Source organism: Dreissena polymorpha, chromosome 6 (genome assembly GCF_020536995.1).
Source record: "Dreissena polymorpha isolate Duluth1 chromosome 6, UMN_Dpol_1.0, whole genome shotgun sequence".
In the NCBI taxonomy this organism is placed as follows: Eukaryota; Metazoa; Mollusca; class Bivalvia; order Myida; family Dreissenidae; genus Dreissena; species Dreissena polymorpha.
In genome coordinates, this window is record NC_068360.1 from 34,169,164 (window position 1) to 34,241,252 (window position 72,089).

The window sequence follows — 72,089 nt, forward strand, 5'->3', positions numbered from 1 at the left end:
AGTAACAGTAATTCAACACAATCTATTTGTTGGAAAAGCAAGTCCAGGTGTTGTGTATCTGCAGTCATGAAAAAAATCAGGGTAATACATTTATAAAACGTAATTTAGCGGTTGTTGCTTGGTATAAAGCGTTTTAGCTGGACCTGAACATAATAATCATTTAAAGCTAAACACATACGACTAAGATATTTTATGCCGGTGATGCGCTGTAGATCACTTTTTTTGGATCGCAAGGACTGGTTCATGTCAACACAACGACACGAGCTTGCTTCGTGTGTTTTTAGTGAAAAGCGTTTTGACATTCAACGCGTAGTAACCCTTAATGTTTTACGTTGACTGTTTCATGCCGAATACATAAGTTTTAATGATGTGAATAGTGTTGGGATTTAGGTATTACATGTATCGTATGAAATAAGCTCACGACTGCAGTTCTCACCCAATAATGTGTCTCTTTCTGGGAAAACTGGGCTTAATGCATATGCCTAAATTGGCGTCCCAGATTAGCCTCTGGATGTCGCACAGGCTTATCAAGGACGACGCCTTTCGCTTTAATCAATGGTTCTTTTAAAGAAAGTATTATCTTAGCAAAAATTGAGTTAAGGTGGAAAGTGTCATCACAGATACTCCTGTATGGACAGCAAAAGCTAATCCGGGACACCACTTACATAAATAGCCGTTTACTCATAACGAGGGTTAAATGATTTTGCGTGGCAGTGTTTCTAGGGATACTGTATGACCTTTATCAATCTATAGTAGTATGTGAATGCTTGTTATCTTTCTATATCACACATTTTAGACACGAATAATCAGCCCTTCAAATAAAGTATTAATTGGGCGTCGTTATGGAAAACTGGGCGTCATGCAAGGTGTCAAAGTGGCGTCGTAGATAAGACCGTACTGTCCGAAGAGGCTAACCAGGAGTGACACATTCCGCTAGTAAGGTATGTTTCGTTTCAGGAAAGTCTCTTCTTATCGAAAACCCAGTTGATATGGAAATTAATTTTAAAAAAGTGAACAAGTGTTTTCTAAATTATACAAACGAACCCTTGGTGAGGATTTTCTATTTAATTGTTATTAAGACCATATACTCGTTTTTTGTGATGGAAAATACAATGCCGATGCGAAAAATACGCTGTTAATTATACAAATACAATCATTAAACAAACGCATACTGAACCATTAAGTAAAATGTATGAAAATATTTGTCGGCAACGATCCACAAATGCGCAACAGGTCGTGAATAGTTTCGGCATAGCGTGGACGTAAAATGATATCCAAAGAACTTTTTGAACTTATCCGGGACACCGCTCTAATCATTTTTAGTCCGCCTCCCCCAACAAAAAATAAATAAATACGTATTTATGTAGCTATTTTATCCCGCTTTTATAAATGCCGCCATGCAACTGTTCAAAGTGTTTACGATACACTTTCGTATGTATTTCTGTACATTCCTTTTACATCCCTATAATTGATGTGTGACGTCTCTACGCTCACACGACATCTCTACTACTTTTGTCATACACTAGAAATATTTCGCTTTATGTGAATACTCTTATAGATACTCCGCCGGATGGAATAATGTTTGTGAATGGTAAATATATCCAATTATTAACTACAAACGATCGCAATTTTGTAATCAAAGTACGGACAGTAATGGTGTAACGATGCTTTTGAAGAGGATGGATATAACATCATCAATATAAGTTTATCTACATCACCACAATTGTGTATGTGGGTACGAAAAGTTTGAATACGAAAAAAAATGGGAACGAAAATTTTGGGTACGAAAAACTTTTGCCAAAAAAAAAATGGGATACGAAAAAAAATGTGGGTATGAAAAACAATTAAGTACGAGCAAAAATTTGGGTACGAAACAAAATTTGGTACGATAAAAAATTGGGTACGACAAACAATTTTGGTCACGAAAAAACAATTTGGGGTTCGGGTAAGAAGTATCCGTGTGGAACATTCAGCGAAACTTGAAGGCGGGTTACATTTTCGATCATATCTAAATATAACTACATTTGGTTTTCCCAGCGTCACAGCGTTTAAAGTGCCACCTGGCACAATCGCACATTCCCGACCCTTTCCGTCAAACATCGGATAAGTACCTCGAAGGCAATAGTATAAATATACATTTCGGAAGCGGTATTGTGGTCCTACCAACGCGCGTCAAAATGTAAACGAAATATGTAAACAAAGTGGTAGCCTTTCTGTAAGTTAATTGAAGAAATGTTCAGAAAATGTATAAAATAAGCAATGACGATATTTTTCTCAGCCACATAATTGTTAATAGTTTGGTGATAATGAATATCACACAATTAAAGTGAAAGTTGAACTGTCAAAAATGACAACCTCTCAATCTGTTGTTTTTGCTGGCAAGAGAGGGCAAGTACACTCAATGTTTCCACATTTTTGCCATAGGCTTTGTCAATGACCATTATAGTATGGGTGGCTTTGTTATTATTTATTGCTATCAAGTAACTTCATGATTGTTTATATGTTTACACTACACAAAGCATACATTATGATTTAAATGTACTGATTGAGCTTATTATAATCTGATTACTATAGCCTGGTCAATTAAAGACTTAAATATAATTGTTTGTCCTGATTTCATGAAGACATGATACATTTATGCACAAAGAGTATCTAGATATGGGGTGATCCACAGATAAACAGTATTTTGATCTGTGTTTTGCAGGCTCTTTTTCCAAACTACACATCCAAGCAGTCAATCAAACCATTGTAACCGAGCCGCCTGGTGTGCCAACGCACCATTCGAAAAGTCAAATGCCTACATGTTAACATTTGTATGTGTTTGAAAAAATTTATAATCTTTAATGACATCATTTGACCATGAATGTCCTTGATTTCAAAATCAAGACCCTGGTCTAACACATTGGCAACATACAATTTAAACTTTTACTAGGCTTCTGAAATTATTTTTTATTGAGCTTCGTAAGGAAATCTAAATCAGGCACTGATTTTTCCTGTTTTAAAACAGTCATATATCAGTTGTGGCCTCTCGGTAATGACCATTTTTGCTTATTTGTCACAACCATAAAACTGTCCACACTTATATAATAGCAAATCTGGATTTAGGTGATCATCACTGGTACATTTACACGTTAGTTCTGTCATAAGAATGCTGGTAAAGTCAAGTCACATTTTTAAATCTAGGCCATGTCAAACTCAAAGTGTCAAATCCAAATAAAAGATGCATTTATTAATTATTGCCCCATTGTTTACTACTGCTGTGCATCTTTATATAATATAATTGATGACCATCATGTGAGAGAAAATTGACATTATCTTTGTATACCAGGTTTAGCAGCCTTTTAGATAACACAATTTGCTAGTATTCAATGTCGCTTCTGATGATCAAACCCGCAGCGCATTAACCTCCTGGAATCAAAGTCGACACTCTACCACTAGGCTTTTAGGAAGATTCTGAAAATGTTCGATCCCTCGAGAGCAACCAACAATTAAGTCAAATATTGCCGACTCGGTTTTATTGAGTTGGTTCATAACAGATAATGGAAGGTGCAACATCTCTCACGCCCCCTAGCAGCGCCTTAAGCGGTATTTAATTCTCAACACGAAAGTGCTGTTGTCATTGATCCCGATGGACCAGAAAAAACACTTGCTTAATGTTCGAAATAAAATCATTTGATTAAGAACAATTCTATTAGTTGAACCAGGTAACAGAAAAAGCGATGTCTAATAAGTATCCTATTAAACTATTTGTTATTGTTAGAAAACCGCTTTTAAGCAAACTGCTTTCAAGCGACCGCAAGCTGATTTGGATTCAAACTGGCCACACTCGCCTTAATGTCTCTTTTACTGTGACACAGTTCATTTAACTTTGAAATGATAGCAAGTACTAAAATAGAAAGAAGAAATTATACAAACCATTAATAAAAGAGTTTAAAATCAATGCTGAATTTCAGGACAGCTTGGTGATCTTCAAATCCCATATGATATGTTGATATCGGGTATCATAGTCATTCAATAAGTCACAAAATGCTCGAATAAGATTTATAAAGCATCATGTGACTTAAATTGATAACTAAAAATACCAGTATGCCAGTTTGCCGTGTCAAGCTGTCAAGATCTAGAAAGTCCTTCATTCACATCGAATATATCCTTAGAATTGCATCCATTGTTGGCATTAGCGGTGATGTGAATAAAAAACGTATATATCCTAAATGACAGTTTCTTAATAGCCAAACAAGCCGATGTATGCTGTAAGAAAGCTTTGACACGAGTGTCAACGCTCTCTAATGGGCGCGGCCATTGTCGTGTTCCAGTCACGAAACTATCGATAAATTTGAATGCGGACGGGAAAAAAGCTGCCTTTACCCGTATCAATGATAATCATGGAGGTTTTCCGATTGAAAATGTTTAGCTGACTCAATCGGACTGGCTCGGTCTTTTACATAGGTCGCCATTGTGAAGATTTGTTCACTGTATGATAACTTAGACGAGCTGCTTCGCTGAAGCAGCATCGTCAATAAAATGAATGCACTTGCGTTGTCATGAATATTACGTTTACTTTAACTTCCGACCACGTATACAAACATACACTGTTTTAACAAGATTGTGTATTGAAGGGACCTTTTCAAGTTTAGGTAAATTGACATTATAACAACAAATGTTTCAGGTTCGCAACTTTTCGTTACAGTCATAGTATTTGGGAGGAAACAGTAGTACTGAACAATGCTCTAAAATATCCATAATATGCATCTTTTGACGATTTCAAAACCTGACAATTATAAAGCGTTTAAACGCGAAACTTTTACATAATTTTGAGAGTTATGTTGTTGTCGTTATATTTTTGACACAACGCAGACTGCTTATATAAAGTATAAAATATATAACTCACTGTATGATCACGAATGACCGAGTGGTTAAAGCGTTAGACTTGTACTCCAGGGGTCAGTTGAGGGTTACTTTATTACTTTCTTTAATTGTATTCTTGTTTCTACTGGAGTTTTTTTAGAACCAATGTTTACATGCCAAAATATAAAGGTTTCTATAAAATCATATCTAGTGGATACGAATCTATGTTCTTAGTGATAGAAATTGTCTCAATAATCGCGAGGATGGAGATTGGGTTTAGCAGGCTCCGCACACTTGTATACAAAAGTATATTGGGTGTTACTAATATACATTGATTAAACGGTTTATAAAAAGTCAATGTATATTTTATAACTATATTTTCGCTTATAACAATTCATTACATTGTAATATATACGAACACGCGACTCATACTACGAGGTTAGGCGTGGTTATTCTCAGTGGGCGTTATAACAACACCAATGCCACGTCAGTTTCAACTACAACTGAAGTATTGTTTATTGTCAAAATATAAGCAAAAACCATATATAAATCTACGTTTTAATGACATATATCTTACATCGATACAAATGTGTATCTGACTTCAAGAACGAAGCCAAATAATACCCTCTGTTATCACCACACGCTCTTCAATATTAATGACACGTTTGCCCTTTTTGTCGCATGCATAAGCAAGCTACGAACGTAACGCATCTGAACAAGTGTATACACATAGTTACACGTGAACGTCGTTGTTGCGACTTTGCAAATATTTATTTGCAGCGTCTTATGCACATGTTGGCGCAAATTAAAAATCTGACCATGTACAATGCAAACTTGCATACATAAGTAAAGAAACAACAAAATAGTCCCCGAGCCAAAGTAAATAATATTTCATTAGTAACAATCAATATGACATTTAGTTATTGGTATTTCATTTAAACTTGTAAACTAACGAAATTTAGGTCAAAATAAAACAGGTCCGTGCCCAAGCGCTGTGGTATGGTGATGCTCACTGCGGTTTTCCTAACTCCGGTTCGCCTCACTCTGGCTTGCCGCACTCCTTTGAAAAAAGCTCTTGTTAATTATTACACTGTTTACCTGAGCTCCTTTAACCGTTTGACCAAATTTCAAAGTATGACTAATTTGATGGTTCACACTGTTTAAAATCTAACTTTAAGTTGTTGTAATGTTTCATTAGTTAGACTCCATTATCCCCAAGGACTTGAACTTTCCTGTAATGGAGTATTCCAGCGAACCTGTATTGCGTAAGGTTTTCTGTTAAGACATATATCATACGTCTTCCTCCAACAATCTTGTATCTACTGAGATAGCCTAAAGTAACAATTTGACTTTTGTTTGTGAAGTCTTAATGATGTTATTGTTATTGCGCATGGCGTGTTTTTGTAATGAAACGGGCCAGAGATTGTGTATAACTATTATTTTACTTTGGGATGTATAATTATATATTTCTGTTTACCAGTCCAGTATAATTTTGTTTCAAATCCGTACACAAATTCATAAAACAGTTGTCACTATGTAACCTACTAATTAAAAACATTGCTTAAATATCTACATCGCTGTTTATTGATAATATATACTACTTGATTGTATTTTGCAGTTGACATGTCGAACTGTGCAGTGGCATTAGGTTGTTAAGGTACTTTTCACAAACAGTACACTTTTATTTAACAACCAGATCACTTTATTTTTCGGTAAAATGTCCCAATCTAATTAAAAGAATACTTTAATGGGGAATATCAAGATATGACTTATTATTGAGACGCAATATTAGGCGCTCTATCAAAACATTAAATAAATATCCAAAACGCGTTTTAATGGTTTTAAGTTTTCATTAATAAATTGCATTTGATTTTATTTAACCTGCACCATCAGTAAAATTGTTAAGTCGTATGATTAAGAGACTATTACAAATTATATAGACATACTTAAAGTATTTCAGCTGAAATTCTTCCGTCATTAAGTTCAATGAATTATGCATATCAACGGCAAATAGTTATGTACAGAGGTTTGCGATGTCCTTCCTCGTCTTGCTATTGAATAATTTTAAACGCTTATGAAGGAACATAATTTATTCATGAACAAAACAATTGAATACAAATGAATATTGTTGTTGTTTGTTTAACGTCAACGTTGATTGATACAATAACGCCATAAATGTATAAAACCAACCATTGCTCGTTCTTGAAGTTCACAGTGACCAACACAATCGAATCAACGGTTCTAAATGAAACACAATAGCATGTAGTTTTTGAAGTAACTCACATATTCTAACTTCAGGTTGACAAATTACAATTCGCGTTTTTATCTATAACAATAAGACACTTTAAACATTCATGACGCTTTAACTATTTTGTTTAGACGAGCACTTAAGCTACTGTCGCGTGTTATGTTTTGTCCCATTCAATACGAATTACAAATTCTCAAATGGGTAATTAACCTTAAATTGAAACGTCACGATATGTGGCTTTGTTGAAGCATTGTCGAATGCATTGATGCAAAAAGTATTTTGTTCACAAAATGACCGCACAAAGTACACGTATAATTTACGTTTAAGGAAAAACAAACAAATACAACATTCTATAGTCGATTTGTACGCACAAGCGCAACATACATGTCTCTGAAATAATAATTTTGATCTGCGTCAAAGCCTTTAAAAGTAATTTTGACCAACAGTTTTGACAGTGTTAGCTAAAAAATCGGAAACCAATAAGTTAGAAAAGCGAGACAACATCATGGAACTGTAAAACCATGACTTGTGTGTATGAGTACCGATAAGCATGAGATTTCATGGTATTTCATCAAGCGACTTCTTGTGCACACGAATATTTGTGGATTTCGGATTGTGGAAAAATTAAAGCAACACACTTACCTGGGTCACTTCACAATGTGTTTGTGTTTAAACCTTTCCTCCATCATAAGCAATGTGAACATGACTTTTCAACCAGCATAAAACCAGAACAGCCTGCGAGCAACTCACAGTCTGTCCAGGTTTTATGGTGTTTGCTGCTTATCAGTAAGTAAGGGTTGGAAATTGAGTTTGTAATACTTGCATTTAGTAAGAAAAGTATTTAATTCAATGTAACTTTTTAAGGGACTACAAATGTGTCAAAATACGTATTTAAGTGGTAAAGAGTTAAATCATAGATCGGTTAACCCACGGAATAAACGAACATTTATATCACACGAATAACAATGATTGTACAATATGTCGCCATGGTAATGGTATTTTCAGTTGGATTGTCATTGGCGTGGTTTCATCGGTGGTACAAATTATATTAAAACAGTGATCACCGTTTACACAGAGAGAAAAAAATGGCTGCATGTTGTAATCAATGCTTTTGATATCTAAACCGCCTGATAAACACTCCCAAATTATAAGACGTTTGCATAATAGGTCCAACTACGTGTTGCTATAGTGCAAGTATATTTCGTTTTATATAAAAGCTAATTACAATTACCAGGGTTCGTTTAGTTAAATAATTTTTAATTCATCATAAAGGCACTTTCTTATTGAAAACTTTTAATAGAATGCCTAATGAAACACATTCTATTTTTATGGTGATAACGTTGTATAACTTCTTATTATAACTAATACAATACATACTAAGGGTAATGACCACATTTGAACGTTGCATTATTTAAACATGTTACTTAACATTTTGTTTTATTTTCAATGAACATTTTGTTATATTCGGTGATTATCATAAGCGTATGCCTGTTCCTCCAATTGTGAGGCTGTGTTTCATTTAATGAAGCCTGAATTCAATCTGTCGAAGTATCTTTTGTCTTCTTTGTGGTCGACTGAACTGCTGGTGTTGTCTTGCGGACGTTTGACGAAGCCATTGTATATCCTGTCGAATCGGCGCTTGTTTATATCGGTATCGTATTCATCGCTCTCGATATTAGAAATGTCGTTTTTCTTAACAAACCCGTTTGTCAAACGGTCAAAATACCGTTTGTTTTCCATGTTTAGACCGCTTACATCTCCCGTATCTTCAACCATGTTCTCTTTCTTAACGAAACCGCTGGTCAACCTGTCAAAGCCACGTTTATCATCAACTCGGGAAGCTGCATCAGTTCCTGTCAGTATGCCATTGCGTTTGATGAACCCCATATTCAATCTGTCGAAGTACCTTTTCTCATCGATATCATCGCCTTTATCAAAGGCTTCGTCGTCCTTTTTGACAAATCCAGAATTGAGTCTGTCGAAAGGTCGTTTCACAAAGCCATAGTTTAACTTGTCAAACCCACGCTTTTTGTCATCTACATTCATCTGAACTGGCTCATGAATTTCGCTTTCAGAAGGACGTTTAACAAATCCTGATGTAAGTCTATCGAACGGGCGCTTCACAAATCCAGAGCTTAATCGGTCGAACGGACGTTTCACAAAACCGGAGTTTAGTCTGTCGAATGGACGCTTTACAAACCCAGAATTCAGTCTGTCAAAACCTCGCTTGTTGTCGCTATCCTCGCCATGTACTTGACTTGTCGTATTCCTATCAGAATCATCATTTACATCACTGTTTGGATGTTTCATGGGTTTAGTTTTATATTCATTCTTCTGAACGTTAAGGTGTTGCGTGGGTATTTTATTAACATCGAACGGCGCATTGTCATGGGCTGTTGAGCGTTTCTTGCGAATAAATCCCGACGAAAGTCTGTCAAAATAACGTTTACTATATTGAGGCGAATTCTCAAGTGCTGTCCCGTCAAGTAGATCTCCCAACAGCCTGTCGTACAGGTCATTATCGAACGATTCCCGATTGGAGTCGGTGGTCTCATCGTTGTCTCGCTTTATGAAACCCATGGACAGTCTATCGAAGCCCGATGGCCCTCGCCTCTTATACTCAAACGGTGTATTGCTTGTTTGGGATTTGCGAACGGAGGCATAATTGTCAGGTTGATAGCGTGGGAAGAAGAAAGGATGATAACTAACAACGCCCGCTCTGAAAAATACACAATTTACAGTAATGAATAATCTAAACAAAATGTCACAAATACATCAACACAACGCCAACAACTATTGTCCCTACTGTTACCACTTCTATCTCTTACTGCTACCTATGAAAACAAAGTTGTTCTGATATATTGGTGATTTATGAGTTTTAATAATAATTATACTTTTTTCCTTTTTTATGCTAATTATTATTATGTGATTCAATATACCAATGCTATTTGAGCTGTTTGAGTATACGGATTGGTATATATCAGTTGCATCACACGTTTATTTATAACGTAACACTTAAATAACTTAATTGTGTTCTGTAGTATTCAAAGATGGATATATACATATAGCTACAGGCAGCATTATTTAAATTAAAATAATAAACAAGTGCATGCGATAACATAAATTATGCTTTAATCCGGTATAATCTACTTTGTAAATACATTGTGAATAGTCGTGAAAAACCTATCACTAACTATTTAAAATGTGGGTTTTGGTTGTTTTAATAAATGTCACGAGCTAAAACAAATATGTTATTCAATTATGTTCGTTTGTCATATATGTTTAAATTTAATTAATGTAAAGTATTACCTCGCTATACTTCATACGTGTTTTGCTTGTGTTTTTGCGGTACCAGATTGTGTTTAAATTACTGTAGTTATTTGAGCGAATGTCACATATGGCCTTATTATCATACTGTGAATTTTGATGATGAACGGAAACAGATCTATTGGTTAGACGTTGCCAAATGAATACACGAGCAGTTTGCTTATTATTCTTATATGAACAGTTCAGGCCTTATGTTGTAATATCGTACACATTTTGATATGGGTGATAACAGATAATGAACATGATTAACTCATGGTATTCAGATAAATTAACGTGTCTTTCTTAGAAATAGTCAATACCAACTTCGGCCATTTCTCAGTCTAGTGAACAACGAGTCAGTCTTACCGTATCTTAAGGATTAACGTGTGCAGGCTGACTGGAAGGTCACTATTATAATGAGATAACTACTTTGTGGTATGTACCATTTTTTATATTTTACCGTACATTTTATCATGTTCATTGAACGCCACAATTAAGTGCAGGGGTCTATGTTCAATTACTTGTTTTCCCTGTAGTAACATATACTTATATGTATAGACGTGTTAATTGATTGCTGAAATACCAATTAACAATTAGTTTCTTGTTAAGAACGTTGTGTTTTATTGTCTTAATGATTCGTCTGCAGAACCGATGTTAATAGAACAGTTGAACCCGACGAGGAAATATAAATGCGCATTGTGGTTCAATTTGCAGCGAATTCCCAGAAATCGTTATCCTAGAAACTGTTACTTAATGCTTGTTTAAATAGACGATATCGGAAGGGACATTTTGGCCACACAAATAACAAATATTGTGTTTTCGTACGGATTTGGATATGCCTTGATAAATCAAGATATGGGAGATAACACGTCATTTATTAATATTTACAAACAACGTTTAATTTACTGTCATACACACAATTAAAGTCGCTGTTATGATTATTAAATCTTCAAAACTCACCCAAGAGATACATTTCTCTCAAAATCCTAACACAATTTGAAACTTCTGTTTAACAATTTCGAAGTAGTAACCATAAGCTCAAGATTGGACTTGGTAGGCATTTAAAAGTACCTTTTGATTCGCGAGTATGTACATATTGTTCAAATCATGAAATCAAAATAATTGCTTGAGAATACCACGCTTTTTTATTGTAATAAATATAGAATTATTGGCCTGTGACATTTATTTACTAAATAAACTGTTCTGCTCTGTCCTGGTCTGTTCTATAACAAGACGTTAACGCAACTGCGTTATTGATATAGTTGTTAAAATGTATTTATTTTTTTGAAAATGAATACTGCAATTATGTTCAGTTATTATCATGTTTCGTGTACAACACTGATTATGTATACTTTTCATACCAAAAATGTCTTAAGACGTATATCTTTTGTATAATTAATTTTTTTATATTTGAGCGGCCAAACGATCATAAAAAAATATGAAACAAAGGACATTACGAATTTGGGAAAATGATAATGACACAGTATAATGTTTTGTTATGAGCACAAACATAAATGTACATGTTTATTTTTTTGCATAAGGTAAGCGTCAAAATAAACTTTAACTCGGTTCAGTTGACTCCATTATTCATGTCCACCACAGTGTCTCATTATCTCTGAAAACAGTTAATAAATCACTTAGACTTAACTAATAATTAAAATGCCTTCGTTACAAGTGGCCTGTTGTCAGCTGGTTACACATTGTTAACTAACAAGAGTGTAACAAGTAATAATTGTTATTATGGATTTAACTATCGGCCGGAAAACCTGGTGACATGTCGGTTTATATTTGCGTTTCAAAATTTGTCAATAGGTGACAAAAACATTACCCGGAGTCAGCAGGCCCTATATTATTTTATCTACAACATAAAGTACTCAGTTTATATCAATCTATATGAAAGACCTTGGACGACTTGTTTGTCATAACAAAAACACAACTATGAATTTGGCGAATGCAAATCGTTTATGTATTCCTGTCGTTAGGTGTGCGCATTACATTTCAGACATTTTACACGACACAAAAACTCCGTTTTATACAAATTATGTTTTTTGTAACACATTTAAATTGTCGATTAAATAACCGTTTTAATTGCATTTTAAATATTCAACGGATCAATCACCGAAATATTTAGTTGAGTGAGTTTGTATGGTTTTATTTCTCGCAATAAACGGAATGGCCAGTCAGTTCTGACCTACGAGACCTTTTTACTTAAGAAGTTATTAACTCCTTATTTCCTAATATTTAGTCAAGGCGTTTGTATTAAGGACTGCGAGGTATCGCTCGAGTTAACGAGCCACGTAAACCATATACCTGTGTTATTTTTGTACAATTAAGTAACTTTCTCTTAAAAGGCGACAGAAAACTAAATATACAACAATTCAAATATTGTTTAGTTTTTTTTTGAAAGTGCAAATCATTTGAATATATTGAACTTTATATATATTATGTACCAATTACAGATTGTTACTTAGCAATTTTGTTGTTGGACCTTTACGCTATATAAGCCTTATGTTCAAGAACAAAGAAGCTTTCATCTCTTTAGATGACATATTAATTACAGGTTCTAAGACGTCAGGAAAAACAAAGTTATTAAAGTCACATTTACTTATTTTGATCGATTATTTCAAACGAAAATGATGTCGTGTTCAATCTAGGTTAAACTACACTGTCCAAATTGGCTTTTGAGAGTTTATTAAATTAAATTTAGAGACTTGTGAATTGTCTGTTTGTGAAAAATATTTGAAATACACATCACACAATTGTGTCCACAGTTCAAATTTATAGTTTATTTATTTTAATTTTATTATGTCAACAATTTCTTATTAGTATACAGAGGCCATACTTTTACAGCTTGTACAGCATGAAACTTGGTGAATTACCTATTTGTTATTGTTCATGAAATATTGTGTTTTTTTAAACAAATATACACATAATGATTTTTGATATTGAACAATAATAGCAAAGCGTGTCTGTCATGTTCCGAAGTGTTTGTGTTAAAGGGACCTTTGCACAAATTTTGGCATGTATTAAAGTTTGCCATTACATGCTTATATCGATAAATGTAAGCATTGGATCTAAAAATCTCCAGTAAAACAAAACAATAATAAAATTAAAGAAAGAAAAGAAAGTAACCCACAACAAGGGTTCGAACAACTGACCTTTGGAGGCATGTAGTAAAAGTTTATCGCTAAGACCACGTGGTTTTAATACTTAATATAAGCAATCCATTTAGTATCACACAATACAACGTTAACAGAACTCTCCAAATATTTAGATCGTTTCGCGTTTCAATTTTCAGTTTTTTAAATCTTCAAAGATGCATATAATGGATATTTTAGAGCATAGTAAATGTTCAGTATTAGTGTTTCCTCACAAATATCATAACTACAACGAATATTTGCGAATCTGAAACATTTTTGTTAATTTTGTCAATTTACCAAAACATGCAAAGGCCCCTTTTAATCATGGATCAGTCAACCCTCAAAATCAACGAAATTGAATGTCTTACGAATAATACCGATTTTACAGTGTGTCTGACAACGAATGTCAATAATGTTTATTGGAATAATCACAGCCATGATATTGCCTTTATGTATATGTCTTTGTACAATAACAACAACACATTTAAACAAAGCCATATGTGGTTAATTTATTCACCGATACTACTAAATATTACATTAAAATTGTAATCGATGTTTGAGCATTTGTTTATCTAATCATTAGCCATGAACTGTATAATGTTGCGTTTGTGCTGTTTATTGTTTATTTACATTTAAAATATAAGGTATGAATATATATGTGTATTTAAACAGCAAATAAATACGACATAATGTTCACTGGACATGCTTCATAAGACCATGTTTAGGTATTGTCAACAACAATTTTCAATCCCGATTGTTTAAGATTGATATTTTAAATATTGTACACATGATCAAAATAGTATTATAATGATATTTTCAGCATTATTAAAACCTATTCTTAAATTCTATATAACTTGAATTAACGCTTATACTTAAATAAAACGGGTTACACATTTTCATTTCAGAAAAGGTTATCCTTTAAATGAAATCAGTGTAAATGAATGTGTGCATCATTAGACCTTATGGAAAAGCAAGAACTTGGAATTGTTTGTCGAACCCATATATCATTAAGTGATGTTTATATTTTTAGTAAAGCACACATATATGTTAGATTTAAATAAGTCATGATTTAAATTCATTTTTGTGTATTTTCTGGAATTCTATATAGTGTTTGCTATGGATATACGCAATATAAATACTATGTGTATTACAGGTATTAACAAATGATATACATATTTTATAATTGCGTAGACATATATTATAGTTACCCTTATGACATGTGCAATATTAGGGATATTTAATATATAAATGCGTCAATGTATTTTAAAATATGCATTAATAACAATGAAATATAAAATATTTAAATCAGATATTAACTTACATGCAGGAAACAAAAGATGCAAAGCGGAGTATTATCCTAAAAGTCATGACGAATCAAACACTGCAACGCGTTCTTCCAAATAATCGCTGCTTCTCCGATCGCAATGAAAATCACACAGAAAAAGTTGTACAACTGACGTCACATCTTCACGTGGAACTATCGGTGTCACTGCAGGAGCCAATGGAAATTGGCAACAAGGAATATGGGCGCGCTATTGTAGATTGGCAAGTTGGTACCGGCACCAATAATTTCTCTTTCATACCGTTATTGTTTGGACACTCTATCGCGGAGTAAAATAGGAAAATCCGCAGAGATAATTTAATCGAGCTATCCAGTAAAGTGGTTGGCAATAAAAGTACAGTCATTTTGATTAAAGCTCTAGGTAATTTACACGTCTGAAGAGGTACGGGTTGGCTACTTAACGCTCATTCAATATTTATTACAATAACCCATTCAGCTGAGACACATATACTGTTTTCATGAAATATTTACAGACAATAACTGGCATACACAACACTGCCACATAGAAAGCAAATTAACCATCAATCGTTCCTTAGATAAAACAATTTTTAACTAAACAAAACTAACCATCGAATCATACTTAATTAACAATAACATGATTGTGTATACAAATAATATATACCTAATCGGGGTAATTAATACCTAAAAGTAATGCTTATTAACTGCATTATATTTACTTCATAGCTAAAAACTGTCTTTTAAAATAAGTAGTTATACATGTTATGCGCAAACTGCATTCCATTTGGTCATTAAAAATCATTCACATGAAGAGCAAGATCATTATATTCACATACAAACATGTTCCTGATTGGAAAAAGGCATAATCAACACTAACACAATTCACAATTACCACATATAACATGGATGAATTTAACAAATAAGGTATCCACAATTGTCAAAAGTTTATAGCAATCATGTTGAAAATAAGACTATTTGAGTAGAATGAGGCTTTGCTTTGTTTTAAACAGTCAATATTTTTACTGTGTGAAAGTCCCATGGCGATTTTTTAGAGATCCGCCATTGCTTTTAAGCTATGTTCTATTCGTTGAAGAAGTATACAGCGATTTGCCTGTTTTGATGTTGGTGTCCATACAATAGTTTTTATCAAAATAAGATGCATCGACCAAATTCAACCAAATCTATCAACCCCTAGTAGGGGAGAAAAAAGTACACTTTGTAATAAGTCGCCCAGCTCCGTAAGATCATAAACAATCAATATGTTTATTACTGACCATGTTTACAAATTACTCCTGTCATATACCGATTTTTACCCGTATCACGGTTGGTCTCGTATGATTTGCTACGTGTAAGCTATATACGTTAAATATGGAATATTAACAATATAATGATTTTATTTTGTTACGTATATTATTGAATTACTCTCTATATGTAAAAAAGAAGTATTAACTATTACATGCACTGTTTATGATATTGAGTTGTTGTTAAAACATTATTTTGTGACGTATAATATTGAATGTATTACGTTACGTATAATATTGGATTCGTTTTGAGTATGTGTTACTTCTTAAAGCTACGATGTGTAGGAAAAAAGCATTACTTCTAGCTCTTGAGATGGGAGTATATATTGGTATTGTTATTATTGCATTCTTTGATAGATGCTTCGAGAACACATTCATTGGATCTTAGATGCAATGTATCTTATTGGATCTTAGTTGAAATGTATTGCCTTTGAATTCACCACATTTGATCAAAACATATTATTTGTCTTATTAAATAAGCTGACTAGAAAGCGAAAACAATATAAGGTGTAGATGCTCTTCTTTAATGCAAATCGAAACGCTACACAAGGAAATAAATATCTGTTATGATTAACATTTGTTATCTAAACATAAATGCTTCTATTGGAATCAAACTTCAATTGTTATATGCGCCTCTCGCAAGAACACTTGGAATTATTTATGTGTGTAAATAGAGAATAACAGGTAACTGCCTTATCTTTTTGTAATATATCAGGCAAGGCTTAGAATAATATAACGGCGAGGCTTGCCGGAGCGTTATTTTATTCGTGCCGAGCCTGATATAGTACAAAAAGATCAGGCAGTAACCTGTTTTTCTTTTTATCATACCACTACGTCCCCGATTTTAATGAAATAATGAAACAATCGCTAAAAAGCTGCAGTTTTAGCGGAAACGAATATGACTTTTGTCGTTTGACGTGTGAATAATGACGTCATGAGCATGCGCGCTTAATATTTGTAAACAATGTTTTTTTACTGGTCGTGTTGCATTTTGCGTTTAAATTATATTACATCTTGGTATCAAATTGTTTGTTTTGTTGAACCTAATTCGATTTTACTAAAAGTGATTACTTTATAGTTGATTCCGAGTTATATGACCATCCTCCACACATGACTGATATAAGAACGTCCTGTTGACCATGACATTAAATGATATATCAGGCAACGTGAAAGAAGGCAGATATCAATGCGGTGGTATGATACAGTGTTGTTCCAGATAAGCATGTGCAGTCCGCACAGGCTTTTTTGAAACGAAACTTTCCAGTTATATGGAATTTAACGTTTAAAATAAATCTCTTGTACCCAAATACAAAGTTTAAACGGAAAGTGTCGACCCTGATTAGCCTTTACGGACTGAGCAGGCTTCTTTTATACGGCACTTTGCACGGATCCATTTAAACAGGTTTTTCAAAACGAGGCTCATACTTGAACGGTTATCATTTTAGAGGATAAGGCCTCTCCTAAAAAAGGCACTTAAAACATCAATGCGATGAAATTCCTTAACTGCGAAAATAGTCAATACCGCACTAAGATGCAAACGTTACAATGTCTTAAAACAAACAACGCAAAATATATTAAAAGACCCAGGTAAAGAGCTTTTGATTTATCAAACAATTACCATTTACGTTTCGCAAACGAGTATTGTCTAGCATATTGAAACAGCTGAACGTGTTTGATTGGCCTTGTCAATTATTGGAACAATACATTGAAAGATCTATTGGATTGCCTTTTTCGTATTTCCCTATTGTGAGTACTGAATACAAATACACCTCTAGAATATGTTATATGAATTTGTTGAGTGAACAAAAAACTAGTTTAAAAATCAAGCAACAGCGTTCAGGAAAGTAAACGCCAATCACTTTGGCTGAGCAAATTGTATATTCACGTATACAATACTATGTTCAAATCAAAAACAAAACAGGTAAATGCCAAATGTACCAAGGGTAGCTCCAGAAGAGCCTGAACATGAGCTACACTGCTAATGAATCCACGAAGCATCTTGTGGTTTTATAGCGGACAGCAAAGCGACTAACTTGACTGCGCGCATGTGCAAGCTGGTCTGGAGTTACGATGACCGTAATGGCAAAGTACCCATTTACGCATTATGCAGTCATCTGTTTCTAGATTGTTTTATACCAGAAATGAACCGGAGCCAAACTCTTTGGTTTCCACACAGGGTGTGTACAAACTTTTTGCTAAATATATAACTGACACAAATTTTATTTCAAACCATTTCATCAACTCGCATAGGCTAACCAAGGACGACAATATTGTTTTTGCTTTTATATCATTTTTCGTTAAAAGGAGGTCTATTATAAACAAAAATTCAGTTAAAGAAGAACAGTTGTTACTGATATGCATGTGCATATGCTTTACGAACACGCATTAAGCCCTGTTGTTCCATAACAAGGTTCATACTATGAAACACCTTACTGTAAATAATTATGAACAAAAAAGTCAGCAAACCATTGCAGTACGCATATTTTAGTCCGTAAGAATGGTCAACCTCTTCCCAGAATGTTTGACTCAATATATAGCTCAGGGTCGTTCTAGTAAAACGGGGCTTAATGCAAGGGCGTCAAATTTCGTCCCAGATGAGACTGTGCATACTTATCAGGAACGATACTTTCGTTATCTATGGTATTTTTCGTTTAAAGAGCCTTCCCAGGGCATGGCTTATTAATATTCATAAGAAATCGTTTATAACAACATGTCAGAGAGGTATTTGAATTCACATTTGAAAGCTATAATTAATCATGCACAGAAACTTGATAACACGTTGTCAAAATAAAAAGTATCGAAACAATTGTCATAGATCTTAAAAACAATGTTGTGTTATTATCGATAATTTAGAGAAAAACAGATTTTCTAAACATAGGCATTTATGTAAAGGCTTGTGGAAGTGAACACGAATTTGTATACTGAGAATGCTTCTAAGGTTGCTTGTTTTCTACATTTAAAAGTATTCCTAATAACACTACTTACTAAAGGATTTTCATATAGCGTGTGACTCGAGATCACAAGTAGCAAGAGTTCACACATATTCCTATTGTAAATTCGTAAATGTAGTGTTAGTATAATATAAACAGAACGTGTCGTGCAAAGAACGTGTTTAACAACATTGCAATTGCTACATGTAGTATTATTGCGTTCAAGGCACACTACAAGACTTTAGCTTTTGCCCAGTTTAATTAATTGCCCCAAACTCTGTATAAAGATTCAAGACTGTTCATTAACAGTATTGACTCAAAAAGACAATTCAAATGTCATTTTACGACATTCCTTAAGTACAAATTTACGATATTCCATCATGGTAAGTTGATGCGGGAAAACATTGAACTAATGTGTCAGCTGAACTTCGGAGCCGGATACAACGATTTGTGAAATAACAGGTAATGTTTATGCTGACTCGTGATTAAAAAGTATGTTTGTATATGTTGCTCCAGTCATACAAATAAATGGCCTTATGCTTTATGCGACCAACATAGCGCAAGACCAGCCTGAAGATTTATTTGGAATAATAGTTGTCTTATTTATTATGCTATTGTGAATTTTACCGCAAAGCATAATATACATAGATTACAGATGAATCATGTTGAAAAATAATGTAATACTATCCTTTTTAGATTCTGGTAATTATTTGGATATTAATGTTTTATAATTACACTTCTACTGATGTACACGTGAACGATTTACTTACCGAAATCTGTATACGTCTTTTTATCCCTCTTCCTAACTTTGTATTCTTTATGATCGCAATAGTCATAGCTTTGACATGTATTATTGTCCTAAGATATACTAGTACTTTGAGTTTTGAAAGTTGAACTGCATTCATGCTCGCAGTGGAAATTAAGTACGGATAGTGGCAAATAAAATGTACCTAACAAAAAAAAAATTACTTTAAAAATCATAAAATGTAAATTGACTATTATGTTTTAAAGAATATCTGGCATACTGCAAGTAATATTGTGAATGTAGTATACAGTATTTGTATTTAAATAAGACCTTGCATACATCGACTTAATTAAAACAATTAGCAACGTTTACGTGCCATTTTCTTTTATAATAAATATCTTAACACTTAGTTGTAAACACAATTATTAGGTGTTATTTCCGATACAACTGAATTTAAATGGATTGACAAATGTGTATGATGTATCGTCGACTGTGATAAGTGTATAGCACAATGTCCATAGCTTGCTCTTCATGTGGTATCTTCACGTAATGCATTACTGTATTTGTGTTTTGTGATGAAAATTCAACATGAAATGTTGCATTGAGGCGAATATGACTATTTAATATGTGCACGAAAAACCGAAATGATTAACAGATTGGTGTTGGTTTATAAAGACAGGTTTAATTTAAATGTAATGGACCGTCTACAGTGTATTGCTTAATTTTATTTTAAATACATTTTATGGAAACCATTTGACTACAAAATGTCCTTCAATCACAAGACACGCACTCTGTAAGAAACGGCATATTGTTTAATGTCCGATCCATATTGTTGACCGATCGATGAATTAACAACAAACACATCGGAAAATGGCCTACGTAAATTGCAGTCCACATAGGCTAATCAGGGACGAAACTTTCCATGTAAACTGGATTTACGTTAAGAAATGACTTTGTTTATTACAAGGGGAAAGTGTCGTCCCTGAAAAGCCTTTGCTGACTGCACATGACGCACATTCATTTAGCAGACTTTACCCAAACCAACGCTGTTTTCATCATGTCACATACCATGTTATTACTCACGTATTTATATATATAATTATTTGCGGTTCATGCGTTAGTGGTACAGTTGGGTCTCAAGGAAACGTTACCATGACATGGACCATGGTTCGCATTATTTGTTAATCACCATGAAGCTTGAATCTGCAGCTCTTGGTGGTTCTTTTTGCATTAACGTATTAACTTTTTATTTTTGCATGCAGTTCAGGTTCTTAACAAAAGCGTCATCTATTATTTATTATTTAAAACATGTAACTGGTTTCTATTGACGGTCAGAATGGCTTCATATCGAACTAATAGTTTTGTGATATGCGCGTTAGATTGCAAAATTAGGGGCACATAGCGTACAGTCATTACGAGTTTATTATCGAAAACATATCTGATAGAATTAATGTTCAGTTCATAAGTATGATTGGCAGATATTGACTAGATATATGGACACACCAACAAAGAAATCCAATTGAACGTCCACAATTTGATAAATTGGAAAGCATGGAATGAATTAATATAATACACAAAATGTTTAGTTTGTTATATGATAAAACACAACACAATATTTTGCTTTAGTTCAAAAGTAATACCCACAAACCAACGAATATTGTCTTTGCGTGTAAAATCGATACAATTGTTGCAACAGCCATACACTCGTAGGCAATACATGCAGGGCGCTTGGACGTTCCCACCATTTAAAATGCGCTGCGATCACATGTTTCTGTTAAGACCATTATTTTGTTATCGACCTTGATAACCCGGGTTTTAAAATAATTGATATCATGTTGAAATCATATAAAACTTACTCTTGTCTAAACGTTTGATGAATTTCTTGGAATCGTTATTTTGCTTATTAATGCATTTCTGAAAGAGATGGCGACATGGTTTGTATCGTTAATATTTAAATGCAGGAACATGACTGTCTATTTATTATTTGAATAATTAAAAAACGAACTGAAAATCACAGTAATTTCGTTCCTGTCAATCGTGTTTTTCATTGGATTATTTACAAATTATTATAGTGTGATTAATACACAAATAAATAAAAAAAGTCTGTACTGTAAGAATGGTTCGTACGGTTTTAAGTTGGTTATGCGATTTGCATACACATTGGATAAATGATACATGGTCTTATAAATAGAAAAGACGCCCGAAATACGCGAGTGCTATATTTTAAGTGATGCGGTCGAAAAGCATCCCTCTAACATTAAAACGTGTTATTTCAAATGCAAAGCGAAGCCCGGAGATCGAATGCATGCCTGTGTCATCGATGCCAGCAACTTTGTTAAGTCCCTTAAAATGCCATCTGAATCCTGAACTATTTTCAAGCTCATGATAATTTGACTCCTGTTTTCGCAATCTATAGTCATCCCTGCGAACCACTTAATTTCGCGTCTATCGATATTACTCAATCGGATGGTTAAAATGCCATTCCTTGCCTTTTGCTGCTAATGAGCAAGCTCGGTGGGACACGATTGACCCAATATACAGTAATAATTTAAACGGGTAAAGGCTTATAGGAATTGGTTCAGGCAATCAGTGCATTGTAAGTGGCTTCATTCGCCCTCAGAGTCTTGTTCTGGGAAAACTGGGTTTAATGCATGAGCGTAGAGGGTCGTGCCGGATTAGCAAAAATCCAGTTTGGCGCATTGCTAATTAAGGACGATACACGTATTAATCTCAGTGATCCCTTGCTGCTTTAGTTTACGGTCCATTGGTTATTTATACAGTGGTTTCTCCAGTGTATATAACCAATCAATTAGCCCTGAAATAAGCGCTGGTCGAATTAATTATTAAAGTAAGCTATCCCTAAACATTAATTATCACACCTGAATAAATGGTTATATTTCTTTTGATTGTAAGCGGCATTGCGGAGTCCGGTGTGTGTTGAAATGTCGATACGTTTTCGGGTGATTGACTTCATATGCTCTGCGTAACATTAATTCAAAATGAGCTAGTAATATTTTCTCTTAAGTTTAATTGAGTCTACGTCAATAAACTATTTCATCTGTCTTTTCTGGAGGAGGGAAAGAGCGAAAACATATCCCAACACAATATAAAAGTCATTATTATTCGTGAGACATAACTTTTTCTTTATTTCGTGGGTTGACCTATCCATGAAATGAACATCAACACATCGGGCATTGGCGGCGCAAATTCATCATTGTTCCAAGATAAGAAATAAAACATTTTACATGCCCACGAATACATCATCTTAAATATTAATTTTTGGCGACGAATATCAATTGTTTTTCGGAATCCCAATAAATATACACATATTCCCCAACTTTAACACCATGCAAAGCATCTATAACAAGTAAATTATGTTATGTATCTAAATAACATAAATATTTAATGGCATTTTCTATGTAATATAAAGTTAATATCTTTATTAACAAACTAAAATACCAGGAGGGATGGCCACTTAGGCTTTTTAATGTCTCGGGCTGCAAGAAGGTGGATGCAATGTGCACAGTTCCATTTTTTTCGGGGGGGGGGGGGCATCCTCAAAGGCGTGGTTTGTTGCGCCTGTGGGCCTGCACATGTATGTGCGGTGGTGGTGTCATTGTGCTTGGTATCGCGGTGTCTGTACTCAACTTCCTCCTTTGCCTCCAAAGTGCATATAAACATAACCTATAACGGCACTAAACCATTTATAAAATAGGAAAGTTATCTTCTAAATGTCACCATGCCAACAGTCAAAGTAATGTAATATCATGATGCATGATTCCCACAAATATATTCATCGCAATAACAACCTGATTTTTCACATATGATATAAAGTCAGACACAATTACCTTGCGTAACAAATACAAATGAAATACACACGAAAACATTAACGCAACAAACACAACTGGGATAATCATTTAAGAATGATCAACGCAACAATTCAATTTATGAAACGATTTTAACGAGATTCAAACCTCAAACGGGGCCAACAATTATTTATACACAATTTAAGTGTAAATACAAATTAACAAAACATAATATCTTATTTTGTACAATAAATATTCCGCGAATTTATTAAACATCTCTCGTTTTTTGTAAAATCATTTATATTCTTCGGCATGAAATAACGTGGTTTTAAAAAAGAGGCTTCTTCGTGGACACGTTAATTCATATATCTCCGATTTCTGAAAAATTGCCATTTGCGCCGGTCATTCTCGGATTTGTTTCTGTTCAATTCGTGTATCACCCACGATATCAACGAAAATATATGACACATGAACATAAACATTGAACAGTATATTTCTCGGAATACACAGTCAATATTATTACACATATCCTGGTATCTAGTTCCCAAGTTCAGCAGAGACTTGCACTTCGGCTAAAACTTTATCGCTCTGATGTAATGTCGCAAAAATGTGTTTTCAATTGTCGTAAAATGGTGTTTGCATTGATATTTGGCGTCGTTTACTGATATATACTGGTATATAGTTTTAATTTTATTTGTAAAATATGTATTGTTGGGCACAATTTCAACATTCAAGCAAGATGAACACACTGCAGTCCATAAAGGATTGAATAGGAAGACATTTTCCGCAATCATCATCGTCATAAAAATCATCATCATCATCATCATCATCATCATCATCATCATCATCATCATCATCATCATCATCATCATCATCATCATCATCATCATCATCATCATCATCATCATCATCATTCCCATGTATTTTTTAGTTGATAGTGGGTTTCATTGTTTTTGGAGAACTGTATTCTATAACGAAGCGTTATGAATTAATATACGTATTAGTAATTATGTGTTTGTAAAGCCATAGTTAATAGAAACCAAAGATTGAATGAAAGATTCGTTTTTATTTGTTATTAATTATGTTCGTCGTTGTGTTCGCGACTCGTCAGTTATTCATAGACTCGTTTCTCAAGTGTACACAATTAACTGGTTGACATGAATGAACCCCTGTTTGACTGAACTATTGAAGCGAACTCGGCTACTACGTTAAATTATAACACTTTGATAGGTTACGACAGTAATTGTCGTTTTAACCGCAACTACGGTATAACATTTTGTTTTATACTACTTGGCGGTAGCGATAGAGTATGTGTTAGCAGACAAAGTCAACAATTCGAAGCCAGACTAAAAACGACATTGTATACATAAATAATTGTTTACTTTAAGACAATGAACACTGTTATCTAAGAAACAGTTGTATACCAAACGGCTTCTTATTTAAATTGGTTGTCTGTGAAAACAAGTTACATTGTATTTTGGTCTTAGTTTGATAAATACTAGAACGAAATATCCCCCAAAATATATTTAAAGTGCTTTGATGTAATACAAAACTTTCATTTGGGTACTACGTAATATTATTACAAATCAAATCTCGTCGCATGTAATGGTCATATTAAAACAGCTGTATTACATTCGTTTCCATAAATCGCCTGACCTACATATCAAATCATGTATTCGGAGTAGTGAATCTTATGAAACATTTTATTCGTGATATAATATTATTTTTGTTAGTTAGTGTTGAAACGAATAATTTATTTTAGTTTAAAGTAGGCCTTATGCAAATCTAGTGGTATGAACGCATCTACAAACTACTTAAACAAGGCATCGCCACATGATAGTTCTATATCAAAGTGTTGATTTGCATCAGTCGAATTAAACATACAACATGAACGTTTCGCATATAAGGCATGGCGACGAATGTAAGGGATTTTATCAAAGATGTGCGTAGTGTTTGAACAACACTCATTAACTTTATTCAGAAACACAACTGTTTAAGTTGAACAGTTTCACTTAATAAACAAATTGATGTTAACAAATAAAATGAAAGATGCCTGCCCTGAGGATTGAAACCGTGACACCGCGAAGCGAAAGCGCCCGTACGTCCACAACACAACGTGGGCTTTTGAATCACTAACGTAATTGTGTCGGTGGCACATGTTTCGCTTAATTATTAATTCAAAGCTGTAAAATTGCTTTATTGTTCTGTACGAAAACATTCGTGTTTTGTATAAATTTCATTAAAAAAACAATTGTTATTTTGCCAAACTGTGAACAAGTCCCTTTCTCCAACATAGGCATAATTTATTGAGTAAGTTGAGTAAAATATGAAATACATTTATATATTAAAAGCTTACCAAAGACAGGAGCACGAACATGCATGAATTAAGTAAAGGCAGACTGTTTATAGTATGTCAATAATATCAATCCATCTTAAGTTTTCTACAAAGAATTGGTTGCACGAATCAGTTTGTATGAGTATTGCGCTCAATGTTATTCCAAAAATCATATCAATCTCCCACGTTAAGCAGAGGTATGGTAACATTCGATCGCTCTTCCGCAACACATTTTTCGCTCTCATGGACTGTCGTAAAACGGTGTTTGAATTGTCATTCTGTGTCATTTATTTTATAATGAACGCGCTTCATAGGATCATACGACACAGTATCAGGCAACTTATCAAACGGGGAAAATCCAAAATTCTTAAAACGGGTTTTTCAGCACTAAGACTGTTTACTAGATCTGATTAGTGAATGGTGTCACGAAATCTTCTTCTTATACTGCAACTGGAGTTTTTTTATAAATAATTTTGTGTACTATTCATACTATGAGACCTTGTCATCATCGTTTGTTAACAAAAGCGGTATATAAACGGTCAAATATATGACACTTTGAATAACTTATGTTGTTTAATTTTAAGTTCACGATAAATGCATTGAAGCTATACAATTCACAGGCTACACATCTAAAAAAAGCCGTAGTTAATGGTTAAAATAATTATTTAACATACGACTACTTCTGAATTTTTAAAATTGTCTACGTCGGACGCAAGGTAATTTATATGAGATCACCCTGTATCATAAGATTCAACAATCCGACTTTAGTATGAAAATGTGTTTTTATTATTTGCCAACCATGTAAAAAGATAACAATGCAAACATTCCTTTAAATATTCGGCAATAGTACGCAGATGTTTTTTTATTTATTTCATTTATATGTTATTATACGAAAACAAACACACAGTGCAAATTGAAAAAAATGCACGTTTCACATATGATATAATATTATTAATATATAAATAAACACAATGATGTAGATAGCTGCGAAGATAATGAAAAATAATTTCCATCGGGTGTAGTTTGACAAAATTAGAAAGGAGGCCAATGGCTATTACTAAGTCTCTTGTCTGTCAATTGTCATTAAGGTGCTGATAAATAAGCAGGTGCAGTTTGATATAGAGTTTGTAAACATGGTCATGTAATGAAGGATAGTAAGAGGATATGGAACACGTAATTCGTTATACCAGGTATCTTCGATTTTGCCACATCGAAAATAAGGGTGGTCAACATAAATGCACGATTAGGCTGCTACGAAGCATCCTTAGTCGCGCAATACAATTGCCATAGTAATTAATTTCTTAATCATATTCTTAAGGTGAGCGTTGACAGCTGACGGTTAGAAGTCAAGAAAAGCTTTGATAAGCAAGCAGGGATCAACGCTTTTGAAAGTTCATTGTAAATCATCGTCGCTTGTAATCGGTTTGCGAAATAAAGCACATTAAAACTCAACAAATCAAACTCATTACAAGCAGGATTCATTGACTTTTACAAATTTATCTTAACTTAATCGCCTGTGAATATGATAATATATATATCTTATTTTTAAATCAGTTTTATCGGTCTCAACTCCGAAGTTAACGTTGTAAAACGATTGGTTATTACCTTTATTCTTTGCTTAAACTAAGCGGAATTTACATTTGAAATTGTCTTACGATGCATGCTTCTTGATCGTTTAATTAACAACCATGTTCGTGCACGCGTTATATATATTAGAGATTGACTATTATTTTATCAACCTATTTACTTCGTATTCTGTTTTTGTAAACTTCCCTTTGATTGTGAACGTGTCAAGCGGTGATCTGCTTTTCTTGTAAAGTCAAGATAACGAGAGGATAGATCGGATGCAAGGACACAAATAACATCTTATTTTGTACTTAGAGACCATACATGCCTATACTATGCATTCGCGTCGATAGCAATGTAATGTTGAGAAACAACGATCAGTTTCTTCGATAAAAGCAATTTTACATATGTAAGTGACACACATTCATGTATGACTATTGTTTAAAAAAAACATTGTAGGAATGCACGGGTTTTGAAATTGCGTGTTTGGCATATTATACTTTATTCTGATTGTATACAATAATTTACGGAATGGGTTCGCACACTTTGTAATAAAGTAGTAAGTACAAATCACGCAACGATTATAAAAGCACAAGCCTTAAAAGAATCGCAACTCAAACAGTATATAATAATTAAAATGAATAATCATTGTGTTGGTTCACATTTTAACTGCAGTTTGTGCGTTTGTTTCTTACCACTTTATTCCTCTTTGGGTATATCATTATCATAATTACTTATTTACAAACACTATGTAGTTTACACACGCTATTTACTTGTCCAAAAAGGAATGCCAGTGTATGTGAAATGCTTAATAAAGTTCGTGCTTAGCGATGCCTGCATATGCATGAGAGACCCCATCATCAGCGCGAAATGTATTTAGCATCGCTTGAAAGGGCTTCTGATGACATTACTTATAGACGGAAAGACCTTTCCTTGTTGAAAATGAAACATATACTATTTATTCGTGACATCTTACGCATTCCGATTTCCATCATAAATGAGTTATGTGTCAGAGGATCATATTCCCTTGGATCTATGTCTTTGTAATCATAATGTAATCGGGAATACTTACAAGCCACGCATGACCCTTTGTGTAAAAGGCTAATCCGGTTCTGGACTAATGTATTAACCATTCTGGCATTCAATTAGTAAAAGCGAGCTGTTCTAAAACCGTACAATTATTATAACATTCCTGTCACAAGATCGCTCGGATAAATACAGTGACCGAATCTGTGGTCTAGTGTATGAATTTAAAGATTTAAAAGGCAACACATCCCGCAGACTTTTTGTTTACAAAAAAACTATATTTAAAACATGGACTAATTCATTAACCATTTTGGCATCCAATTCGTAAAAGCTAGTAGTTCCAATACTGTAAAATAATGATTTACTTTCAAAGATGTTCAACACGATAACAGTCGGATATATTATTTATAAAGTAAATTTACCTTTACATATTCTCTAAAGAACGTGTATTTAGCAAAGGAATACTAATGTAATCTAAGGAATAAATGTGGTTTTATACATACAATCATGTTCTAGGTTTGATGAGCAAACATGTTTGATAAAACCAGATGTGTTGCTTAAATCTTATTATTGTGGTTGTTGATTTCATTTTCGCTTTAAATTGCACGTCATTTCTCAATTGTTCGCCATCTTGGATTATTGACTTATGAGCAGTTTCGGCATGGCAGCATACTTCTGTATTTATGTTTAAATGCAAACATATTTTTAAGTGCACGTTGTGATAATTATATTAAGCAGCTTACATGTGAGTGTAAGTATGTCTGATCGTTAAAATAGTTGATAATGTAAAGTATACTCAAAGGTGAACATATGTCAGCGTTTAAGTATTGCTCCTAACACTAAGTATGACACGTTTAAGGTTAAACTTTGCCAACAATTTATTCACAGTAAAAGATTGATGGTAACATCGACCGAGTTTTGGAGTTTTGGAAACATTGGGCTTGGTTGTTGAATGGAATTCTTGTCACAAGAGCGCAAGGATAAGTAAAGTGACCAAATCTCTATTGCGAAATATTACCAGGGCAATAAATACCACAGACAAAGTTTGGCTATTTTCAAGTCGCTTTATTCAGCCAAAATGTGAATCGTTTGATTGACAAAGAAAAATACATAATATTAATACATTGATAATTGCGATGTTGACTCGGACATTTTTTTCTTAATTAATTCAGTCAAACAAAAGTGATCACAAATTTGCTAAGAATATATTTTATCGTCAATTATAGATGAAAACATTCTTTATACAAATATACACAGAATTAATTAAAAGTGTAACTAATACACATCAAGTTACATTCACTAATAGTCAATGTTTTAAGCTGTTAAATGTATGAAGATTTGTAACGCTTACATTCACATCATTATGTTACGTTTTTAACTAGCAGATTGAAGTAAAATATGGAAAAAAACTGTTACAGTTTTGCAAGTGACAATTATCGATTTTATTTGTAATGTTTCTTCTTGTGTTCATCAAATCTATTTAAATTAACGGCCACATGTTATCATTATTCATGCACATCGTTACATTTAAATAAATATGAAAAAACTAAAATTTTAGGCTGATAATTATGACATGTAATTAATCAAAACACGACTTTATTCTACTATTTGCCTAAACACCTACAAAAGTAATTCATTGGAAATAACTGAGATTTTCTTTCTAAATTAATCGTGGTGTAAATTAAATTGTAAGTCTAACCGACGTTAAAATTAACGTTAAAAGAACAATCTCTGTAATAGAAGAACTAAAACGCGGTTAATCATACATAATTGCGTTTATTTTTTCCGAATCATAAACAGTGCTAATTGTATATTTCTTCGTCGTTTGTATTAGGTTCAGATACAGGGCAGTGACAAATTTGTTATAAAAACGTTGATTGTCCTATTTTTTAGAATCGTTAGACATTCAAACTGCGTAGTTTCATGTAGGTTTAGTTATAAATTACTCAATTGATCTGATTATTCCTTCTAATAAAGGCATTTAGCATCAAAATTAAAATAAATTGAGCAACAGCTAAAATGCATTCAAGGTGGTATATGCCTTTTATTTTAATAACAAATCAACATTTAATATGCGTCCGATCGTTTACCCAATCCCTCTCTTATGTGGTTTAAGGGCTATGCATTGCTTGTAAATATCCATATTGCTTACGCATATTAATTTTATTTTATAATACAATAACAATTAAACGTTAGAAACATAACAAAAAGAGAAAGTCTTTATTTTCTTCAAAAGTAAATAAAAAAAAATAATTAAATTTTGTTTCGTTCCCAAATTTTTTTTCGTACCCAATTGTTTTTGGTACCCAAATGTTTTTTCGTACCCAACTCTTTTTTCGTACCCAATTTATTTTTCGTATCCAATTTATTTTTCGTACCCAATTTTTGTTTGTACCCAACTATTCTTTCGTTCCCAAATTTTTTGGCATAATATTTTCGTACCCAAATTGGTGTTCGTGCCCAAAATTGTTGTACCCACAAACACAATTGTGAAGATATAGATACACCTAAAGTGATGCTTTTATATCCAGCCGCTTCAGAAGCATCGTCACAATAGTACTGTCAGTACTTTGATTCTTATTTGAAATTTATTATCCCCACGGTCTAAATTTGAGCGGGGAGATTATGTGGTTATCTCCGCCGTCTGTCCGTCTGTCCGTCCGTCCTGATCACTATCTCCGCCTACACTATTAGCACTAGAACCTTGAAATTTTAACACATGGTAGCTATGAGCATGTTTGCGACAGTGCACTATTTGGAATTTTGATCTGACCCCTGGGTCAAAAGTAATGGGGGTTGTGATGGGGCCGTGTCAGAGATTTGCACTCATTTGTTTAGGTTAGTATACATTAACTTCTTTATTTCCACACCGATTCACTTCTAATTGATACCGAACTGCTCTTATAACAATACGGTCAATCTTAACTATGCATAGCCCTATTACCAACCCTGGGGCGCCCCGCCCACATAGACTACGCCGCCCCAAGATTTTGTTTTTACATAACTTCTTCATTTATTCACCAATTGAAATCAAATTAATGCGGAACATCTCAACATTATGACAACACGGTGTATCTCGACCAACCATGACCACATAACCCACTCCGGGGCCCCACTAACATAGGCCTTGTCCTTCCAAAATTTCCTTTTAATATAACACATATGCGCGTGGGGATACGCGTCGGCCTCTACCGCGCCACTTCTAGTTGAAATTGTTTTTTCTCCTTTAACACTGATCTGACCATTCAATTGTTATCATGTACACTAATTTATATTCTTTGGCATCAAATTGAGTTGTTTTAAAAACCAATGACATATATGGTCATGTAATGTCGTGGAATTCTTATTTTGGAAAAAAGTCGATCATTTTCCATAGTTTTGTGCTAAATTCTTAGATTGGTCATCCATCAATTTTACGAAGATGTATATCCCATATACAGCAATGATTTTACAGTAAACTAGGTGTGAGACTGGCGCCTTTATTTTATAATATTCTGATGCTATAATATGTTATGACTTTGTGTTGTAAAACTATCATTTTATTTTTATAAGTGCTAGGTTCATACGAAATGGATAATCCCTCGACTTACATTTTGAGATTATTAAGAATTAAAGATAGATGCATAACGTGGTTTAATTCTATACAAAATGTATTGTCACAAAGGAATAACTTATATAAATGAAGTTTCTAGATACGTTTGTACTAAGATAATTTCATGCCTTAAGTCCCCATAGTTAATGTGAATAGTAACGATGCATGCGAATGTTTTTTAATGCTTTTTTATTTATATAGGAACAGCAACATTGCATCTACTCAGAGAACCACTTTGAAGACATGTTACCAATTATTTCTTATTTCGGAGATCGTTTCTATATTTTGTCGTGAATATGAATTTTTTCGCTTCTTCTTTTACTAGCCCATGTTTGTCTGTGTAGTGAACACTTATTTTCTATTTTCTGCCCGCATAAGCCACATTGTTTAGAAAGCAAAACATAGGAAACAAATATGTTCTGGCGTTTACGCTTAATATACTAGAAGTAAGCATTGTAAATTAGACCACGTCTCCGAAGAGAACACAAACTAAAGCAAATGTAAAATCGCCCATTCTTTGTCTCAGTCAAAGAGTCATTGAGGATAAAAGTTGAGTGGAGATTTAGTTTCAAACCAGTTTCATTCATGTTCGGACTGAATCGGCTAATATGAGACGATACTTATTCACACATACATTTAGCCTTATTTTCCTATAGCGCGACTCAATTGGGCAAACTACAAAATATGCTTTTGCTTAGTAATAGCGTTTATTCCAAACTTGTATCGTAATACACGTATGCACATAAAAGTATTGCATTATTACTTGCTGGTCAATTAGTATCGATAATGCGAATATTATTTCAATTATTAAAACATTTGGGGCATAGCTTTTGATTTAACATGTGAAATGTTTTATGCTTTCATGATAGGACTTTCGTTTTCATTTGCTTATTTTTTGATAAATAAAGTCGCTTTCCTCTTTATTATACCTACGAGTCTCATGCAAAAATTAGGTTTTACAATTTAAAATAATATTTTATTTGATTTAAAATGAATAAATGAATAATGCTGATCACATAGTTCTTGAATTTGCTCGTCTGTAGTGCATGTACTTTCCGGCTCACGGCATCAATAACGTTCGTTTTGTAATAAGTGATATTGACTTACTGACAGTAAATCGCTGGACCTCTTTTCATACATTTTAAACGATCCTATTGTTTTCACAACTCATCTATTATTTATACAATAGCGTTTCCTAAGTAATACCCATACTTACTCAAATAATTTTACCTCCAAAAAACGAATATGACATTGTTACAGATGAATATATTTTACACCAAACGGCATCGTCATCATCATTTCATTGATATATCGATGGGTAGTGGGGGGGGGAGGAATGAGGTAAAATGATACAGTAATCCTTTTTAGTCGTGTTTATTGTGTGCTGCTAAAAGAAAATGTCCATCTTTGTTCTGACAGCGATCTCTCCCGAGCATTCTATGAACAACAATCTTGCAAATAGAGTCGTGTCCAGTGGCGTGTCAACAACCTGCTAAGTCGTATCAACGCTGCGGTCGCAATCGCGATTCCGATTCGGACCTAAGCATTACTTGTGCAATAATTGAACAGTGTTGCTCTAAAGTACTTGAAGTTGGTCGCATCTTCCATCTTCTCGACGTTCATGGTGATGCCTGCACTGTTGTTGGTCGTAATGTGCACCGTGTTCTTTGACTTTAACGTGCTGACCTCGATCCCGTATGCCTTTTTTGCCGAATGGCCATCGAGGGGTCCTAACAACATAAATGGTATGATGTCATTACCAAATGAATATCTAAAAAATGAATAGCACACAACACAAAAATTGCATATTATATTGATTTCATTCGGTAAATAATTATGATAATGGTCCAAATTAAATATTAATACTAATAAAATCACCATCATCCTCTTGATGTTTATTATCATGATTACCGTGATGATGATCGTAATAGTGATGATCATGGTGATGATCATGATGATTATCATGATACGATAGTTATATGCCCTGTCCAGCGATAGTGTGTTCTGACGTTGAGCTGTGCAATCCGCAAATGACGCAATCGCAGTCCTAATATTATCAAATCCGCGACAAAATGTATGTGAGTTTTTTTCTGACTTTTATCCATATTCCCAATTATTTATTTAGCAAAATATACATTTCACATATGTGACTATTACTAGAATAAGCGCCCATTATATTGGACGATTGTACATTTAATGACAAGGAGCTTTTAGTAAAACTCCAAAAAGAAGACCCGGGTTTTGCCTCAGGTCTAAAGAGAATCGCGTTTCTTAGAAATATATATTCTGAAGTTAAATGTCCAAATCAAGGCACACAACGATAGCTATCTTAATATTTACAACATCCACAACGGTCTGTGTCCCTATTCCTTTCTATCATTTTTTCCTAAAACTGTGAACAAACATAAATCCTCGCGAAATGAAGAGGCATGTGTTGTATAATCAAAGCGCGCACTACTTCATTTAGGCTCTCGTTTTAACCATCTGCCAATTATCTATGGAACTCGTTACCTGTTATAAGTATACATGGACGACAATATACGCTCGTCGACAGTATACACTTTGAACAAACATTTAATTAATACTACGACAATTTTTTTCGTAACCGAATAAGTACTTCTACAATGTGCAAACACACCGTTGTGTGAATATGGAAATAAGTTTGAAATTGCAGCGCATTACTTCTTGCGAAGAACGTATTGCCATTACAAGAAATAGCTTTATTCAATGCATAAATACCCTTAATTGTGAGCTGCTTCTATATGGTATTCATTAAACAATGAACACACCACCTCTAGTCTCAACAAAGTTCATAAACATATTCAAACAACAAAGCGATTCAAACTATGGCTAACAACTCCGATTATTTTACCTGGCAACGCGGATGATTAATTATGTCACATGAAGTCATCTTGAATTTCCAAGAATAGCATATTTGTTGTCTTCGCCTATACTTATGTTATTACAATATTGCATTAATGTGATACTATTTACATTATAATACTTGCGCTCTACCACATGAAGTTTGACACGGGGTACCGCATGACCTAAGTCGTTAAGCGTTGTAATATGTTAACAGCAGCTTTTACTAATTATCAACTATTTAAACCTGAGACAGCGCTTGATATTCGGTTACTACGTTTGATTACCGAAGTATCCAAAGGGTCAGTAGTCTCTGATCTGTAAATACGAGGCTTTAGTTATAGATTAACCGCTATTTTTATATGGACGCATTACGTTGATGTCGTTTGAACTCCAGAAGCAATTGAATTCGAGTAAATTGTTAATTCATTTTTGCATCAGTTAATGAAACCAAACACAGTTATTAGTTGTTGCCTTTTTGACTGTATTACGGAAATTATATCTGACGAATGAGGTGATCTTAAATCGGATTGAACGCATCCATTAAACAAATATTGAACCGCGAACAAAGAGAAAAATAATCTCACACACAATTAGCAAAATGGACAGCGATGTATTAACGGGGATTATGTCTGGAGGCAAAATTACCAACCGGATGGCTAACAGTTCATTAAAGTATAGAGGAAATATATGCATAAAAAATTAAACAAAACCCACACCTATTTTACATCGTAATTCCCACTTCGCGTGTAAAACTATGTCATAAACCCTAATCGACATTTTGTAGCCCATATCAACAACTGATTGTTTATTTATAAGGGAAAATATAGGCAGAGCCAGAGAAATAAAGCAATGTTGATATATAAAGTTTAAATATTTGTTTTATGGGACACTTAAATCACATCGCTTAATTTCAATGAGTAATTTCCAGAATTGCTCTTTGCATAAGATTGTCTGCATATTGTCTACGGTATTCGGTAACAAATAAATAAGTACGCTACGAAACTTTACTTCAAATCGAATATTCGCCAAGATTGAGGTACACTTATATAATGTGACCAAGCAAATGTTTATTGCATGAAACAACCGTTTGATTGTTGCGTTTTTTGGAAGATGTGTCGTTAAACCTACATTAGATGTATATACAACGCTTAGATTTGTGTGCATTTTACAATGGCTATTTAGAATGTTTAAATGTGAACTTTGACTTGTTATAACCTATTTGTATATATATATATATATATATATATATATATATATATATATTCAAATGCACAGTAATATTCCTGCCTTTTTTGTCCTTTATTTAATATATCGAATGATCATCTCCATGCATTGACTGTGCCGATTACATGATCAGTGTTGTTGTTGTTTTTTTCAACATACTGGTACTAACATAACATTTTGTTTTGAGTAATTGATGTTTGTTTAAGCTTTGGTACATTCCGCGTAAAGTGTCAAGAATAACGAAGCTAAATGCGAGTACTGACCTAAAATGTGACAAACACAATCAAATGAAGTGCATCACTTTCGGCGTCAAACAATTTATGTCAAATGTTTTAGAATACGGCTTAAACATATACGAGTAAGCGTTACCATTTATAACTAATTAACGCTACATCAATCTATGGTTTACGAAACTCCGCAAACACATTGTCATGAGAGAAAAGTCAGTGATATGTGAGCCTTGTTCTTGAAAAACTGGGTACATTCATATGCTTAATGCATCTGGGGCGGCACTTCACGCACATACATTAGCCCAGTGTCCCAGAACGAATGTCAATTAAACATTGGAAATTTAAATCATGGTTTAAAATAATGTCCCGCTATAACGCAAAATGCTTTTACAATAGTTCAAATTACTGTTAAATATTTTAAATGAGATACACATACAAATAGAAATTCTAATAATTAACTGACACATGGGAATTCAATATCAGTTTGAAAATGTTGTATTGATTGTATTTTTTTCATAGCAGTGTTTTATCAGAATTGCATGTATTTGGTTTTAACAAGCATTTACCTTTACCAAATGAATGAAATAATTCTCCACCAATATAAACCTCTTTACAAAACGCACTATTTTGCCTTCACAACCGATCCTTGGAAATCAAATCGTTTATAGGTCTGTTTTGTGAGTCATTGTCTTTTTTTTAATTTACAATTCATCAGTTAATCATATCGTAGCAACGCTTGTGTATATTACTTCTCCTCAAGACTAATTAGCAAATTGATTGAATGCATCATTAAAGTGAGCTTGGTAATAACATCAATCATCACACCTTATTAAAAGATTTAACTGGATGTTTGCCTTTCTTGCGTAAATGACCTTGATAATGTATTGGGCCGACAGACATCATTCTAACCAAAATAATATTAGAAATTATGATTTTGAATGTACACTACACCAGTCCTAATATTTGTGTTTTATCTTTGTATTAGGATAATGATTTTACAGTAAAATGGCATGTAAAACGTTACTATGTTAGGAGTTAGTCGTTATATAGTTGGTAGTATTTTTAAAACAATACAGTAACTGTATAATTCATTTGCATTATGCCGTAATGTATTCTTAAAAGTATTTAATATATATATATACTAGTCATGGCATATAATAGTTCATATATATTTAGTTTTGCGAGATAGCTCTTATGTGCTAAGATCCTCAATTAATTTCAACAGCGAGCATGAATACAGTATACATTCAAAACTCAAAATACTAGCAACTCTTATGACAACAATGCATGCCAAAGCTTTAACAATTGCGATCATAGAAAATAAATTGTTTGCTAGACAGATAACACAGACTTATATAGATTTCGGTTAGTAAATCGTTCACTTGTACAGCAGTAGAAGTGAAATAAAGCAGTTATATCCATTGAATGACCAGACTTTAAAAAAGAGAATTTAAAATTCGTTTTCGAAGTGGTTCATCTTTAATCAAGGTATATTAAGCCTTTTACGGTAAAATTCACAATAGCATAATACGTATGACAAATATTATTCCCAATGAATCTTGAGGCTGGTCTATAGCTACGCTGGTTGCATACAGCAAAAGGACATTTTTAAAGACTAGGGTCACATATCCTGATGGAATGTCGTAAATTGTATTTAAGGAATGTCGTAAAATGGTATTGCAAGTGTCTTTTACTGATAATGAACACGCCCGTTAGGAATCGTTAGACAGAGTTTGATGTAACTAATAAGACTTAGCAAAATCTTTATTCTTGTAACGTGCATTGAAGCTATTTTACTACTATAGAAAATGTAATGTTCATAATTGTTCAACACGTTCTTAGCGTGACATGTGCTTTTTATTTTAACATTAACACTGCAATTACGAATTTACTCAGATGCTTATTGGAATGCAAATCTTGGTACGGTGTTTTTGTTGCTCTTGTGATCTCGAGGCACATGTTATATGAAATTCATCGTTAAGTAGTGTAATTGTGATCACAATAATATATATAGAAATATGCAATTTCACAAGCATTTTGTGTTCACTTCCGCTAGCCTCTAGCCTTTAAATTAACGCTTAATTTGCGAAAAGCATGTATTTTCCAAATAATCGATTATAAGAAAACATTGCTGTGTTGGGGATCTATGACAATTTAAAAAGAAAAACTGTCATTGTGCCAATATTAATAGCAAGTTTCTGTGCATGGTTTATTAATGTTTTTAAATGTGAGTTCAAATACATCTCAGATATTTTGTTGAAATTGTTTGCAAATAAATATAAATTAGATTTGCTGTGGGAAAACGGGGTTTGACGCATGATAATAATGTTTCATCCGAAATAAGCCTGTCCATGACTTGATTTTTGCTAAGGACAAACTCCCTTTACACGAAAAATACCATAATAGATGAAAGTATCCTTCCTTATAAGCCTTTACACAGTCTACTCTTGGACGAAATTGTGCGTACTTGCATAACGCCATATTGTACCAAAACAAAACTCATATAAATATTGAGTCAAACATGCTGATAAGGGGTATAATTTTCTGAATAATATGCGTAACGCAATTTTGTGCTGACTTCTTATCCATATATTAAGGTGTTTCATAGTATAAACATTGTTCTGGAATACCTGTGCTTAATGCGTGTGCGTAAAGCGTTTGAATATGTTTATCAGGAACAACTGTGTTCCCTTTAACTGAATTTTCGTTTAGAACAGACCTCCTTTAAACGAACAATGATATGACAGTAAATAAGTGTCGTCCTTTGTTAGCCTGTGCGAGTTGATTAAATATTTTGAAAAAAACTTATTTCGGTTATATATTTAACAAGCAGTTTGTCCTAACCTGTTTTTAAAACAAATAATTTGGTTCCGTTGTATCACTGCTATATTACATTTCTATGGAAAGCTGACTGCATCATTCGCAAATGGGTATTATGTTCATTTAAAATTAATTTAAAATATTATAGAGGTGTATTTGAATTCACTATTCACATTGGGAAAACACTTAAAAAGTTAATCCAATAGATCTTTCAAGGTATCGATCAAATAATTGACATGGACAGTAAAAAATGTTCAGCTCTTTCATAATGCTAGTCAATACTCGTTTGTGAAACGAAAATGGTTATTGTTTGATAAAAGACAAAGCTGTTTACCTGGAGCTTTTCAGGTATTTTGTGTTGTTTGTTTGTCGACAAACATTGTAACTTCAGCCACTTAGTGCGGTATTGAATGCTTTCACTGTTTCGGAATTAAATCTAAATGTTGTTAAAAGTGCCTATTTCAAGGTGAGGCGTTTTCCTCTTAAATGATAACCATTGAAGTATGAGCCTCGTTCTGAGAAAATCGGGCTAAATGCATTTGCGCCAATTACCATCTCAGAAAAGCCAGTGCAGTCAGCGCAGGTTAATCAGGGTCGACACTTTCTGTTTAAATTTAAATTGTGTTTACACGAAACTAACTATAAACGCTTAATCCTGTATAATTGTAAAATCTCGCCACTAATAAGCCTGTGCGGACTCCACATGCTTGTCTGGGACAACAATTCACGCACATGAATATGTATAAATTGTATAGTAATCTTATTATTCGTAACCATTGCATACAACCCGGGCGGATCTTCGTAGAAGCCGCGTGTCTCTCGTTCTCTCGGATGCATGTGGTCAGGCGTGGCATACGGCGTTGTGTAAAGATTCAATGTCTTCTTTAATTTAATTTTGTTGTTTTTTTGTTTTATTTAAACACGATTGTAGTTTAAATATATTCAATATCGATTGCATGGAAAGCCTGAGGCTAATTGCAATACTCTCGATTATGTTTCCAAAGTAGATAAATAACTTGTTATATTTTGGGAAAAATCTTAAGAACATCCCACGTTGAGGATCGATCCCGTTTTCACACGGTCGCTAGGTGGACACTATACCCTCTATGCCACGGCGACCTGCTTGTTGTTAAGTGTCCGATCCCGTCACGTATCGTATAATACATTAATGTTCTCGATCAGTGACTACATCAAAAGGACATTTTGATGATGAAAAAAGCTTTTTAAAACCTCGTTTCCTTTCCAAGAAGTTATAATTATTAAACAAAAAAACTACTGCAGTGTTAACATGCGAAATGATATTTGATAAGTTTTGACACACACGGTTTTGTTTTAGCAGTTTGCATCATTTCAGTTTTCGAATTTTTGTTAACGATTTAAGTCGACGTCCTGATGAGCAGTAAAGCTGCGTTTCAGTGATTTATGATGAAATGCCAGCCATTAACATTATTTGTTAGTATTAAATCCTTTCGAAGTTAATTTGATTGAGCTTTACTGAGAAAAATAAATATTTCGTGGTTGTTATATTAATTATTTATTTAAAAAGTACTTTGAATAGAAATGATGTATGTCTCTAATTTTATTATACATGTTGCTTTTGAACTTTGTGTTTCTGATTGCGATGATCTATTGCTTGTTCGCCTACTTTCAACCGACCACGTTATTACGGTTCATCCGTAATGAATACAAATGTCTCTCAGGTGATTATAAGCAATCATTTACCGGCAAAAGGCCTCTCTTTTGTTGACAAATTATGTTTATATGATTTTGTCAATTATGATCTTGGATACGGCAAATATTAAAAACTGAATATTATTGTGTTTTGCGACATTACGACACTCAAATCGTATGGGATATTTAATTGATGAAATTATCTAATATTCAATTAAATAGTAAACCCTTCAACTGTATAAAACAAGATTGTTGCTAAAATAGGCAACACTATAACAGTAGACACCACCGTGTGTTAAGCGTGTTGTCATATCTTCTCGATATGACAGATACCCATATCCTGCTGCGGTTGATTACAATAACTATTCGACATTAAAACATACTTTAACATAAGCTATATCATACTTATATTTTGTTTAATGCACTGCCAATAAAATATACAATATCATGTATTTTCGCTGGTGTTTGACTTCTTGCGGCTGCGAAGACTTGTGTCATGTGTATGTACGTTTTTATGTATGGCATTATCCTCCGTTGATGGGTATTAGCCACGTACCCACGTATTCATCCAACGCAGTTGAACGTTAACATATGAATAGTTTGATACATGTCAGCTCACGTAAAACATCGTTGCCTTATTTAAACTCTGCATGTCTCCTGTAAGTAATCATGGAACAAATAATTAATCCACATTATTAACGTAAATTCAAGTTCGTAACATCAATTCAAGATTGTTACGTCTTTTCAAGTTTGAAACGTCAATTCAAGTGTGTAACGTCAGTTTAAGTTGTTTAAGTCAATTAAAGTATACTTCAAATTCGTTAAATTCTTGTTCATATGCAGGCATGGTTGTTATGTAATATATGCTGTCGTTACTTTGGTAGTGAACGTTAAGAGCATAGCATACTTTATACAATTACAGAAATGGTATTCATACTTAATTTCCTGCGACGTAAAATTAAAAGAATCTAAGATGATTATCATACTTTTGGCCATTTCGTGTTATGTCGTTAAAACGCACGGCATTCAAATTTACGTAAGACGTCAATGTTTTCAGTTTGATTTTCGGACTTTGCAATATATGTACATGAATAAATGTAAACAATAAAAAAAACCTACGCAATACAACATTGGCTGCTGTCATGCAAACTGCAGAATGTAGTTTACCCGAACGAAGTTTCTGGTGCTGCTATGCAATGGATCGTGCAAGAATACAAATATAGCATACTTTCGTAAATATTTTATTTGGGCAATTACTCTGCTGGTAAATGAACTGCTGCAAAATCTTATAGAAATAATAGATTAGTCATCGGATAGCAAACAGATGAACTCGATTGCACGTTTTCCAAATTATTTTGATTGGAAATCAGAACACAAATGAAGATGATGACTGGTGGCCATTGCGATTGGATTGTGTTTAAGTTGGTTGATTTGACATTTGCAAGATAAAATACATGAATAACAAACCATTTAGGTCTCTCCCCTATTATATGAATGAAATAATATCCGAACGATTACATATAAAATAATCATCCTTGCAAACACAATTGTTTTATTTTTTCAGATTCAATATGATAAAATTATACTAACTGTTGCCAATACAACAGCATATAGAAACACGAAATTCTATTTTGGATCAGGATAGAGCATACTTTATTAAACAAATGCAACTTTTTATAAATTGCCATAAACAAACAAGAAAACATGAGTTTATGTTTCACATACATTTATATATATATATATATACCGGTTATTGCGCTTGTATGGATCAAACATCTTCGACATCAGCAATACAATCGCTATAACGGTATTTAAATCGCAAAGCAAAAAAGCCATTTTCCTCTCATGAACATGGGCTGTGAGATAACATTGTCCCTACCAATACTGACGTATTACACGCTGACATCAATCGACGCTTAAAGATGCTTAAACAAATGACTTTACGCATACTTGATGAGGTGATTTTGTATAGTGCGAGTGAACCATTTAGCCATGAGCAACAACTCATACACAACCACAGTGTAATGGGAAAAACAAAAGGACGTTTGTAGATTTGTTTTGTTGAATGGTACATGCGTTAAAAGTAAACATTCTTAAATTTAATGAATACGATGCGATAAATCTCGCTGAAACTTTTTATTACAATAAGTCAAACTTCAGTCAATGCAATGTCGGTACATTTAAGAGATGTAGATGTATTATGTGTTCACAGTAAGTTGTTTGCTATGCAAAGGTATATCATAGCAATACATTTTGAGGTACTCACCTATTTTTTGGCATTAAAAGCTATTCTTGGACGATTGCGAAATTATAATGTAAAGTTCTTTAAAAAAAAGTTATAATTATTTTGAGGACATATCATTATGCCAGTCATGACAGTCGTGAGGCTAGAACATTTATTTAATTAGTTGGACGAAATTAATCTTGCCTATGCTACATTAATAACATGATTAATAATATGATAACATGCTCGTAAGTACATTATAAACTGCTCTTTCAGCTTTATTTAAATTAATAATGGGGCGGTTTCCGTGCTAAATTACATCACTACGGAAACATTAAGTAACTAACACGTGCGCTCAATACTGGACTTACATAATTCCTACACGTGGTTTATGTATTGTTCGCAACTGCATATGCGATATTGCAGTTGTCTTAAATGGATGATAGGCCTTTCGTATGATACTTTCGTTCATGAAAAAAGTTACGTTAATGTAACTGTTCATCCTTGTGTGAGTATGCGCATAAAGAAATTGGTATTACATACATGTGCTTTGAAAATGCGCATACAAATCTATTTTTCGACGTTAATGATATGCAATGCATATAAAAAGACAAATTATATAATAACATAGGGCTTTATATCAATTCATGAATTTGAAACAATGCCATTTTTCATAAAAGACTGAAAAACGTTATTGAAACCGTCAGTGTTTGAAGCTTATCTGCAATTTAAATCTGGTTGGTTTTTACCGTTCCATACTATTCTTTCAATATAAACCAAAATAATCGTGAACAAATAAATTGGTAAAATTTATACTAAATTCAATATCGAAACGTCGTGAACATTCATTACATTAATTAACGTAAATATATATCGTTATCCGCAATTAAATATTAAACAACGCTAGCGTCAAAAGTATTTCTGTTTAAACTTTAACAAGTTTTTACAAATGTTAGATGCAATTTTAAGAAATAACACGATACACAACTCGCGTGACCTACTCGTCATCGATTTTTTTTTGTTTAGAGAAGTTGACTTCTCGTTATAATTTAATTATTTTTCTTTCAAAATGATGTTTTGACTAATTAATAATAGCCTCTCGCTAACCACCTGTGCTTGCGACATGTAAGGAATGAGCTTCTTCCGGCGCTCTTAGTTTTTTATTCCGAGGATATTAATTATAAAGTCATTATTTCTGAACATTCTATTCTTGAGTAGTCGCCCTATAATAGACCTTCCGGATACTAGTAATATGATTTGGTTTACAGAGAAGGTAAATACCTCACGTCCATAAAGGATCACACCGGTGGGTAATGAACGAATAAGAAGAACGCGAACACGTTTAGAACCCCAAATTTGTATTAATGTATCATCCCAGTATATGTGCACTTCCTCGAAGGTTAACAATCCTTTCTCTTTTGATAATGTTTTCGAACATACGTTTCATTGCATAAATTTACCCTTTACTCTTCTTAACGAACATCCAGCGTGGGCGGAAGGTGTCGCCGCTGTTTCAGAGGCTACTACACGGCGATACTCTACTCACATGCATTACGTCCGGAACGAGACTCAATTGCACTCGTATGACATTTGTTATGATTGTATAACGTTACAAACGGTAATTTTGTATGCACTGAGCCATTACGAATGCTTACACTAGTTAGTGTATGTAATTTGGAATTAACATTTTAATGTTACATGCATATTGCCGAATTAATTGTAGTGCGGTTTTATATAGTGTATTGCCGATAGTATTCTACGAGTAGTTTGAATGCATATTAAATGTCAATACATGCAGACCAATGATGTTTACATAAAATATTTAGCAACCTGAAACGTGATGAAGAGTTATTTAAATAATGGTGTTTATGCATGTTTTGTTTTTATAAATTTGAGATGTAATACAGTAAATATCAAACACCTTTTGATTAAACTTTGAGCGCACGTGATATGCATACAATTGTTAAATGCAAAAGTACATCTGTTATGACTTGTGGTTGAATTTAAAAATAAACAAACTTAATTTAAAATATATCAACTTTGGTTTCCGCTTTTAACTTTTAATGCAGTGGGCTAGTTAGGTTTGACATTATTAATTCATTATAATGCGGCATTATTTAAACGTTTTTGTGAAATATACACTCTGCTCAAAATAAATAACATATACATATCTCTTCTTAATTTTGTTGATATGTCTTCTGAGTGGCAACGAGGTTCGTCCGGTACAATGGCATAATTTGTTAAGTTATTAAATTAAATTAACGTCATATTAATCAAATACAATTGCGCATTTGGGAAAATATATTTATGCAAATTTCTGTTTGATGCTTGCACTTAAATTGATTCATGAATCTTCGAAAAGCTTAAATATGATTGAATATGATGTTATTTGTCATTTAGCATAGCATGGTCTCTTACTTTTAAGAATTAACGAGACGAATCTCCGCTACAATTTACCCAATTGAAAGATGAAGTCAATTTCTTCAAATTAAAAAAAAACAACAACATGTTTTTATAGAAAATATAAAATCACTATTTTGAAAATATAAAACAATCGTTGACTAAACGTCTTATTCGCGATGCGATATTTTATGTTCGTTATTTATGTCATACAAGACAAATATATGAATTGACTCACCAATGATCGATGTAAATGTTTACGAAAGCAATGTCCACCAAAATACACTTGAATGCTACACCTGGAATCATCTAAACGGGTATTAAGCTTCTGCACGTCATAATAGTTTCAAATCTTGGACAGTGTATCATTTAAATTAAATCATAAACAATTAAGCTCTATCTGATATGCAAGGCGAAACATTTCAGGAATAATTGCAGGACCATCGTTGAGCTGGTATAACCACAAATGTTCAACATAGGCCGTTCCAAGTCGGTGACCCTGTAATGAGTTGTATGTTACTGCTTATTTCTTTTTTGTATATCATATGATACTTGGTGATGTAATCACGAATTAACAAAAAACGATACTGTTTTTATAACTTCACTATTTCTATTTTTATTTACTTTGAATAAAATACTTTTGAAGAAAAGAACGACTTTCTCTTTTTATTATTTTTTTTAATTTAATAGTTCCTGTATTTAGAAATATAATGAATATGCGTCAGGAATATGGATATTTACAAGCAACGCATAGTCCTTAAACCACACAAGATAGGTATGGGGTAAACGATCGACGCATATAAACTGTAGATTTGATTCTTAAAATAAAAAAGGCATACACCACCTTTTATGCAATTTAGCTGTTGTTCAATTTATAAAATTTGGTAGTTAATGCCTAAGGTCGATAAATGAGATCAATTGAGTACTTTATATATGTATAACAACATTAAACTACTAAGTGTGAATATCGAACGATTCTAAAAAATAGGACAATTGACGTTTGTAAAACAAATGTGTCAATGCCCTGTACCTGAACCTAAAACTAACGACGAATAAACATTTATTATGAGCACTGTATCTGATGCTAAAAGATATACGCAATCATGTATGATTAACCACGTTTTAGTTCTTTTAGGCCAGAGATATTTCTTGTGACGCAAATGTTAACGTCGGCTTGACTTCAATGTAATTTAAACAACGACTAGTGTAAGACTATTTAGAAAGAAAATCTCAGTAATGTCCAAGTAATTACTTTTGATTGTTTGCAGTTGAAAAGTTCAATGAAGTCGTGTTTAGATCATTTACAGGTCATAAGTATCAGCCTAAAACTTTCGTTTTTCATATTTATTTAAATGTAACGATGTGCTTGAATAATGATAACATACTTTCGTCACATAAGGGCTGTCAATTAACAAGATCAAATGAACACATGAAGAACCATCACACATTAAATTGATAATAGTCATTTTCAAAACTGTATCAGTTTTCTCCATATTTTACTTGAATATGCTAGTTATAAACGAACACACGCGTTACAAGTCTTCACAAATTTAGCAATCTAATCTCTACCGTCTGAAACGTCTAAAAAAGTTATGTTGCTCTTTGAAACAGCATTATAATATTTTAATTATTATTGTTTATTACAAAAAATCTGCGAGATATGTTGCCTCTTTAATCTGTAAGTTCATACGCTAGAAAGAGCCTTGTGCAAGAGATTTGGTCACTGTATTTATCCGAGCGCTCTTGTGACAGGGATGTCATAATTATTGCACGATATTGGAACTGCTCGCTTTTACAAATTGGATGTCAAAATGGATAATGAAGTAGTCCGGAACCGGATTGGCCTTTTACACAAAGGGTCATGCGTGGTTCTCAAGTACTTCCCATTGCATTATTAATACTAAGGCATACATCCAAGGGAATATGTTCCTCTGACACATACCTCATTTATGATGGCAATCGGAAAGCGTAAGATGTCACGAATAAATAATGCATGTTTCATTTTGTACGGGGATAGGTTTTTCCGTCTATAAGTAATGTCATAAGAAGACCTTTCAAGCGATGCTAAATACATTTCGCGCTCATGATAGGCTCTCTCATCCGTATGCTATCACCGCTAAGCACGAACTTTATTAAGCATTTCACATAAAATGGCATTCCTTTTGTGACATGTAAATAGCCTATGTAAACTACAAAGTGTTTGTAAATATCAAGCAATAGCGAAAATGATATATACACCCACAAAGGAATTAAATGGTTGGAAACAAACGCACAAATTGTAGCGAATAACGATCCCTTTGCTAAAATATGTCCATCCACTTGGCGTTTTCATTTTAATAAATATATACGGGTTGAGTTGCTATTCTTTTCAGACTTGTGTTTTTATATTTGCTGCATTACTTGTACTGACAACTTTATTACTAAGTGTAAGAACCCATTCCGTAATTTAATTAATAAAATCAAAATAAAGTATATCATGTCATGTACGCAATTTCAAAACCCGTGCATACGTACAACATTGGTGTCAGAATAATCTGGCATGAATGTGTGTCACTTACATATGCTAACTTGCTGATATCGAAGATACTGAAGTTGTGTCCCAACAGTATCTTTTTATCGACGCTGCAGTATAGTATAAACATATATGGCTACTTCTAACATCCTCTAAATACAACATGAGATGTTCGTTTGTTCTTTGCATCTGGCCTATCTTCTCGTTATATTGATTTTACAAGAAAGGCAGATCACCACCTGACACGTTAACAATAAAAGGGAAGTTTAAACAAAATCAAATATGAAGTAAATTGGTTGTTAAAGTAATAGCCAATTAACACATGCACGAATATGTTTGCTAATTAAACGATCAAGAACAATGAATCGTAATTCACTTTCACGTTAAAAGACCCATTTTTTTTTAAACCAATAAAACTGATTACAAAATAAGCGGATGAGTAAGGATGCATTTGTTTAAATTAATAAACCCGTTTTGAAATAGAGTTTGTTTTTATTTAGTGTTAATGTGCTTAAGTGCGCCTTCACACCGATTTCAAGCGACACTGATTTGCAATGAACTTCCCAAAACGTTGATCTCAGCATGCTTCTCACAGCTTTTCAGGACTTCTTACTGTCAACTATTTACGAATTTATCTTTCATGCAGCTGATACGATTACCTAAAGAAAGACAAATATTCATTACTATGACAATTTTAATGCGTGTCTGAGGATGCATTGTAGTATCCTCATCGTGCATTTATGTAGAAGGAGTATCGTGGACCACTCTTATTCTCGATCTGGCGAGATCGAAGATACCTGACATAAGGAATTCGCGTGTGCCATATACTTCTACTACCTTACGTTACATGAACATGTTTACAAACATTATCTTTAACTGCACCTGCTTATTTATTAGCACCTTAATAACACTTGACAAACAAGAGAGTTAGTAAAAGCCATTGGCCTCCTTTTCAATTTTTATATACGGCGTTTCTTTATATAAATAGAAAGGTTACAATACTCTTATACACACTTATTTTTGGCCGTCTGCAATATTATTTTGTTTATTTTTCAACGATATATCATTAGATTGAACAAACTAAGACAGACACTCGATTCAGTCAACGACTTTAAACTTAAACAAAAATTGAGTTTTTATTTTGATGTTGCATTTTTTTTCCATTTCTAACAATAAATATATCATATTCTCGAGTTGGTGTTGTATTTCTTCTAATAATTTTAATAGAAAAGTATTAAAACGAACACTTTAATCAGGAACAATTTTTTACGATACACAATCGGTAGTTATTCGATCGTCAGGAATGTTGTATAATTGTTGGAGGCCCGATTTTAATAGTTATTTCGTTATGTCAATTAATCGGTTGTCTTTGATTAAATGTGTTATCGACATAACTTAAAATCAAGCAGTATACATAGAATACATGGTTGGTGCCCAGATGGAGAAAGTTTGTACTGTTCGGCCAGGTTTTCTTTTTCTAAGCCTCACCTGATACACTTTATCCATCTCGGCATAAAACATGTATTCTATATTTATCTTCGCAGCTATCTACCTTATTGTGTTATTTCTATACTAATAATGTTGTATTATCTGTATATGTGTTGTTGTTCAATTAGTACTGTATGTTTGTTTTTGTATGCTTACATGTTACGAAATGAACGAGGACCTGTTTGCATCTTAATCGTTTGGCATGATAAGCAAATATTATAAACACAATTTCAAAGGCAATACGGGTTATGGAATCTCATGGCACAGGCAAGCATTTTTTATTCTGCCAATGAACCTAAATTGTAACTGATTAAAACATATCAAAGAAGCATGTTAAACATTTTTATTTAAATCATGCATGTTGAAACATGTTAAATTGTTTATTTGAGTTGTTTCATGATGAAATGCTTTTTCGATACGTTTACTTGATATATCAATCTTATTATAGACACGTACATAAAGCACACGCATTGTTATAAGCCTGGATGTGTGTGCGTATTCATAAAGAATATGTTTGTAATACTATTTAGTGTTCTGTGTGTCGTAGTTACTTTTAAAATGCGTATGCTCATTTCAAATGCACAGTTACCTTCACGTAACTTTTTTTACAGCTCCATTTTCATCAATGTTCATCACCAATAAACCAAAAACCATCTACTAACGTTCTTTCATTTTACCAATTACGCTGTGTGTGTGTGTGTATTTGATGTTGCTCATGGCCAAGGTGTTCACTAGCACTATACAAAATCACCTCATCACGTGTGTGTTAAGTCTGTGTTTTTTTAAACATTTCTAAGCGGTGAGGGCTGTATTGGGTCAGTATAAGTAAAGACAATGTAATCTCACAGTCCGTGTTCATAAGAGAAAAAAGACTTTGAATTGCAATTTAAATACCGTTTTACCGACTTTATTGCTGATGTTAAAGATATTTAATCTTTCAACTGCAGTGACCGGTATATATACTACTATATGCGAAGCATAAACTCATGTCTCTTTTCCCTTTTTTTAGCAATTTGAAAAAAAAATATGCTATATCCTGAACTAAAGTAGATTGTTATATTCCTATATGATGTTTTATTGGTAACGGTTTCAGTATAATTTTATCATATCAAATCTGAAGAACAATGCTGTTTGCAAGGATGCTTATTTTTATGTTAAATCGTTCGGATATTATTTAATGTATATACCGGGGAAGACACTTAAATGGTATGTTATATTTTGCATTTTGTCTTGCAAAAAGCTTGCAAATGTCAAATCAACCAACTAAAATGCAACCTAGCCGCAAACCTTTTGACAGCTATATTTTACCCCAAGTCATAATCTGCATTTGTATTCTGGTTCCCAATTAAGATAATTGGGCAAACGTGCAATTTGGTTGCTTTATTTGCGCAGATGACTGCTCATTGATTTCAATAAGATTGTGAAACACTTCATTTATCAGTGGAGTTATTGCCCTAATACAAAATTAAAAACCATATGCAATATTGCAGTCTTGCACGATCCATTGCATAGCAGCACTAGCTACTTCGTTCGGGTAACCTTCATTCTGAACTTTGCATGACGGTAGTCACGGTTTGTTGGTGCATAGGTATGCTTGTTCGTCTACAATTATTAATGTAAAGATGTACGAAGACCGAACATCAACGTGAAAACATCGACGTCTTACGTAAATTGGAATGCCGCGCGTTTTCTACGATATAAAAAAGCAAACGTCAAAACGTATGAAAATCATCTTACATTAATTTAATTATACGTCGCAGGCTTTTATATATGAATACACTTTCTGTAATTTTATAAAGTATGCTATGCTCTCGTATGTTTACTATCAAACTAAATACAACATATATAACATAACAACCATGCATGCATATGAACAAGAATTTAACGACTATTTAAAGTATACTTTTAGTGACGTAAACAACTTAAAATGATGTTACACACTTGAAATGACATTTCAACTTGAAAAAAGGTAACAAACTTGACTTGATGTCACAAACTTGAATTAACGTAACAAACTTGAATTAATTATTTGTTCAAAATTACTTACTTGAAACATGTCAAGTGTAAACTTAGGCAAATAATTTTTATTTGAGCTGACAAGTATCAAACTATTAATACATTTACGTCAACTGCGTTGAATGACTACGCACCTCCTGGGTAATACCCATCAACGGAGAATAATGTCATACATAAAAACGTACATACACAGGACTCAAGTCTTCGCAGCCGTAAGAAGTCAAACATCGGTGCAAATAAATGATATTGTATATTGTATTGGCAGTAAATTAAACAAAACATAAGTATGAACGAGCCTGTTAATGCATATTCGTCAAGGTAAAATACTAATTGCAATCACCGCAGCAGGATAATGGCATCTCTCATATCGAGAAGATATGACAACACGCTTAACACACTATAATTATGTAATAGTGTTGCCTGTTTTTGCTACGATATATTTTTATAAAGTTAAAGGGTTTACTATTTAATTGAATATTAAATTATTTCACCAATTAAATATCCCATACGATTTGAGTGTCGTAATGTCGCAAAACACAATAAATTAAGTTAATAATATTTGCCCAATATTAATTTATCCAATATCGTGAATGTCAGCAAAAGCGAGGCCTACTACCGGTTAATGATTGCATATAGTCAACTGAGAGACATTTGTATTCATAACGGATGAACTGTGAAAATATGGCTCGTTGGGTAGTAGGCAAACATGCAATAGATCATCACAACCAGCAACACAAAGTTCAAAAGCAACATGTTTAATGAAATTAGAGACATACATCATTTCTATTCAAAGTACTGTTTTGAATAAATAAGTAATATAACAACAACGAGATATTTATTTTTCTCAGTAAAGCTCAATCAAAATAACTGTGGAAGGATTTAATATTAACAAATAATACTTATAGCTGACATTTGACCATAAAACATGGAAATACAGCTTTACTGCTCATCAGGGCATCGACTACAATCTTAAATAAAAATCAAAAACTGAAATAATGCGAACTGCTAAAATAAATCATGTGTGTCAAACCTTATCGAATATCACTTGGCATATTAACATTGCAGTAGTTATTGTTTAATAATCATAACTTCTAGGAACGCAATATTTTATCAACAAAATGTCCTTTTTATATAGTCACAGATCTAGAACATTAATTTGTCATACGATACGTGACAGGATCGTTCACTTAACTACAAGCAGGTCGCCTTGGCGTAGAGGATATGGTGTCCACTTAGTGACCGTGGGAAAACGGGTTAGATCCAACCATGGGGTTCTCTAAGGATCTTTCTCAAATATACCAAGTTCTGATTCTACTTTGGAAACATATTTGAGAGTATTGCAATAAACCTCAGGCTTTCGATTTAATCGATATTGAATATATTTAAACGTAACTACAATCATGTTTAAATAAAACAAACACAACAAAATTTAATTAAAGAAGACCTTATTTCTTTACAAACGCCGTATGCCATGCCTGACCACATTTATCCGAGAGAACGAGCACCACGCGGCTTCTACAAGGGTCCGCCCGGATCGTATGTCATGGTTACAAACAATACGATTATTATTTAATTTAAAACAAAAAATAAACACAATATGATCATATAATAAAACGATAGCTTTCATGATGCGTCTCAATTAATTTCAAAGGTCAAATAGTCAAACATGTTAATCGGCGCGTAGGAATACTTACGTTAGATCGCCACCACGCGAGGTACTGCCGGATATCAACTAGTTTATTCGACCCTGCTTTATAAGGTCAATGTTTGCAACAGAGGCGTGATAAAATGGTTTTTTGTTCCGTAACCGAACGGCATAGCAAAATAAAAAAAGTTCATGCAAAATGAACCATCAAGATCAGTGAGTTGAAGCTTCATGATCATTAATTAATAATTCGACCAAAGGTCCGTGTCGGGGTAACGGTCCTCTGAAGCTCCGCTGTACCAATAACGCATGAACCGCGAGCAAACGTGAGTAATTACACAGTATGTTACGTGATGAAAACAGCGTCATTTTGGATAAGCTCGGCTTAATTAATGTGCGTGAGGTGCAGTCAGCAACGGCTATACAGGGACGACACTTTGCTCTTGTATGGTATGTTTCGTCTAAACGAAGTCATTTCTTAACGAAAATCCAGTTTACATGGAAAGTTTCGTTCCCGCTTGTGAGGACTGCAATTAACGTAGGGCATTTTCCGATGTGTTCGTGATAAATGAATGGATCGGTAAACAACATGGATCATTCATGAAACACTATGAAGTTTCTCACAACGTGCGTGTCTTGTTATTGCAGGAACGCTGATGCATCCATTATGTGTTATTGTTTCCACTGACATTTTAAGTATCGGCAAACATAGCCCTTTTTTGATAAGAAACAACAACAAACAAACCATCATAAAACGTAGTCACATGGTTTACAAATAACTTTAGCAATACACTGTAAACGGTCCATTAAATTTAACTTAAACATGTCTTGATAAATCAACGCATGTCTGTAAAGCACAAATGACAAATTGACTGTACAATACTAGGGCGTGGGAGCAGTGGTCTAATGGTAGGACGCTGGCCTAGGGATCAAGAGGTCACGGGTTCGAATCCCGCCCTGACCATTGAAATTTCTATGAGCAAGACATTAATCCCACATCTGCTCCTCTCCGACCAGGTGTATAAATGGGTACCTGTGAGGGAAATAAGACAATGTGTCGTGGCTGCATACTGCTCCAAGATGTAAACGCACATCTCGAGTATGAAACAGGGCGCTATATTAATGTAGTATAAAAACGACAGTTGAGTCGACCATAGTAGGACAAACACGATAGCAGAACACACTTTAAAGTCATTACGAGTTCTGTTACTGCTTTCATATTACAAATGTGTAAGGAATTGTCTCAACCTTTTATCCGAGCATTAACAGACTTAACGGGCTATGCAGAAGTATTAATTAATGATCTGTGTCCCTTAAGGCTTGATTAATTCATAGATAATATATGATTGTTAACCAACATTAATAATTATCTTTTTTTTAAATTTCAACACATGTGTCGACCTTTGTTCAAATACAATTAAATGTTTCCAGTGGAACCTAATCGATATTCTCTGACTCACTTATGATTACCGGGCTTAATTCATGTGCGTAAAGTATCGTCCCGAATAAGCCTGTTCAGTCCGCACGAGCTAATCATCTTATGATGTCATCTTCTTCAGTTCATCTGCTTTGATAGAATGTTTTGTCTAAATGAAAATTATTCTTAACAAAAATATTCAGTGCAGTCGGAACGGATCGTTTTTCCTGTTTAACCCATGAATGCCTAGTGGACTCTCCCATCCTGATAAATTGGATCAATTTATTTCCAAAATTAGGGATGTCTAGTATATTTATTTCTATATTTAGAATATTTGACAGAAATTCCTTTAAGCAAACAGCGCAGACCCTGATGAGACGCCGCATCATGCGACGTCTCATCTGGGTCTACGCCGTTTGCCAAGGCCTTTTTTCTAAACGCTAGGCATAAATGGGTTAAGTTGACAGACTAATCTGGAACGACACTTTACGCACATGCTTAACGCCAAGTTTTCACTGCACGAAGCAGATATGTTTGCAAATGAGGACCAATCGTTGCTGGTAGCACATGCACATACTAATGACTGAGAGTAAAAGGCTTCAGCAACAGGTATTGATTCTGACTCGGCGTACAGTCAGAACATGTTAAACGCAAAGCGTGTGCCGCTTATAAACAATCCGTAAGTATCTAGGTTTTAGATGGTCATTCAGTAAAAGTGAGGTGGGTCAGGCATTCAGCGGTTACAGTCTGTATTCAACGATTCAAACAATAGTATAAGTTGTTAAAACAAACAATATTCGTTGAAGTTGAACTACATACTAGATGACTGAACTGTACACAAATATAATAGAGTTATGTTTTACGTGTACAAACTTTTACATTTGCCTTATTGAAGTTCTAATATGAATGTGTAACAATAATGAAACACAATCTAATACGAGTTGTCGCTCTTATTGTATTGTTCGTTTAAATAAATCATCTTAGAGAAAGTTCAGTTAAGGCGGAAAGTGTTCTTATAGATTTCTCTGTGCGGACTTCAAAGCCTAATTTGGGACGACACTTTACGCACATTCAATACGCCCCGTTTTCCCAAAAAGTGTATTACTAGATTCTGCGTAGCAGTGTAACTGTGGAATCTGTATATGCTCAAAGCATCCGAAGTAGTATGCAAATGCTTCTTGTCTTTCAAAAGCCCCTATTAAAGACACGAATTTAAAGATTGACATTTTTCAAATTATTTCTCTATGTTAAACTTACGAGCGAGTGCTCTATGGTCGCCCAATGTCATTATAATGAACGCTTGGTGCATCGAGATATCAATATTGTACAACAATACCCATTCATTATAAATGCGTTTTTGTAGTGGGAAGTTTTATGTGTGGCATATCAGGAAGTTTAAATATTATTCCCTATGAATTAAAGGCTGAAATTATTTGTTCTCCATGTTGGTACAAGTTCCAGACATTTTATTGTCTTACAGCTTTTGCGCAAAAGTTTAAACAAGCAATGAACGGTAATGCTATCTTAAGGCATCGGGAGTTTGTATCATTAACCTTAATATGATTTTAATCGATACATAATGACCAAAAGAATAACGTGTTACAAAATCGATATGTGAACGCCAGTATAAAACATATATCAGTTAGATACGCGAAATGTAAACACCGTAATGACAATTATTATGCACGTGTAAACTTACATCTACAGATCATATGCAAATCGGTTTCACATATTGAAAACATCACTCAAACAGAGTTCGCATGGCATATATGTGTTACTACAAAGATGTGTTTTTAAAACGTATACACAGCACGCGTTACTATCGCCGGTTTAATGATAATGTCACAAATGTATTCTATGCTATAAATAAAATTCGATGATGCTTAGAACTGAAATTTATAAAAATGCAATTTCAGAAACATCGCATAAAGATATTATCCATGTAGCAACGAGTAGAAGAAAGTATTTAATCAGAAGGGGACGGGGGCGGGGGCGGGGGCGGGGGAGGGGGCGGGGGCGGGGAAGGGATCGGGGGCGATTGTTGGTGATAATGCATGTTCAGTACTGAAGAATCATTCTGTTTGCTTTGGACATTATTTTTCGTTGTGTTGTATTGGGTTAACTGATAAACATAGAGACATCAATACATTATTTTTCGTTTTGTTTTATTGGATTAACTGATAAACATAGACACATCGGAAAGTGACCGGCGTTAATTACTTCCTTTTCTCCAAAATCAAAAATCAACGAATGTACATATCAACGAAGAGGTAAATATAAAAAGCACGAAATTAAATCCCCATAAATATAATAGATTTTACAGTATTTGTTCTTTAATCTTTTCACACAGTTATTGCGTGAATTTCTTTATTTCATCGGCCTTTGAAAGTTATACTCATCTATTTTTGTGCGTACAATTAGATTGAACGGATCTTTTATTTATTTAAACATCAATGCAATGATATGTATCGTTATTCGTACGCGTCTTTGTTGCGAAATTTATTAAGGAATAAGTCTAAGGTTATAAATTCCTTTCAAAAAACATTTTGGCATCTCTCTGTAAAACGGAAATGTGCATAAACGTTAAGTGTTGTCCACGATTAACCTGTGCAATTCGCACAGGCTTATAAGGGACGGCAATTTCCACATAAACTAGATCTTCGCCAAGAAGGATCTTCCTTTAAACGAAAAATACAATAAAAGCGAAAAGTGTCGTCCCTGATGAGCTTTTGCCACATTTAACGAATATCCATTGAAACACCTTTTTCACAGAGCGAGTCTCATTTGCTTGCAAAAAGCGGCGAAACAGGTTTGTATCAATGTTTAAGTGATGCTCCGATAATGCCTTGCTCTGGAGTTATATACTTTATTTTATCTAAGAATATTGAACTATTGCACTTGCAAGATGAAACAGCATATGAAAGAACACAGCTTGATAAACACTTGTCGTGACCCTTGAACTTATGCAGCATAAACATCCATAGCAGTCAACTAAAATGGCATCGATACGATACGAATATTTGCAATACATACTAAAACTGAGTGTAAATTTCAATCAAACAAATCACGGAATAAAGCAGAAGAAGCTCCGTCAGTAATAGGGATATATCCAAGTATACTTAATGCATGTAAACATACACACTAATAAAACAAAGAAACTTAGACATTATGTATACTAATATTTATGGCTCTTTTATACCGAATTGAAAGATGAACACCTAAGATAGAGAATTGAGTATTTTTAAGGATCTTAAAAATATAACGATGAAGCAGTAATAATAAGCTCGAATATCTTCATGTTATATTTCAGATTAAAGATGCTATAATTAATTATAACAATCATTACCGCAATGTATCAGCATTACGTATGATCGCAGTCGATTGTTATGTGTTGCATTGAGAGGATTTAAAATCACTATGAACTAACTGTCAATAATAACATTAAGTAGACAATAACGTTCGTGACTAAAAACACGTTTTCACAGTAATATACAAGTAGTAATATACAGAGAGCCGGAGTGAACGATATATCTACGATACAACCACTTACATCAAATTTCGCTTGATTCTTGAAAAGTCAACGCCTTAAAATCAAAGATATTTGTATTGTTCGTTCATTATTTTGACTTCTACAACTAAACTATGCATTATTTTTTATTGTGTAACGTGCGCTGTGTTTCCTAGTTATGTCTATTGTGTATGCATATATGATACAATATAACGATTGTACTAAACTATTGAGCAATTAATTATTTTATAACATATTAATACATAGTTTTTAGAGAGAATGCTACGATGTTAAATATGATTAATTTTCATAATAATTATATGGGATATATGATTTTATTTTAATGCGGCATGGCTGAGAATTAATGATTTTATAAGATTGCTATTAATGGACTAAAGATGTCGTATTTTATAAGAATGCTATGGGGCTAAAGATGTCGTATTTTTATAAGAATGCTATGGGGCTAAAGATGTCGTATTTTTTAAGAATGGTATGGGGCTAAAGATATCGTATTTGTATAAGTCTGCTATGGGGCGAACGATGTCGTATTTTTATAAGAATGGTATGGGACTAAAGATGTCGTAGTTTTATGAGAATACTATGAGGCTTAATGTATCGTATTTTTATAAGAATGGTATGGGGCCAAAGATATCGTATTTTTATAAGTCTGCAATGGGACTAAAGATGTATTTTATTGATAAGAATGCTATGGGGATAAAGATGTCGAAGTTTTATGAGAATGCTATGGGGTTAAAGATGTCGTATTTTTATAAGAGTGCTATGGGGTTAAAGATGTCGTAGTTTTATACGAATGTTATGGGGCTAAAGATGTCGTATTTTTATAAGACTGCTATGGGGCTAAAGATGTCGTAGTTTTATGAGAATACTATGGGGCTAAAGATGTCGCATTTTTCTTAGAATGGTATGGGGCTAAAGACATCGTATTTTTATAAGTCAGCTATGGGGCTAACGATGTCTTTGATTTTATAAGAATCCTATGGGGATAAAGATGTCGAAGTTTTATGATAGTGCTATGGGGTTAAAGATATCGTATGTTTATAAGAATGCTTTGGGGATAAAGATGTCGAAGATTTATGAGAATGCTACGGTGTTAAATATGTCGTAGTTTTATAAAAATATTATGGGGCTAAAGATGTCGTATTTTTATAAGAATGCTATGGGGCTAAAGATGTCATATTTTTATAAGAATTGTATGAGGCTAAATATATCGTATTTTTATAAGTCTGCTATGGGGCGAACGATGTCGTATTTTTATAATAATGCTATGGGGATAAAGATGTCGAAGTTTTATGAGAATGCTATGGGGTTAAAGATGTCGTATGTTTATAAGAATGCTATGGGGATAAAGAAACCGAAATTTTATGAGAATGCTACGGGGTAAAAGATGTCGTAGTTTTATAAGAATGTTATGGGGCTAAAGATGTCGAATTTTTTATAAGAATGCTATGGGGCCTAAGATGTCGTATCTTTATAAGAATGCTATGGGGCTCAATATATCGTATTTTTATAAGAATGCTATGGGGCTAAAGATGTCGTATTTTTATAAGAATGTTATGAGGCTAAAGATGTCTTATTTTTATAAGAATGTTATGATGCTAAAGATGTTGTATTTTTCTAAGAAATCGATGGGGGTAAAGATGTCGTATTTTTATAAGAATGCTGTGGGGCTAAAGATGTCGTATTTTTATAAGAATGGTATGGGGCTTAATATATCATATTTTTATAAGTCTGCTATGGGGCAAAGGATGTCGTATTTTTATAAGAATGGTATGGGGCTAAAGATCATCTTTAACCCCATAGCATTCTCATAAAACGTCGACATCTTTGTCCCCATAGCATTCTTATAAAAATACGACATCGTTCGCCCCATAGCAGACTTATAAAAATACGATATATTTAGCCTCATACAATTCTTATAAAAATATTGTTGTTTTATGAGAATACTATGGGGCTCAATATGTCGTATTTTTCTAAGAATGGTATGGGGCTAAATATATCGTATTTTTATAAGTCTGCGATGGGGCTAACGATGTCGTATTTTTAGAAGAATGCTATGGGGCTAAAGATGTCGAAGTTTGATGAGAATGCTATGGGGTTAAAGATGTCGTATGTTTATAAGAAATCTATGGGGCTAAAGATAACGAATGAGAATGCTACGGGGTTAAAGATGTGGTAGTTTTATAAGAATGTTATGAAGCTAAAGATGTCGTATTTTTATAAGAATGCTGTGGTGCTTAAGATGTCGCACTTTCATAAGAATGTTATGGGGCTTAATATGTCTTTTTCTTATAAGAATGTTATGGGGCTAAAGATGTCATATTTTTATAAGAATTGTATGGGGCTAAATATATCGTATTTTTATACGAATTCTATGGGGCTAAAGATGTCGTATTTTCCTAAGAATGCTATGGGGCTAAATATGTCGTATTTTTATAAAAATGTTATGAGGCTAAAGATGTCGTATTTTCCTAAGAATGCTATGGGGGTAAAGATGTCGTATTTTTCTAAGAAGGCTTTGGGGCTAAATATGTCGTATATTGATAAGAATGCTATAGGGGTAAATATGTCGTATTTTTATAAAAATGCTATGGAGCTAAATATGTCGTATTTTTCTAAGAATGATATGGGGGAAAAGATGTCGTATTCTCATAAGAATGCCTTGGAGCTAAATATGTCGTTTTTTATAAGAATGATATGGGGGTAAAGATGTCGTATTTTTAGTGTGAGCTCACACTTATGTTACAGACCATATTTTGCAAATCAGTGTGTGCTTAGAAGCCTTAGGAACGGAATGGAAAGACAACTACTGCCTGCCTGTTGCAGCAGACGACAATTCTATATAGAGCCACTGCTAGGAAAGATAACCACCACATTTGCCTGTTTATAGTTCACCACGGGTACACTGCGGAGGGTTTATATGATAAATCAGATTAACCTGTGCTTACTGTTTAGCCTGTGCAATGCGCACAAGCTAATCAAGGACGACATTTAACAACAGCGAACACCTACAGTGCCTTCAGCGCTTTGATTATAAAAATGCTATGGGGCTTACGGTGTCGTAAGATTTATAAGATTGCAAGTCGAGTAAAGATGTCGTTTTTTATAAATCTGCTATGGGGTTAAAGATGTCGTTTTTTATAAGACTGCTATGGGGTTAAAGATGTCGTTTTTTGTATAAGACTGCTATGGGACTAACGATGTCTTATTTTTATGAAGATGTTATGTGGATAAGGATTTTAATTTTAATTTTAATAACAATGAATTAGTCTTAGGATTTGTGTTTAAATTTGAATAAGTAGGTAATGAGGCTGAGGTTGTTTGTTATAATTTAAATAAGAATTCTATGACGCATATGATCAAGGTTTTAACATTAAAAGCAACGCTATATGGCTTTTGATTTGTCTTGTGATTTGTATATGAACGCAATGGTGCTTATGATTTTTAATGTCATTCATAGTGCTATTAGGCTAGGCTTTTTAATTGTACTGCTACGAGTCTTAGGTATTTTGTTCAATTTTCTTAACATTACCACGAGGATATTTGCTTTAATAAGACTGATATGAGGCTTAGTATTTTTTTTGAATATTAATACGAATGCTACGGTTCTGCTGTTTTACACAAGTGTGCATAGTTTATTCATACGTAGTCTTAAATCGGTATGCTCTTCGGGTTGCTTTTAGCTGGTTAATAATAAAACTGCTTGCTTTTTTTCTTAAGGTTGTGCTCAGTTTTAAAAATTGGTATGATAAAGTAAAATGGTGGTTTTCCTGATTTGAATAGGCAATATCCACTTGCGTATGATTCGTAAGATTGACAGATGTTACTTATGTTATTGTGTTACATTCGATAAAAGGTAGTGGCGTTATATATATATATATATATATATATATATATATATATATATATATATATATATATATATATTATAATATTATATTAATGCTATAACATCATGTAATTCACTTTAAATCGTTCATAGCTACCCTAATATACATAACACATATTTCAGCCAGCGTTTCATCGATTCTATCATTATTATACATTAAACTATAAACAATTGTATCAAGTGCAGATTAAACAATGTACCAAACGCAATATCAAATGCTACATTAAATGCTTAATAAGCGTTATTTAAGACCTCTCGCATAATGTTCGTTGCTGCCTGATGCGCAGAGAACTGGAAAATTAGTAAAAATGTCTTGGGAAAAGATTGTAGGACGGTGTCTCAATGGTAATTTAGAGAAAGATAATGTTTTCTTGCATTCAAAATTTACCTCCCCACTTCATCAAGAATTGAGTTTGATAAAAGCTCTAGCCGCGTTATGTCATGTTGAATGCATTTGTGATGCCACAAATGTATCATCAATTATCCATCAAACACGCTTTCACAGAGCTTATTAGAGTTCTTAAGAATATATGACGGTATAAACAACAACATATCGCCCCCTTGGTGCAAAAAGGTACCATGTGACATTTTAATTAGAAGGCATATAGTACCTTGTGTGCACTAATTAGGCGAAGTAATTGGGGCGTCGATAATCAGCCCTTCAACTGATTTATTGATGGAACATTGTTCAGGAAAACTGGGCATAATGCAAGGTCGTATAGTTGCGTCGTAGATAAGACCGTGCAGTCCGTAGAGGCAAAGTAGGGTCGACACATTCCGCTTTTATGGTTTTGTTCGTTTCAGGAAAGTCTCATCTTTTCTGAATTATACAAACTAATCATACTAGAGGAGTTTCTATTTCATTCTTAGTAAGACCATAATTATACTCGTTTAATATGTTTGCACATACAACGCCGATGCGAAAAAATACGTTTTTTTTTACAAAAGTAAAATCATACTACAAACGTGCACTGAACAATGAATTAAAATGTATGCATGCTATTTGTTGGTAATGATCTCAAGTCCGCATATATATATAAATATGATGGAAATCTTGTATTTGAATGTGCACTTAATGAAAAACATATTGTTTCCAATAAAAAAATATTCCTCAGAGATGTCATTAAATCTTGGAACAAGATTAATCGAAGGAAATAGAAGGGCATGTAAATGAAACGATAATATGGAATAACTCGTTAATAGAAAAAAATAACCAACATACCTTCTTCTACCTAAACTGGTTTAATAAGGGTATACAATTCTAAAAACACAAATACGCATTTAGGTCTAAAACCTATTATACATTTGAAGCTTTTAAAACCCTTTTTGAAATACCCTCAACAGATTATATTAAATATTACACACTAATCAAAAGTATCCCAAAAACTTACAAACAACAACTATCTCAAATGGATTTTGTCAATTTCAATCATAACACATTACTTGAAAAAGTATAAAAAACAAAAACAGTGTGTAAATATCTATATAATCTACAACAAACCTTTGAAAAAAGTAAAACTAAACAAGAAAAGAAATGGGAAGACATAATGTCCCCCTATGAACAAAGTATCGACAGGAAACATGCTTATTTCACACCATTTAAAGCCATCATATATAACACTTTAAGCAATATGAGATTCTACAGTACATACTACCAACGTATTTATATTTGTATAAATGTAATCTAACATCTTCAAGTCTGTGCTCTTTGTGTGCAAGTTGTAAGGAAACAATAATACACGTTTTATATGAATGTAATTCTGTACAACCCATATGACAGGACCTAACATTGTTATTAAATAGAAAACAATTACACATAGAAATGTATGTACATTGTATTATTTTTGGAACTGAAAAAGAAGGCACTCATAATCACGTGATTAACTTGATAATTTTCCTTATGAAATTTTACATTCAATACCAAATCAAAAGCCGAAAAGCAAAATATTGAGACGTTCAACAATGCTCTTAGAAAGAAAATTATATTAGAAAAGCAAATTGCCTTAGAAAAAGACCAAATTGATCAACATAATAAAAAATGGCATAACTTTGCAATAACTCATAAAGAATCTTTCCTTAACACCTGAAAATTTAGGATGTTTCTGTTAAATCTTTTTTTTAACCCTATACATTTTTATTTGCGTCAATTTTTTTAAATATGGCAAATATTGCGTGCCTTTTGATTTTTATTTGATATATAAATATTTGTTTTAACTTTATTTTGATTTTTTTTTTATTTACTACTGCAAAAACTCTCTTATTATCAAACCTAGCTGTTCCCCTCTCCTTTTCACTCTTTAGAAAATAACATAGCATCGTCTCAACAATATTTTTTCTGGTAACAATGTTAAGCAATATCATGTTGCTTCATATGTGTATTTATGTTGTTATAGAGATGTTTGTTGAAAATAAAAAAATGACAGTGACCTTTGACCTAGTGACCCCAATTTCAATAGGGGTCATCTACTGTCAAAGGCCAATGCACATGTGAAGTATCAAGCCAATCAGTCGATTCTTTGACGAGTGAAACAAACAGGTCTACCGACAGAAGGACTGACCGAATGACATCCAGCAAACACAAATATTACTAATGTTAAGTAATGTTGCAGGTTTACCTGTTGGCAATGTCACACAAATGTATGCTAGTGACTTTTTTGGTACTTAATGGTTAATGGTGACATGATATTTTCCAAATTAACACGAGACTCCAGCGGCCAGTTTTTCCCCGTGGCCAGCTCAATACCAGAAAGGTTGTTAATTTTTGTCTTGCCATGTGATTGTGTTTTCACAGATATTGATAGTGACCTGTTCTTAAGTAAACTAAAGACAGTCTTGCTTTATACCATGGATTGCACATGCATGAACATTGAGAAGGAACATTGATCATTTCTTTATTCTACTGTAACAGTTTATTAATATATGCAGATTGAATTTCTGTGCTCAACAACCGTGTGAAGCTTTGTTTATATTTATATTTATGTTTTATTGAATAACTAAAATCCTATGATTTTATTAAGCTTTTGGGTATTACACATACCAGTATTGCTGTAAAACAACACATTCTCAATTGCTGAAAAACAACAGCTTGTCACTATGTTTAAATACTGAATTAAATGTTCTTTGAAGGCAAATAAGTAATTCTAATGCTGTGATCAATGCTTAGGGTATGTTTTTAATATTGCATATGAAAGATGAGTTTTCTGTAATTTTAATGTATATTTTTGTTTATTTTCATGCAATTATTAATATATCAGCTGATTTCTGTCATGTTCGTGTGTTTTGACACGCCCCCTACATTCCAATGTCACGTGATTATATACTGGGGAAATGGTCCGGTAATGGGGTAACCCTGGCCTATGTACAACATGTTGACAATTTATTTTGCAAATAAATTTTATAATTCTCATTGTAAATAATATTTGCATTTGAAAAAACATTTTTTGTTAATACATTGTGCATTGTTTTCTTCGATGTACCGGAAGTGATCCGTTATTGGCGACCAAACTGTATCGATAATTTTCACTGTTTTTTTCTCACTGTTTGTAACAGTGAAATATCAGTTTTAATTCACTGATATTTCTCTATAAACCATCGAAAAGCATAAAATAAACTAACATATTCACCTATTTAATATGAATTTGAATAACGAATTTTAATTTCATAAGTGTTAACACTATCAACGTGTGTCTACATAACAAATGAACAGATAGTAAAATGATATTACATCTAAAATATAGATAAATATAACACTTAAACATCCTTTACGTTCTTAACTGGTGATTGATGTTTAACATGACTGAGCGTTAAAGACGGGACAGATTACATGTATGTGTATAAAATACACACGTAAATGTTAATAATATATGATATAATGTATGTCACATATGTTAAAACAAAATGTTTATAGAAATAAAAATGGTACCCAACAGCTAAGCAGCTTTAATGCCGTAAATGTAAGAACATAGTGGTGCTGTTTGTTGAACAATAAAAAAGATGAAATGATAAATTATTGTTCATTTTAACTATACTTTAGAAAAACTAGGTTGTAAGTATATTTGACAGTATTTACATGAACATACAATAGCTGCTTTTATTATGCCCCCGGTTGGTTGGCATATAGCAGTTGAACTGTCCGTCAGAATGTCAGTTTGTCAGTATGTCAGTCTGTCCGTCCGTCCGAAAAAAAAATTAACGTTGGCAAAATCTTTTGCAATATTGAAGATAGCAATTTGATCTTTGGCATGCATGTGTATCTTATGAAGCTGAACATTTGTGGAAGTTAAAGGTCAAGGTAATCCTTCAAGGTCAAAGGTCAGAACAAAAAATTATTTCAAAGCGGCGCAATATGTGGCATTGTGTTTCTGACGAACACATCTCTGGTATATACAAGAATCAAAATCCAGTTGGTTATTATAAAACAGTGTACATTTTAAATGGCGCTTTATCCCATTTAGATCACTTAAGTAAATAAGGATCATATCTGTTAACCTTAGTTGAATATTTGCTTTCTTCTGCATTTGCAATGTTAACTCTTATTATGACTTTCACATGTATTCATGTTCTTATTGTCTGTATTTGTAATGTGTTGATGTTTTTGCACACATATCAATATCTACATTATTGTTAATGACATAGCTATGTTGTAGGTATATTTGACAGTATTTACATGTACATACAATAGCTGTCTTTTTATATAATATACACAGAAATCAAAATCCCGGTTGATATTATATAACAGTGTATATTTTAAAATGGCGCTTTATCACATTTAAGGAACTTAAAAAATACGGATCACATCTGTTCAACTTAGTTGAATATTTGTTTTTCTTCTGCAATGGTAATGTTAATGCCTGTTTCGATTCTCATATGCATTCTTGTGCTTATCGTCTGTTTTTTCTTGTTTTGATGTTTTTGTACACATATTCATATTTACACTGTCGTTAATAACATAGAAACGTTTCTTTTAAACCAGTAGAAATAAACACAAATTCATATCAACCTTATTAATAATAGCATTGCTATGTTGTAGGTATATTAGACAGCATTCACATGCACATATATAGCTGTCTTTATATACACAGGAATCAAAATCCAGGTTGATATTATAAAACATTGTTTATTTTAAAATGTCGCTTTAGCACATTTAGGGAACTTAAATAATTAAAGATCATATCCGTTAAACTAAGTCGAATATTTGTTTTTCTTTGTCATTGGTAATGTTAACGCTTGTTTTGATTTTCATATGCATGCATGTGCTTCTTTTAAAATCATGTGTATTATTGTATTTTAAATGGCGCTTTATCACATTTAGGGAACTTTAATAATTACGGATCACATCTGTCTAACTTAGTTGAATGTTATTTTTGTCTTCTGTATTGGCAATGTTAATGCTTGATTTGATGTTCGTATGCTTTTATGTGCTTATCTTCTGTATGTTTATTGTTGTGATGTTTTTGTACACATTTTCATATCTACACTATCGTTCATAACATATAAACTTTTCTTTTAAAGGGGCCTTTTCACAGATTTTGGCATGTTTTGAAGTTTTTCATTAAATGCTTTATATTGATAAATGTAAACATTTAATTTTAAAAGCTCCAGTCAAATAATCAAAAATAAAATTTAAAAAAGGAAAAAAATAGCCCGCAGCAGGGCTCGAACCAGTGACCCCCGGCATTCTGAAGTAAAAACGCATTAGCCAACTGAGCTATCCTGCCAAGCATATATGCGTGCGTATTTTATATGTTATATAAGCAATCTTCGTAGTTTCATAAATTTAAACGACAGCAACAGAACTCTCCAGTTAATTCAATTGTTTCGCGTTGCAACGCTTTATAATGTTTAGGTTTTAAAATGGTCAAAAGATTCATATAATGGCTATATTAGACCATGGCAAATGTTCAGTAATACTGTTTCCTCACAAATATCATAACTAAACCAAAAATTTGCGATTCTGAAACAACTTGTTTCAATTTTGTCAATTTACCAAACCGTGAAAAGATCCCTTTAAACCAGTATAAACAAACACAAATTCCCAACACATGTCAATAAAACAGGATATAAATATGTACTATTATAAAATTAATAGGCAAGATTCAGTACGCCACAATTTAGCCATAAACTTAAAATCTTTTAAAGAAAAAACACGTATGAAAAAATATGTTCTTAAAATGTAAGAGGTCTCAACAATGATATTAAAATGAAAAGTGTATTCAAATGGTTTGAAGAAAATAATTACACAGTGTGTTTACTTCAAGAAAACATGTTTGTGAGCTAACAAAAACAAATGGCAATCAGAATGGAGTGGAATAAGTTTTTACAGTGGGAACAAATCAAATTGTGAGGTTTAGGAATTTAATCAAAAATGAAGAAAATGTAAGCATAGGCGATTTAAAAGAATAAGTACCCGGTAGATTATGCACAATAGATGTTATTATTAATAATCAAGAAATCACCTTAAAAACATATATGGTCCAAACAAAGATGAAACACTATTATTTGAAAACCTGGAAATACATCTTCTACAAAATATGGATACAAATTACGTAATAGGAGGTGATTTAAAAAAAAAAACTTAATCCAAATCTAGACAAAAAGAACGGCAAAAAGGATACACACATAAACAGCTGGAACAAAATAAATTCCATACTCGACTCATGCAATTTGATAGACATTTGGCGACCTCTTCATCCAGAACAAAAACGTTATACATGGCATTCAAGTGGAAAACCGGTTATTTTTTGTAGATTGAAATATTACCTTATTTCCCAAAATATATGTTATATAATACATATAACAAAAATAAAACCGGGATAAAAGACACACAACTCTATGATTGAAATAATTATTGACAATTAAATACAACACAAAGGGCCTGGTTATTTTAAAATAAATAATGCTTTTAAATGAAGAGTATTCAAATCAAATTAAACAGTAAATTCATAGCATATTGGAACATAACCCTTATCATGAAATATTACAAACAATTAATAAATCTATATTCTAATTTGTATGGGATTGCAAACCTGAAAAAATAAAAAGAACAACCCAAGTTGAACCAATAGAACTAGGTGGGCTGAAACTCATCGATATTACTGCTCTAATACATGCTAATAAGGCCAGTTTGGGTCAAAAGATTAACAGACGTAAACAATAAAGGGCTGTGGACAATTTTCTATCAGAATTAACTGGTATATACATATACATATTTATTCAGCTATGTTATCCCTCTTAAATAAATCCTGCCATGCATCGGTTGTTGGTGTTTACAATACACTTTCGTATGTTTGTGCGCACATTATGTTTATATCCCAATAATTGATGTGTCACGTCACCGCGCTTATCTGACACCTAAACTCCAATTGTATATCACAAGCAAGATTTTGCTATATGTGCACACTCTTAAATATACTCCGTCGAAGAAGAAATAATTAATATGTTCGTTAATGGTGAATATATCCAACTAATAATTTCAAACGATCGAAATGTGTGCAATACAATGCATGCAGCAACGTTGTCATGCAGTTTTAAATTTATCTTTAAATTACGTCCACGTATAAAAGCATACACTGTTTACCCTTTATTACTTAGAGAAGTATTATGCCGCATCTGTGGTCTCTTAGATAATTACATTTAATTAAATACCTTTCTTACTAAAGTCAAGTTTCAAAGGCTTCATTTCCAACCCTTAGATACTGATGAGCAGCAAACATCATAAAACCTGAACAGACTGCGAGTTACTCGCAGGCTGTTCTGGTTGTATGATGTTTGCAAATAGCCATTTTAATTGGCTTCATAGTGGGAAATGGTTAAACACGATTTGTTTAGATTAAAATCATATCCAGTTAATACGAATCAATCTTGTACCTGATTTAAATGATCTCAATAACGGCGAGGATGAAGTTTGGGTTTAACAGGTTGAGCGCACTTGAAGGAATCTGCACAATCGTTTGTGGAACATTTTCATTATCGCCGTTATCAGGGTTATATTGGATGTATAATTTTAACAATTCATTACATTGTATTATAAACGAAGGCCTGACTCATACCACGGGCTTCTACGTGTTTATTATCAGCGGTCGTTTTTGCTAAACCAATACTACGTCGGTTTCAAATACCACTTAAGTATTGTTTATTGTTCATGAGCAAAAACCATATATGTGCCTATGTTTTAATGACATATATCTTACATCAATACAACTTTGTCTCGACTTCAAGAACGAAGCCAAAAAAACACCCTCTGAAATCATCACACGCTCTTCAATGCTAATGACATTTTTCCCTTTTTCTCGCAGTTTTAAATATGCATAAGCAAGCTACGAACGCAACGCATTGGAATAAGTGTATATACAAAGTAACACGTGAACGTTGTTGTTGCGACTTTTCAAATGTTTATTGGAAGCGTCTTATGTACAATTTTGCGTAAAATGAAACAATCCTATCATATAAGATGCAACATAACAAAGAAGAGTTGTGAAACGACAAAATGGTCCCCGCATCAAAACATATAACAATCAATGGACCATTTTAAGAAAGATGTTTTGTTTTTGGCTATTTGATATAAACTTGTAAAAATGACAGTAGCTGCATGTTTCGAATGAGTTGTTAGGTCCAAATCAAAGAGTTTCGTGCTCTAGCACTGTGGTTTTGTATGCCTCTCTTCAAATTTCCGTACTTCGGTTTTCTTAACTACTGTTTGCCTAACTCCGGTTTCCTGCAATCTTTTGAAAAAGTTATCGTTTACAATTCCACCATTTGTCTGAGCTCTTTCAGCAGTTTTGACAAAAGTCCTCTGTATATCTATAGCTGCTACAATGTTAATTAAACACATTATGACTATGTTGATTGTTAACTATGAATAGGGAGATATTGTTTAAAATCTAACTTTAAGTTTGTGAAATGTTTCATTAGTTAGAATCCCTCATCCTCTTGACGCTTGGCTTTGAATTTTGCTTAAGGGTCAGAACTTTCGTGTAATAGGGTATTCCAGCTTACTTGCAATGAGTAAGGTTTTATTGCACGACATGCATCATACGTCTTCTTCCAACAATAGTGTATCTACCGAGATAGCTAAGTCACAACTTTGCCGATTTCAATTAAGTTAAATGATGTAATTGTTGTTTTTAATGTCTGTTTTTTTTGTAATGAAACGGCCCATTGAGTTTATTTGTTTAACTAACATTTAACTTTGAGATGTCGTGTAACTATCGTGTGTGTACCCACCTCAAGCCCAGTATGTGTTTGTTAAAATCCGTACACCAATTCATAAAACTGTTGCCAACATGAAACCTTCTGATGTAAATTAAAACATTGCTTTAAGATCTACATATGCTGTTTATTGATAATATATACTACTTGATTGTATTTTACAGTTAACATGTCGAGCTTTGCAGTGGAATAAGTCCGTTAAGGTAATTGTCACAAACAGAACAATTCTATTTAACAACCAGATCACTGTCGCTCTAAGTACAATGACCAAACCTTATTAAAGAAGAATAATTTAATGGTGAATATCAAGATATGATTCGGGCGTAATATTACACCCTCTATCAAGCGAGTATATAAATAAAAATCCAAAAACGATTTTTATGGTTTTAATTTTTCATTATTTAATTGCATTCACTTTGGTTTCCCTGCACCGCCAGTGCAATTGTAAAGTCTTATGATTAACCGACCATTACAAATTATATAGACAAACTTAAAGTATTTGTGCTAAAATTATTCCGGCCATTAAGTACATTGATTTATGCATATCAAAGGCAAAGGGTTATTGTTTTTTAGTACAAATTAATATTTGTTTTAATCTTAACGTTTATTTATCATAAACATATAAATCTTACCATAGCTCGTTGTTGAAGTTCGCAATGACCAACACGATCAATTCGCCGGTTCTGAGTTAAACACACTGACATTTGGTTTCGAAGTGTCACGCATATCATAAGTTCAGGTTTGAAAATTACCATTCGCATTTAATCTATTACAACAAGACACTTTAAACATGCATACAACTCTAACTGTTCTAT

The 72,089-nt window shown here is 33.2% G+C and overlaps 1 protein-coding gene across 1 annotated transcript; it reads right to left on the bottom strand.

Moving 5' to 3' along the window:
- Positions 1–8,333: 8,333 nt before the first annotated feature.
- On the bottom strand, positions 8,334–14,980 carry LOC127835210 (uncharacterized). The gene is made up of 2 exons (XM_052361532.1): positions 14,861–14,980; positions 8,334–9,812 (listed from the first exon to the last, which is right to left on the bottom strand). Exons 1-2 carry the CDS (start codon positions 14,905–14,907, stop codon positions 8,609–8,611), a joined length of 1,251 nt encoding a protein of 416 aa, XP_052217492.1. The 5' UTR covers positions 14,908–14,980; the 3' UTR covers positions 8,334–8,608.
- Positions 14,981–72,089: the final 57,109 nt, after the last annotated feature.

Coding starts and splice junctions, on each gene's coding strand:
- LOC127835210 (XM_052361532.1), bottom strand. CDS start 14,907: ATGACTTTTAGGATAATACTCCGCTTTGCATCTTTTGTTTCCTGCAT. Junction 9,813..14,860: donor GCATCTTTTGTTTCCTGCAT/GTAAGTTAATAT, acceptor TGTATTTTTCAG/AGCGGGCGTTGTTAGTTATC.